The sequence below is a fragment of the Gopherus evgoodei genome, chromosome 14 (genome assembly GCF_007399415.2).
Source record: "Gopherus evgoodei ecotype Sinaloan lineage chromosome 14, rGopEvg1_v1.p, whole genome shotgun sequence".
Lineage (NCBI taxonomy): Eukaryota > Metazoa > Chordata > Testudines > Testudinidae > Gopherus > Gopherus evgoodei.
The window spans coordinates 4369447-4439311 of record NC_044335.1 but is presented as its reverse complement, the minus strand read 5'-3'; the positions used below and the strand labels follow the sequence as shown (position 1 = coordinate 4439311).

Sequence of the window (69865 nt, the reverse complement as noted above, 5' to 3'; positions counted from 1 at the left end):
GAAGAGTGGAGGAAAGCTAATGTTGTGTCAATATTTAAAAAGAATGAGCCAGGTAATTATAGGCCTGTCAGTCTGCCATCAATCCTAGCAAAATAGTGGGGCAGATAATACAGGACTCAGTTAATAAATCCCTGGATGAACAGTGCTGAGGACGAGCAGAGAATTACTCTGTCCTAGGACATTGTCGGGACATTTTTTCTTTTTACTCTGCAGCCTGTGGTGCAATCAGGCTGACTTGTCTTCTGCAGGGCACATTCTTCCACGCGTGGAGGCTGCCTGCCACTAACCTACGAATCTGGGCTCTTTAGATCTCTTTGGCTCTGTAGCTCCTCATGCTTCTGTGAGTGTATTTACAGTGTGAGCTACAAGTTTGCTCCATTTATCTTACACTTGCCTGTCATCTTGTGACCATTGTGTTAGTGATTCATTTCCTGTCATCTGACGCCTTGACCTGCCAAAAGATAGATTCCAACTACTGACCTTCCCTGCTGAACCGAGAGAAGCCACAAGGTTTGAAGGTGGAGCTGAGCCAAGAGGTCTGGCTTGGGGGAGCCCGGTCACTGGACCTGAACTCTGAGCATGGAAAGGGAAGTTCAGAAACTGATCTGTGCAGTCAGTGTCATCATTGGGAAGTGATGCCAAATAAATCTCTGGCAGCCCAGCTCCGCCTCTAGCTCGGACACATAGCTGGTTACTCTGCTCCTGCTTAGCCTGAGCGTTCGTTGTCTCGCCCAGCTCTTAGCTCCACAGTTCTTGTACACAAGGAAAACCCTAGCGAGATCACGCGCGTGCGGACAGACATGGGGGGAGCTGAGAGAGGAAAGCATGAGGAGGAAGAACATGGACATGGCAGGCCCGTTAGCATTTTCTCTAAGCACTGTCTTCTCCCCCAGCATATGTTCAGTGCTGGCAGCCAGCACAGGGGGTAGAAGCCATCCAGATGCTCCTACTGTCTGCTTTACAAACCGGAGGCTGAAAAGCCCGGACAGAGTCAATATGGATCCCTCGCCTTTCGCTGCCCGTGGAACGTGGACTTAGGTGTATCCGTCCGTTCTGTTCCCTTGCCGCGTGACTTATCTCTCTGGGCTGACAAGAATATTGAGGTTCAAAAACTTCTCGCACACTCATCCTCCTCCTGCTCTCATCAGGACTGTGAAATGAAAATTGTGTTACTAGAAACCAGACAGTTCTGCAGAAACTACCCCCGCCATGGCCCTTGCACCAGGATGATGTTTTCCCCTCATGCACACACATAACTTCTTTGGCGTTATTTTTATATTTAGTTCCTCCCACATGGTTTCCCTCTTTTCGCCAGGGAACAGCAATTCCTTTTAACCCTTCAGGAACCAAACAGTAACTGAATAAACCCCCAAAGCCCCGATCTCCACACACAGCAGTGGGTAACAGTCATATTACGGGTACAATTTGAGGTCCTGGGTACCCTACATTGGCCTAGGCTCAAGCTTCCTTAAGGCCCCACCTCACCGGCTCTGTCCCGCCAGGTAACCAACCCAGAATGCTAAAACGTGATCGGGGAGCAGTTCTGGGGGCTGAAGTCAAACCAGACTCACCCCCTCTAGAGTTCACCCCGTGCACCTCAAGGCCTACGGACCACTGAAGTCTTCGAAGACCAGGCATCTGGTTCAAACTGAAGTGGGTAGGACCACATCTGTATTTGCATCTAAGCCTGGGCTGGATGCTCATTAGACTCTAAGCTGCCCAGGGCAAGGATTCTCCCTTCATCTGTGTGTGTCCAGTGCCCATCCCAACTGGGGCCAGGGGCACCACCATCATGTAAATGCTCAGTAAGATTATACCCCTCTCTTGCCTCCACTCCCTTAGCAGAGAGCCCCCAGGTCTTTAGCTTTGGGGTGCTACAGGAAAACTCCCCAGCCGGAGGCAGCCTATTGCAGGAGACTGTCCATCATGGAGCAGTTACCAACAGGGTCTGTTTATTAGAGATTGCCTTGGGGCAGGAGGGTTCAGAGCTACCACTCTGGAGGATCCCAGATCCCCATGTCCAGGGCTAATTCAGTAACGATAGCCCATAACTGCACTCGGGTGGTTTGCAAAGAACATACAGATTAGGATTGTAGGCTTCCTTCCCTCACCCTTCCGCCCACTCTGCATTCCAAAGCAATGCCTCCAAGAAACCTGTGTGGAACAATCTCCCCAGAGAGCTTCTTAGGGTGACCAGATGTCCTGATTTTATAGGGAGAGACCTGATTTTTGGGTCTTTTTCTTATATAGGCTCCTATTACCCCCCCACCCCACCCCGTCCTGATTTTTCACATTTGCTGGTTGGTCACCCTAGAGCTTGTGGAAGTCCTGGTGCCATTGCGAACCAGATGGGACAAGGTGTTAGAGACCACTCCATAGGGGAAGGTCCTGCAGAGGTGGAAGGAGCGTGGCGGATGGACTAGCCAGTCTCTTCCAGCTCTAGTTCCTGTGACTCCCTTGCCATAAACAGCAACTAGGCTTGATTTTGCAGCCTTTAAGCGGGCGAAGCGCCCACTGGCTTTGACTGGAGTTTGATGCAAGGAGGGCAGGGCCCAGGGCAGCCAGCAACCAAGGGTGTTGCTCGCTTTTCCTGTGACAGAGACACCGTCAGCTTTCACTTTAAACAAACCCAGTCACTGAAATTAGTGGAGTTAGGCTAATGCTCCATAAGACAGTCAAATGCAAAAAGGATCACGTGAGGGCTGCAGTATGGAGTCGGCAATGAACATGAGCTCTGACTGCTCCATCTGTCCAGGTACTTATCTGGCCCTCCCATCATGAATGGATTTGATCCTCGCAGCACCCCAGTGTGGTAGGGATGGGTTACCCCCATTTTACAGATGGGAAACCGAAGCACAGGTTAGATGAAGTGACTTGCCCAAGAACACACAGGAAATCTGTGGTGGTGTGGGCAGTTGAAGCCACGTCTCCCAGTCTAGTGCCCTCACCATAGCTGACTTTCCTTTTCTGACCGTGCTCCGCAACCCTGGGGTTGTGTAGGTCACCGTGCCGTTAGGAGCAGTAACTGTTTGGAATTCACTTACTCAGCACACTCACTTTTGCCCACCCAACTCACCACACCTGCAAACCTGGACAGGAACTGGCATCACTTGGGCAAATGGGACCGCTGGGCTTTGTGCCCGCGAAACGTGTGCAGCTGGTGCATTCAGCTGCTGGGACCAAAACTGGCTGTGAAAATTCCAGGGGAAGCTGGAAATGGACCTCTTAATGAACCCCAAGTGCAACTCATCTGCCTTCCCTGGACTGCTCCTTGGTAACCTTTACTGGCTAAAATGACCAGAATACTCATGGTCATTCAAACCCAAGCTCTCAGAGCCTGTCCAACTGTAATTGCTGCAATTAGTGCTGTGCTTACAGCTGTCCCTGCTCATATGCAATTTGCACTTGGTTAAACCTGCCTGTGTTAGCTGAGCTCAGAAAGAGTTAACTGCAGAACAACCTGACATTGGCTGGAAAGGCAACGCCTCTTTTTTTTTTTCTTTTCTCAAATTATTATCGAAATAACAAGTCTGGGCTGTTATCATGCTGGGACCCGGGTGTCAGCTTGCAGGCCGCCTTTTTTCCAATCTTGTTTAATCTTTAACATAAAAATGCTGAGCTGGCTTCTTTAGTCAATTTAAATATTATGCAACCACAGCTAATGGAGTTTGCAGTCGTTTCACAAGAGATCCCCTGCATCGGGAACCCACGGCACAGGCACCCAATCTGCCTTTATCCTCCGGGGCAGAGGGGTCTCTTAGCTGCTACTCCATCTGTCCCAGCTACCTTGCTTCTCCAAGGGGGCTCCAGGATGTTATTTAGATGCTCCAGGAGATTTCCTTGTTGGTATTTTGTCTGGGGAAGACCAGATTCTAGCTGAAAGGGAAAAGATGCCAGATGGACAGTCCTGGGGCCTGACCTCCTCTGATTGTCCTCAGAATCCATATGGGAAAGGCAGCGGTGGCAAAGGCTTCCCCATGCAACCCCATCAACAAGCCTCACCCCTAATTTGGAGTCCCCACCTAGCTAGGCAAGAGGGTAGCTTTGCCTTCTCACTGCCTGCAGCCGGCTCAGCCTGCTAACACCTGTGGGAAGGGGCATCTTTCATCCCGCACCTTGGATTGGCACATTTCCTACCCAAAGGGCAGACGTCTGTTTTCTTCATCTTGGAGATGAGCCACAGGGATCCCCCGAGAACAGTGCCCAGTATAAAGCAAAGGCACTTAGAAAATCAAAGCAAATGGCATTGCTCTACATGCTCCAGGAGGGCCGGGCCGGCTCCACTCCTTGGCTCCCTAGATCTTGGCTGTTGCAGCCACTCTGGCTAGTCTACACTTCTGGCTCCCATTCCAGCTCCCTGGCTGCAAGCTGGAGGCAGCTCTGGCTCATCAGCCCCCTGCTGACCAGCTCCAGGAACATGCACTGGGCTCCATTTAACTCCCCCTCGTGGGGAAAGCTGGAAGGTTGCAGCTAGGCAGGCCAGACAGACACCAGAACTCCTGTTCCCAGCTGCAGCAAGGCAAACCCTGCAGCGAGAAAGCTGAATTCTGTGGTATCCTGGGGACATGCCCGGTTCTGCAGCATGGTAGTGTCTACAGAGGCCTGATCATACCAGGGCAAGTTCCACGAGGAGCACAGCAGAGAGGAGCAGCTCTCAAGGGCTTAGGAAGAAACAGACGGGTTTGTGCTGCGTGGCTGGACCCCAGACACAGCAAACACGGTTTCCATTCAAAATCAGCAGCACCAACCCCAGATGAGTCAGGCCTCCAAAAATCATGAGATTGAAAAGAAAATCTCCTGATTTTTTAAGTCAAATCATAAACTTGGGGTTCTTTTCACTTGGTTTTGGATTTTTGAACCTTTAGGCTGCACTCGGGCCATATTTTGATGCTTTTCTACACCTTCGCAAGGAGCAGATATTTGTGCTTCTTTTTTCATTGAAAGCTGAGATTTTCCCTTTATCCCTGGACTCCAGGAGCTGGGGCTTGATGGCAAACTCCAAATACCGTGAGACTGGTGACAAAACCATGAGCGCTGGGCCAGCTGGCAACACGGCAAACTGCACCTTTTCGCCAAATGTTGCTCACACAATGCTGCTTAGAGCGGGTTTGGGAGACCTCTTGTAGTCACACCATTTAATGTGAGCAATAGGCGCATCACTGGCCTTGGCATAAGTGGGTGCAATTCCCACCACTTCCCAGAGCTGTGTGGGAGCCTGGCCACTGGCCTAACTCCAGCATTTTAGTCTGGGAGTGTAGTCGGGTCTTCCAGCCATCAGGCTAGTGAAGTGCAGGTGTGTTGTGGAGAGGAATCCATAGCAAGGTCTTTTCTTTATTCCAAAGGCATGTGCAGCCTGGGGGAAAGACCTCTGTCTTTCTGACCCTGTAGACTGGGATAGCTAATGCTTTTAACCCAGAACTCCCTCACATGAAACCTAGACTAGATTCTTGTGCCCATGTGGGATGGATTCTGGTTATGAGACCGGGTAGAAAGAGCCTATCAGGAGCCTATCTGGGAACTCTGGGTGAGGATGCTGGTTAGGAGGGCAGGGTAAATTAGAAGGGCACTGTTCTTGGTACCAGATGCCAGTGTGAGTGCAGTTTGATGCCTCTCCGCAATACACTTTGGCCCATTCTGACAAAGAGGCCTGGTCTAAAGGCACATGTGCCATGGCCCCAGACAGAGATCTTTCTGGCACAGGAATAGATCACATGCACATCAGAAAAAGTCACAAGGCAAATGTTGATTAAAACGGTCCAGCTTTCCCCCCAGCCTACACAGATACAGCTATTGTTCAGGACACCCAGTCAGCAATTCCCCTTCCACACATCTGTGCACAAAGCCCTATGACAGTGATTAGACTATCCTTTTCTCCTTGATTTCTTTGCCATCAGAAGAAGAGAATGGGTTCCCCAGTGGTAAGAGAAAGCCCCAGTTCTTGCAGCATTCCAAACTGGGTTTGCAGACGGGACATTCATTTCCTTCAGCCCTCTCCAACCTTCGTTCCTGTAACTAGCATGGAACACCATTTCCCAGCAGAAAATCTTACCTGTAGCAAGGTCAAAGGCCACAGGGGAAATCCTTGGATGAGCTGAATAATGAAACCATCCCACTAGCATTACTAAAGGCATGAATCTTAAGAGGCTTTGCAGCAGTGGACGGGACCAGTGGTCACATCACCCTCTTTGCAGGACACACTGAGGCCTCCCAAAAGTCAGAGCCCCGATGGGAGCAGTTATGCGACATGGATAGACACACTTGACTCCTTTAGGGCCAGATCCTGCAGCCTCGGGAAGGCCTTGGAGCCAGGGCAGCTCTGACGCAGAGAGAAGAGCCCAGCCGCAGGAGAGCACTAGTCCACGATGACTCTCCCTGCACTGCCTGGCAAGGGGCTTTGTGGGCCGAGCCAGGGTGTGGCAAGATGATCCAGAATGCCCATGAATCCTGCAGCTGCAAGGTGAGTACAGGAACCACAGATGTGAATGCAGCCCTGAGGGTGCAAAGCTTCACTCCTGCAATGAACCTTGGGTCCCACCTACTTGTACAGGAGTCACACATGGCTCAGGACTGGCCCCCACATCTTCAGCTGCATGTCCGATGGCTCAGCAGGTTCCTCTCTTTCTGGGAAGCTGAAGAAAAAAGGGTGCCCTGCCAATTTGCACTTTCATCTCTTCCCAGCTTCCGAGCTCAGAGGGAGGGAAGCTGTTCTCACCCAGGTGTTTCACACCCATGTGACACTTCACATTTCAGGGCATGTTGCCTTTGCTGGCAGGTGGAGGTTAGCCAAATCTAGTATCTTTCCAAGAGTTTCTGAGCCCAACTAGGTTCTATTGTAGCCCACGGGCTCCGGACGTTCCCACCGCGGGTAAATCCAGCCAGCTGGGCAGTGGGACAGGTTTCAGAGCTCGCTGGCCAGAGATCTGGATCCTGCTGTAGTCTGTTTCATTGGCATCCAGGAAAAACTGGAGCTATGAACTGAGCGCTTTGGGAGATCTGCTCCCCCCTATCCCCAACCAGCACTTTAAGGATTAAAAAGCTTGTGGCCATTCAGGCCTTGCTGAACGCTTTGGCCAGCCCAGGTGTGGGAAACCACCTGCTAAGGAGGGCGAAAAAACACTTTAGAGCTGCAATTGGCTAGGCATGAAAGTCAAGCCATTTCCAATGAGAGTTTCCGCTGCCCTCGGAACCAGATTCCCGCCCCCCTCCCCCAACTTCATTGCCTTTGCCAGTATATGCTGCTGTTATTGCAATCAGCGAGGAGGGGAATGGGCATCCTAATCCTCAGCATCACTATCTCAGCACAGTAACTAACAAACTAGTCGGATGGCCAGGGCCAGGGGCTCAGCCGGTACCACTTGACATCCCTTCACTGAAGTTACTGACTGACGACTTCAACAGCTGAAGCCCTGGTCCCCAAGCGCTGATGTCACGTCACTTGGTTTGGGTCCATCAGCATCATTACTCCGTTGTGTTACGTTAGCAGCTGGACGCTGTACCCAAGAACAGGGCCCCATTGTACTAGGCACTGCATGCTCTGCTAGTGAGCAAGAATCTTTGCCCTGCAGAGTTTACAATGCACATAGATAAGAGAGACCAAGCGTGGGAGAAGAGGAAGATTAGTATCCCCGTTTTTACAGACGGGGCACGGAGGAGCAGCGGTGCCCAGGGTCACACAGGAAATCTCTGACAGAGCCAGGAATTTATTCCCCTCTAGAACCACTTACTTTTAAGTTCAAAGCAGTAGCATACAGTGGGCTAATGTTATAACTACAGGGTCACTATCTGATATGTCCCCTATGAGGCAGAGGGGTGGGACCAGATATCTAGCAGGGCTTTTCTATTGCTAAGGGCTGCAGTTCACCATTGAGCATCCAGTCTGACAAAAAGGCCCATGAAGAATGGCCCATTAACTCCCTGCTGCCTGGAAGGCTTTCAGGCTTAGCATACTTAAAAGCAATGTGAGCATGATTCAATAGAGGGTCAAAGCCATTGGGCGAGGCGAAGTGATTTCCATCGTGTGAAGCAGAAAGCCGGCTCGGTCTCTGCACTGGGACCAGTGTCATTTTGGTGTTTGGAAAAATATTCAGCCTAATTTCTGCATCATTTATAAGTCGAGGTGTTAATACAGTAGTTAAAGGTCACCAATTGCTTGGTGCCTTGTGCTCAAAGTCTGTCTCGTTAGGATACCGCTTTGCTAGTTACAATCAAGGATGCCAAGAGAGCTGTTAGAGGTCACCCTTGTTTCAGTGCTTGCAGAGAGGTGCCACTACAGGGCTATGTAACCTTTAGTTAAACTGAATGTAAACGAGACAGGAACTTCAATCAGAACCAACTGGAATTGAGTTGATTCCACCGTAGTAACACTATGCCACAGAGACGCACTAAACCGCATTCAAATATTACTGTATTTGCATATTCCCCAGAATGCACAAGAGGAAAATATTTGATATTCTATGTTAATGCCACATGTTTGTTGACCCCTGTAGATTACCTGCTCTGATCACTGGGGGAAAGGAGAGTAGTAAATCTATCTTAGGTGTGTGTATTTGTGCATCCCCATTCCAGGGCACAATGGCTGCAATAGCACATAGCAAATGAACACACGTCTTTGGCACCTGCAAACGAGGTGCACAGGTCTGAACATCTGGGCCACGGCCCCTTGATAACTCATGGGCAGCTGAAAGGCAGGTAAGTGTTTCCTTAGCTTCCTCGAGGACAAGGTCTACAGCCTAATCTAGTTAATGGCCTGTTAAGTTTGCACCACCCCAAAACATTTCCCTCCAGCAGCAATCCAGAAACCAGCCTATTCGACTGACGGTGGAGGGGGACAATGAAGTACAAAACAAGTTGTCCCAGCTGAGGAATGCAGAGTTTTACCTGTATCAACATCAAACCTCCGTAGGGCAAATCCTGACTCAGCCCTAGGGTGATGAAATGTTTTGATTTTATAGGGACAGTCCCGATATTTGGGGCTTTTTATTACATAGGCTCCTATTACCCCCCACCCCCGTCCCCATTTTTCACACTTGCTGTCTGGTCACCCTACTGCACCCACACGGGCCCACAGAGCTCCAGGGGCAGGGGAGCTGGTGGCATTCTGCTGGTTGGGAATAAGTAGGATTTACAAAACTTGGGAGAGGGATTGTACTTCCAGCGGCCCACAGTGCACCTCAGGGCATTTCCATCAGTCAAGCATGCGCGTGCGCAGGGGAGGTGAGCAGGCCTGAGGGTCTCGGAGCAGCCTGGAGTCCAGACCTCCCCACTCTGTGCACAGCCTGGTCCCTCCAGCTGTGCTCTGGATTCAGGTTTACACAAAGGGAACCACTGCATGGAGCAAGTCTACACCATTTTTAGCTCTGCAGAGCCACTTGTTACCTTCGCCTCCGAGCACCTTTGGTAACGCAAACACGCTGGCACACATGAAATGTAGCTCCTGTGTTTATTATAACCCTGACGCCGTCCTAGTGGACAGGACAGTAAAGTCTGTGTTGGGTGGGTTTGGTTTGTGTGTTACAATGTGTCAGGAAAAAAATACCTCAAACCAAAATCCAATCCTAAGCCTGTTCTTTAGGTGAAAGTTTAAAAAGATGTTTGCTCCAGTATAAAAATACTCCCAGCCCTTTAATGATATTATTGGGTTATTATAGTGATAGGAAACTGTAGGGGGCTGCAGGCATCCTGACCTTCAAAGAGCGAGCAGGAGACATCTAGAAGGAAAACACTAATCCCTGAATCTGATCAGTAGTAGATCTCAAAGCACTTTACAAAGGAAAGCAATGTCATTATCCCCATTTTACAGATGGGGAAACTGAGGCACAGATCAGCAAAGTGACTTGCCTATAGGCACCCAGCAGGCCAGTGGAAGAGCCAGGAATAGAACCCACATCTCCTCTGAGTCCCACTTGAGTGCTCTTCTCACCAGGCAACACTGCCTCCCAAAGTTACCATCCAAACTATCAAAGCAGTGCATGGAGGTTTGCGCCACACGATTTCTGTTACGGGGAAGGGCTTTAAAAGGGTAATACGTTACCCAGAAATGATCTACATAGGCCCCCATTTTGAACAGCGCAGCTAATCAAGCCCTCCTGAACCCAGTCTGTTGATGCCGGGATTTCAGCCACTAGTGGAAGACTCCCAGGTACCTCTGTCCCTGGCGCTGCATGATTTGAACAGTTTACTTGCGGCTAACTGTGCCAGTGGGCCAAACAGAGCCCTGCATTAGTGCAGCGGCACCACTGGCTGGAATCCCGGTGGAGATGAGGCCAGACTTGCTTTCTGGGTAGCAGTACCATTTCTGAGGCACCTAGGGGCAGAGTCCTGAATTCTCTCCTCCTTTACTGGACTGTGGGTTTCTCTACACTGGAAATGCTTCTGCGTAGACGCTCGTGACAGCGGCAGGAGGTGTTCTCCCATCAGCGACGTTAATCCACTGTCCCGAGTGGTGGATGGAAGAACCCTTCCCCTGACCTAGCGCTGGCCACACCAGGGGCAGGGGTGGTTTTACTATATTGAGAAGGGATGTGGATCTTTCACACTCTGAGCTACACAGCTGGGTCGGTTTGAGCGTAGACCCAGCCTAAGGCAGGGCAGATGTAGTGTGTCCCCACCGTGAAAGGGATAATTTGAGCACAGCCCCAGTTTCCCCAAGCAGCAAGCATCAGTGTCTGGGGTCCTCAGGGTATTGTCAGCCCATGTGGGTTCCTTGGGTTAACACATCAGTCAGCAAGGAGAGGAAATTCCTAGATCCAGACAGGGGCAGGCGTTAGCCCTCTGCAGTTCTGCAGAAATTCTCCCTCTTAATAAACTGATCTTAGTTTGCTAATTTGTCTCCGGCCTCTTTAATATTCCAAGCACTAGAGGAGCCAGTTACTCCATGTAACCAGTTAGTGGGGCCCCTCCGATAAGTCCCATGCTTAGCACACAGGCGCTCTGGGCCAGACACTCAGCCCTCTGGCTGGCGTGCATGGCACCCGCAGAACAAGCAGTGCACCTAAACCGGGCACCCAGGGACTCCCCTGACCTTGGAGAATCCCAGGCTGGTGTACAAAGGGCAAAGCCTGTTCTCAGCCACCACTGGGGAAGGCTGGCAGGAGGGGCTGTGGCCAAGTGGCAGACCATGGGCAGCGTAACAGGATCTAGAGGGCCGTTCCTGCTGGCACTGTTTTTGCTCGGGGCTCAAAGGGCCCTGCTCAGCCCAAGGGTGGAGGAGGTGGGCAGGTGGCTTCAAGTCACCTTTCTCCTCTTGCCCTCAGGCCCTCCACTGAGCACAAGGCGATCTGGCTCCAAATCGGCTCTACCTGCTGTGCAGTCAGCCCCAATTGGCGTGCTCCATCCATCCACTGCACTGCCTCAGTTTCCAGCCCTCTCATTTTGCCCCTCCAGAAACTGTGGCCTGCGTCCTCCAGCCTGACTCTGAAATCTGGCCAAGGTTTGCCTTGTTTTGCTGCCCCTGAGCTGCTATAGCCCTGGGCAGCTCAGGCTGAAAATCAGAGCTCCAAGGGCCCGGACAGGAAACCCTCACCATCTCAACAGGAACAAACAGGCACTGTTATCCCGTGAAATGTGCATTCTCAGGCAATAAAAACCATCCTGCTTCTGGGCATCTCAGTTACTGCATTGTTAGCCTGCTGGCTGGGACAGATGCAGAAATTCAGAACAGGATTAAAATACATACGGGAGATTCCTCTTTATTAACTCAGCTGCCCCTTTCCTTACCTAGGTTTCTGTGCCCAGCTTCACTGGACCCTGCATAAAGACTCAGGGAAGAGAGGCACCTGATCTGGGTGTCTGTGCCCCCTAGAATGGGCACAACCCTCAACCAATGCCAAACCCATTAGAATTACTCAATTCTTTTGCCTGTAGTTCAGGCCACCATAGGTCCACCGAGTCCAGTGAACTGCCTCGGACAACACCCAGCACCAGCTGCTTCAGAGGAAGGTGTGAGGCGTTCTGCAGAAGGAGCATTGGGATACCCAGCCCGCAGGGAAAGTTTAACTCCTGTTAGTGACAGGCTGGCCTGAGACCTGAGGCAGGAGGGTTTAGAGCGGGTTGATGTTTTTAGTATTTACTGTTGTGGTGTTGGATGTTCTTGTTGTGCCTCGCCATGTGGCTGAGACCTGAGACAGCTGGAGGTCTCAGTGGAGGAGCACAGACCTTCCCAGGAAGGGGGCAGCTAGACATAAGGGGTTATAAGTCTGTTACGTATATCTCCAACCCATTGGGAGCCGCCAGGGTAGCTGTGTTCCTAGAGTCCCCTTCCCACATTTCACTGATGCTTTCATACAAGTTCTCGGCAGGGCAGTTCTTGGTAGACTTGTCCCTTCTCTTGGGCTTTTTCCAGTTGACATCTACTGCCTCGTAGGCCGGTTCTGGGACTGGGTTCCTGCCATGCTCAGTCCAGGATCCATCACTGATCGACTCATAGCAGGGCTCAGTCAGTAAGACTCGACCCGGTGTGGACTGATACCCCGCCCTGACATCTCTGAGATGGGCAGCTGGCCACCCCTGTTCTCCTTGGCCTGTCTCCCTAGTGTCCATTCCTTCAGAAGGGGACAGAGCAGAGCCTTGGTGTTTCTTCTTCTTGCCAGCTTTGCACACAGTCGAGTACATTTCTTCTACCTACAAAGGAACACCTGTGGTTACTGGGAATTTCTGTACAGCAGTAGGACAACGAAACCCGCCCATGTATCCCTGCCTGTGACTCACACTCTGCACACTTCCTTTATAAAGTCACCCCATCCCACCAACAGAATTAAGGGCATCCAGGCATTTACCCAGCAAAGGTCAGTCTAGACCGGGGGTAAAGGAGCCATGATACAGAAAAGGTTGAGAATGACTGATCTAGACTTAACAGGCCAAATTCAACCCTGGTGTAGCTGAGCTGTGCCCATTATGCCAGGCCTGGTTTCGTCCCAAGACCCAGATTTCAAAGAGGTGCTACTTCTACCCGACCTGCCAGCAGCCCAAAGCACTTCCTAAGTCATCAGCCCCTGACCCCTGTGACGGGGTATTGCGTCAAGGCGCATTAACCTGAGGGCGACAGCCTGGGACTAATTCAGGGGAAGGCATGCCCAGCTCCCCGAGACACCTGTAGCGAGGGGGCGCAGATGGGTGAAGATGCCCCCCCATTAGGCCCAGCCCAGATGTGATACAGGAAATGCTGGGCAGCCATTTCAGTCGCCCTCTTCCTACCTGGGATGATCCTGGGAATAATTCACTTCCTTTGATTTGCCTCCCACCCTTCCCTCCGTGGAGACATCTGATCCACGAGTAACACAAGGAGCCTCCGAGAAGCCTTTAGCTGTGGTGATGGACTGACTCAGCTCCCGATACAAACCCTTGGACAAAGTGCCCAGTGCTTCTCAGTGCCCATCACAGACCCTCCTAGGAAGACTCCTGGTTTTCCCATTAGGACACCATCTACCGGTGAGGTTTTCAGGGTCTGAACTCAGCGAACAACCCCCTTCTTCTTTCACTATCTTCCTCTTACTCCGTGGGCAAACCCACAAAGTTCAGATTCTAGAGGGATTCATTGTCCTCACCTGCCTCTTGTGATTATTCATATTCCTCTACTGCAGGAGGGCCCGGCAGCTCCCCGCAGGGACCAGGGCCCCACAGTGCTAGCTGCTGCACAGACGCACACTGGAAAGACAGTCCCTGCCCATAGAAGCCCATGATCTAGGTTATAGCAAGAGAGCAACGTGAAATGGGGAGATGAGACGAATGGGGTGGGGGTGACGTAACAGCAAAGAGTAAATTATAGCACAAAAAACTGAGGTCCTGGAACATCCTCTGCCAAGCTGCGGTCAGCGGCAAGTGCTTTGCAGTAGCACAATGGGCTGGGGGCTCTCTGCACTCCAGCCTGACAGGTTCTAGCAATGAGACTTTGGCACATGGCTCTCCAGGCAGGTCACCGCAGCATCCTCGGTGGAGGCCTAGTGGCCGCGGAACATGCCCCCCCCCGCCCATTGGGCAGCAGCTCAGCCCACATCTGGCTTCGGTCTCGCTTTGGGGAGGCGTTTTTCTGATGGGGCTGGGTCTTTGGGACAGAGGGTCTGAGCAGGGAGGAACTCTGCTGCCATTGGGGGGAACCCTGCATGTGCGGCCCGGCCTAGCGCCGCACAGCAGGTGGGTGTAGGAACGCACACGATGGCGCGTTACACCTTCAAACGCCATCTGCACGCCACCTCTACAAGTTCAACATCTGCCCAGGCCCCAGCGAGCTGCTGCACCAGCAGAACAGGCCCCTCCTGGCACAGTTCCCCCAGTGTGGCATGGCCAAGAGAAGGTTGTGCTGCAGCTGGGAACGCACCTCCCAGCCTGGGTCGACAGCATGTGCTAGCACACTACAAAGAGCTGGGGGGCCGAGGCTCAGAGTAGACACCAGAAGCTCCCCCCTTAGTGCAACCTTGCACGGCTAGCCCATGCCGCTGCCGCAGCACCCACATGGCTAGTTACTAGTGCTCAGCATCACCCCCGCCACTGACAGTCTGTCTACCCAGCTCTCAGCTGCAGTGCGGACATGCCCAGAGTGTCTGCCCAGGCACCTCTGGCCCCAAAAGCCAGGGAGTGGGAGCTGTGGTTTATATTGTTATTTAGCCCGGGGCTCGGGCAGCGAACATCACTGGCTCCGGACGCTCCCGCGGGAGATAGAGAAGGAGATGTTGCTGGCACTCACATCCCCACACCGCCCCCACTGCTGGGGCTTGGGATGGTAACAATCAGCCTTTTGCTTTCTCTGAAGCTGTTAATGCTCTTCTGCCTTCTGGTCTCATTAAATGCACAATCTTCACTAGGGCCGGCTGGAGATGCTGCCACAGACTAGCCAGCAACAGTCCCGGAAACCCCGTCGCACGCTGGAGCCAAAAAGCTGGCGAGACAGGAGGAATTTTAAAAATAACCCAGTGCGGAGGCAGAAGGACTGGCAATCTGCTGCTGAATTCCCTCTGCCTCGACATGCTTAGGGGCTCGGTTCCTCCTGTTTGGACCACGGTCTGGCCTCTTGCAAACTGAACCAAGCCGGCCTCCCTCCCTTTCTCCCCCTCCTGCAGAGAAGCCACCTTTACCCACTGGCCCCGCTCGCAGGCTGCATGAGAGACTTAAAATCCTGTGACTCCAGAATTCCTGAGTTCTTAGTTCCTTGGGGGTAAAAGTCCAAACTGGTCCCTGCTTGTGTCATTGCCCGGAGCTCACTAGCTTCCCACAGTTCCACCATAGTCTGCGGTGGAAACAATCTTCCTGTCTCCTTGCTGCCAGGCTGCTGGCTGTATTCTCTGCTAGCAGCTCTCAGCTGAGCCATGGCCAGGTCTGCGGCCATCGCCCAAACTCACCAAGGGGAAGGAGCATTATCCAGATGGTGCCTGTGGTCTGAGAACATAAGGAAGGAGGAGGGAATTGGGCAAGGCTGGAGAAAGGCCTCTTGCGTATCTGATATGTGCAGCCCTGCTAGGGGAACCCTCGCCATAACAACAGAAACAGGGCAAATTCTGCTCTGCTTGAAGCACCTGCCACTCCACGAAAGTCATCAGCGTTATCCTGGCTTACACCTGCCCTGGCCTTCTTTGCAGGGATCACCCTCTGCAAAACTTCAGACCTTGTGTAAATGGGAGACAAACCTACTGAAGTGAATAGATTTGCCTCGGTCCCAGGGACTGGCTTCTGAGGACCCAGCCGGGCAGTCTCCCTGTGACCGGCTCCATTAGGGAGAACAAGCCAACCCAGTTTCACCTGTGCATAGTTAATCAGACAAGTCACTGAGCTGCAGTTAGTTAGTTAAGGAATACCGGGGTGCAAGGGCTCACAGGTGCCAGGCAGCCTTCCCCCTGGCCCACCCAGAACAGCTGGAAGTGAGAATCTAGCAGAACTCGAACCCAGCCCACAGGCACTGTGCACAAGAATCCAGACTGGGGATGATGATTGGCCCCACCATACTATTTAAGTCAGGAGATGGTACAGGGAGTTGTCCAAGCAACTGAGAGATTTCCCAAGTGGCTACTGCTCCCTGATTCCAGCTCTGACCCATAGCTTAGACTCTGGCTCTGACCACTAGATCAAACTGTCCCAGCCCCGACACTGGGCTGTATAAAGGGTTATGAGCACTCAGTCAGGAGATCCCAGGACAGAGGAAGCTCTGGGGGAGAGAGAAGCTACTCCCAGTGGTGCCACCCTGGAGAGCAGAGGCATCTGCTCAGATCCCCCCAAAATGCAAAGAGAGAAAGCTCCAGAGGAGAAAGACAAAGACTTCAGTTGTACAGACGAGAGGATGCAGAGCTCAGGCAGTGGAGAAGCCTGGACACTTAGAGCAGAAGGAGACGGCTTATTTACGTGCCATGCTTAATAAACCAGATCCCTGAAGGAGCACTTTTCACTATATACAAGTCTCATTGAATGTACTGAAAGCTTACTAGGGGAAACTGAGGCACACATAAGTGTGGTTCCACACTGGGCTGCCAGGGGGCACTCCTGGGATGAGTGCCCGTCATTACAGCCAGGTCTGCATCCAGCACTTTGACTCAATCAAGCTTACGCCCACCCACCCAGAGCTGGTATTTGTTAAAAAGGGCAAATACATTTCACAAAAATATCGATAGAAACAAAATGTTTGTTCATTTAATTGAAATTTCCCCCAGTGTGTGTTTATTGGTGAAAAGACTGGCAATTTTCTGTGGATAAAAACCATCCCTCCCCCCCTGGTTTTCCAATGGAAAATGTTTGGGGGAGGAATAAAACCAAGGGGGAAAAGGCTGGGATTTCACCCACCAAAACACATACGCACAGCTCAGAATGGCTGGCTGAACATTTTTGACCAAAATTTTTTTTTTTTGGCAAAAAGTTTTATTTTGCTGAAAACACACTTTCACCAAACTCCTCCCTCAATTTTTTATCAGAAAGATTTTCACCAGTTCTGTGGGCTACGGACACATGCAGACGTGTGCACGTTTAAGGGAAGTGTTTTCCCTGGTCATTCCAATGGGTCTCGCTCTCCCAGACCAATTGTGTATCCCCCTCAGCCACCTGAGGGCCAGAGCCACAGGTTACCTAAAGCAAAGCAAAGCCTCCTGTTTCCTCCAATGGGCCTTGGATAAGGCCCGGACTGATCTGCCTGATGCCCCAGTGATCCCCCAAGGTGAGATCTGCCTTAGGGATTGTGGTGAACTCTTGAACTCTGCTGCACAGTTGATCCCCTGCAAGCTCATGGGCTCCTGAACTCAGCTGATAAGCTACTCATCAGCCCGGCAGATGCCCGGTTACAACAGCTAGAACAGGATAAACTGTTCTCCTCCCTCCCAGAAGCACAGGCAAAATCCAGCCTAATCCAAATCCAGAGTCAATCCAAACCCCCTCCTTTCCTTCTGCTGTGTGGGTAAGGCAGGTCAGCTCACCAGTATGGCTGGGAGGGTGGCACACCTAGGAGCAGAGGATTAAATAGACTTAGAACCTTAGACCAATAGGCATCAGCACCAGCCCAATCAAGCTTTGTTTGAGGTGGACCTGGAATCTTCCTGTAAGGAAACCTTCCACGGGGCATCTTGCAGCTAGTCTGCACCCAGACCCCCCCAGGAAGGAAAGCAACACTGGTTACGTGTGTTCTTCAGTCGGGGAGAGGCGGTGGGAAAGGAGGGGGAAAGAAATCAAGGCCCACATTTTCAGTACTGCATGTACATCTGCACGCGCATTTACTAAGATTGCACACGCAATTCCCAACACTTGGGCCTTTCACAGGCACAATATTTACGCTTCTGGGGCCTCCTGCTCTAGTTCCACTTAGAACTTTCTGAGAGCTTAAAAATTATCCCAAGCTTCTGGCTTCCTTCTTGCGTTCAAGTTCTGTTCCCCCCGTCCACAGGAAGGACCCAATCTCCATGATCGGGGACCTGCAAGTCGAGTCCCACCTCCTTCACCTGTCTATTCTAGAGGTGATGAGTTTGGATGAATATCCTCAAACTTTGGGCTGGTCCCACACTGTTCGCTTTGACTAGTCACTCTTCATGGCGAGGGGTTGGCTGCTAAAGTCACGTGCTACCATTTCTGCTCCCTGGTTGGATAACCAACATTTCAAATGGAAGGGGCTGACAAATAATGAATAGCTCGGTAGATTCATAGAGTTTAAGGCGAGATCATTTACCCTGAACTTCCTGTAGAACAAAGCACGGAGCTCTTCGGGGCTTATCAGTCCTGGTGCTCTGTGTTTCCGCAGCCCCCGGCACAATGGCCCCTCTCGGTGCTATCGATAATAGATAGATCCTTTCTGCTGACATTCAGGAGGCTGGTGGGATTTGTAACCATTTCCACAGATCTCCCCAGCCACCTGAACCCTCACAAGTAAAGAAAAATGCAACCCCCTGGATAATGGCAAGCCAAGCTCAGGACTAGGCAGCATGTTCCTACCCACCCAGCACCGACACTGCCCGTCTCCCATCCCCAGTGCTGTGGGGCTCAGTGTGGGAGGAGCTGATGGATGTTACGGTACCTTCACCGCTGCAGGGTTACAGGCAGCTCCTTCCCAGGCTTCTGGGTCTGCCGTCCCCACGGAGGATTCGCCCTGTGTCTCATCCTGGAGCTCTGGCTGGAAATTCTTCTTCACCTTGCGGACACAGGCGTACTCAGCCGTCACTGCCTTGTCCTCCTCGCTTAGAGGGGTTCCCAAGACAGGCATTGGCTGAGGCTCTTCCTGAGTCATGGCCGCACACTCATACAGCGCCTCCGGGGCTGGTTTTAGTGGGGCTAAGGAGGACAGGTTTGAGTAGGTCTGGTCAGGACTCAGGGCATCAGCCGAAGGGTTGGAATGGGGGATCTGGGGCAGCTCTCGGTGCAGCAGGATGCTGAAGCTCGAGCTATGCACAGCTCCTTCTCCATCCCCCAAAGACCCTGATGGATAAAGGAAATCCACGCTGGCTGGTCTTTGGTCTGGGAAGAGAAGAGAAGGTGCGTCAGGAGTCCACGCTGGAGCCAGCCAGCTCTTCTAGGGGACATTGGCTGGCTCTTTCAATGGACTCACTAAGCAGAGTTAGAAAGATAAGTGATGATAATACCCTGCCCCTGCCAATCCCCCTTCACTGGGAAGCTGATTCACAGTGTGCAGCAAGTGTCATCGCTCATGCTAACGAGGAGGACTTGCATGTGCAATGACCCGGTTGGGACACGTGTGATCGCAGGAATACACCAGCCATCCAGTAGCAGGCAACGCGGCCCTACCAGAGAGGATGTGGGAAGAACCACCACCCTATCCCTGCAGTGGAAGGCTGCGCTGCCCTGTGGGCACAGATAGCATCTCCCTTCGCATCGGTGCACTCCCAGCCCCAGAGCCGCTGGATCTCTCTGCACCTCAGCTCCAGCTACTGTAGAATTTTACAGCCACTCACGCTCCGAAGTGCACTTCACCCTGTGGAGTTCATGCAGTTTGGTGTCAGATTTACTGAGCGATCGGAGCTGCGTCTGCCTCAGCAACGACTGCAAAGAAAGGAGGAGACACACCAGTGAGACTCATAAGAACGGCCACACTGGGTCAGACCAATGGTCCATCTAGCCCAGTATCCTGACTTCCGACAGTGGCTGGTGCCAGCTACTTCAGAGGGAATGAACAGAACAGGGCAATTTACAGAGTGATCCATCCCCTGTCATCCAGTCCCAGCTTCTGGCAGTCAGAGGCTTAGGGACACCCAGAGCATGGGGATGCATCCCTGACCATCTTTGCTGATAGCCATCGATGGGCCTATCCTCCATCAATTTATCTAATTCTTTTTTGAACCCAGTTATACTTTTAGCCTTCACAACATCCCCCGGCAATGAGTTCCACAGGTTAACTGTGTGCTGAAGTACTTCCTTTTGTTTGTATTAAACCTGCTGCCTATTAATTTCATTAGGTGACCCCAGCTCTTGTCTTATGTAAAGGGGTAAACAACCCTTCTTTGCACATTTTCTCCACACCATTCGTGATCGTATAGACCTTGATTATGTCTCCCCTCAGTCATCTCTTTTCCAAGCTGAACAGTCCCCGTCTTTTCAATCTCTCCTCATATGGAAGCTGATTCACACCCCTAATCAGTTTTGTTGCCCTTCTCTGCCTTTTTTCCAATTCTAATAGATCGTTTTTAGATGGGAAGCCCAGAACTGCATGTAGCATTCGAGGGGTAGGGGTGCCACGAATTTATATCGTGCCATTATGATATTTTCTGCCTTATTATCTGTCCCTTTCCTAATGGTTCCTAACGTTCTGTTCACTTTTTTGACTGTCGCTGCCCATCGAGCAGATGTTTGCATGATGACTCCAAGATCTCATTTAGACCCAGCATTTTGTATGTGTAGTTGGGATGATGTTTTCCAATGTGCAGTACTTTGCATTTGCCAACCCTGCACCCATTTTTTGGGATCCCTCACAATGGAAGAGGGGGCACCGTGCTCTACAGCCAGGCTGCACTGCCCTCGGCACTCCCAAAATGGCTCCGCCCAGCAAGCCCGCTGCAGCCGCCTAGTGCAGTGCTGGTGAACTTTACCCTCTGATCTATGCACCATCCAGCAATAGCTCGGGCTCAGCGCCCTCTCCCTGTCACATAATACGCTGGGTGGAGGCTGGTCTCTGCTGTTTAACAAGCACTCCAGCCCCCTGCTGCTTGTGTTTTTGAATTATTGCCTCTGAACAAACTAACTGAGTTTTACAGTGCATCTCTGGACACCAAAATATGCTGCTTCGGCTAGAACCTGGCTCCCGGCTCAGCTGGTCCCTCCCAGAGCAGCATCACAATCACCTTTCTACAGGCCATCCCAAGGATTCCCCTTCCCACGGGCTGCTCACTCCAGGCAGAGAAGACTCACTTCACCTTCTACCTCAACAGCTCTTCCCCAGCGTCTTCCAGACAGTCCTAGCTAGGTGCTGAGCACCCCCAATTCCCACAGAGCCAGGAGGAGATGCTGAGTGCAGGACGAGGCTCTAAGACAGCTCATTTCTAGAGCTTTTCCTGCAACAGCTGCTGTCCAGGAGATAACTGTCCCGCACCTTTCCTCAGGCAGTGCTGCCAGGCTCCCTCCAGGTCAGCTCCTGCTGGCTGTTGTGTGACTTTGGGGCCATAAGCTTATCTAGCCAATGTGTGCACTTACCACATCTATCAGCTTCACCCCATCTGGTGGGACCACCTTCTTCCTAGCTTTCCTGCAAGGAGAGGGATTAAGCCAAAGGTTGGATGATGGCAAAAGATCCGCCAGCAAGCACCGTGTGAGAAGACCTCTCCTGTGGCCTGGAGGGCAACATTTTCAAATGTGATCAGCGTTTCTGGGGGCCCAAGTGGAGAGGCCTCCAACAGGCCCCATTTGCAGCCTGCCCCTGGGAATCTGGCCCCAGGGAGACCTCTCTAGTTGGGCACCCAAAACCATAGGTCACTTTCAAAAGCCTCGGCATTAACGTATTGTCTCTGTGGAGCACTGGTGAATACTAATTACCCAAGGAATCTGCTTCTCCCCGCTAGCCCAGCAGATCCAGGTGTACAGTATCCAGGGTCTTACACTGTGCCCATCACGGTTATATCTGAGGCCACGTTTCCTACTGCAGTACAGTGATCACGCTGACGTTAGGAGCGTATATCGAATATAGGGAACAATCCTAATGAGAGCACCGTCAGGGCGCGCGCTCTGCTTCCTGAGACTACTCAGCGCATCGTACAGCTGCACGGATCAGTCAGACGAACACACCACATCCTGCCTGCGCGGGCACCAGCTGCAGCATGCCCGTGACATTGTATCCTGTCGGCACTGCACAGCTCTAAAGCTTGTACAACACAGTGCATTGGGTTTGTGCCCGCCTCGCTGCACCCGTGCCCCGGGAGCCTGCCCACCACTCTGCATCCACGCCCACACGCTGCTGTGAGCGCGGCTGTGACTGTCCTGCCTTGTATCTTTCCAGTGCCTGGACACTATGGGAGGGGCAAGCCGACTCCCTGCGCCTCCTGCAGCACTGCTCTCCTGAGGGCAGAGGACATTTGGCCCCCCTCTGCAGCGCAGTCATGGCCCTGTATGTCTGGGCTCTCTGACAGCCTGGTGCGGCAGGGCGCCCTGCCTGCTCCTGCTGTGCTCAGCGTGGGAATCCTGCCCACTCCCTTTACCTTGACAAGACCTTCGACATGCTCAGTTGCATCTAACCCTGATGGAACCTTCAAGGCTCCCTCTTCAAAGGGCCTGGCATCTCTGCAGCTGCGCCATGCCCTCCTTACACATCAGCCTATGGGAAGTGCTTAATGAGGCTCTGGTGGGATTGACACATGCCTCCAGGCCCTGGCAGCTTTCCTGGGTTCATGCTGCTGCCAAGTGGCGGAGGGGTGTTGCTGGGAGCTTAGCTGCCATCAGGCTCCCGCTCAGCTGGGATCACTTTCCCCTTGCATTTCAGGCTCCCCTAACCTCCCTGCTCTGAATCTCTGTGGTGGCATATTAGCCACACCCCACCCACATGGCATGGTGACACTGGGAGCAACGGCCCAACCCCACCTCCAATGGGCAGCACTTTGTCCGAAGCCTCCCTAGGCCCTTCCCAGGACAATCCTGTCTGGCCTTTAGTTCAAGCCCCGCCTCTGCAAGGAGACAGATCTTTCCTGGTCCCCTGGTGGGAGGGTTAAATCAGGTCTCACTTTACAGATACGTCCAGCTCCCTTTTTATGACAGCGATGGGCAGCTGCTCTGCCAGGGAAGCGCTGGGGCCTGGAGACCAGGCATCAGAGAAGCACTGGGAGAGACACAGTCGTAGCTGAGAGTACAGGGCTGATTCTGATCCCATCCCCGCCCTCAGCAGGGCTGGGAGTTGCTCTGGGAACTGGGAGCCTGGCTGGGCTTTGTGGCTTGTGGTTTGGGTTGGCTGGAAGCAGCAGCCAGTTTGGGAGACACAGGCCTCTCCCTAGTCTGTGACTCATGTGTTTGCAGCCAGTGCAGCACTGGATTGGAGCTTTGTTCCTGCTTTGATGCTGGGGAACAAACCTGACAGGGATAGTCCTGGGTGTAGGGGAGAGAAGTGAAGCAGGAGGGTGGGAGCTTTTGGAATCTAGCTGCATGTCTGCCTGCATGTCCCAGGCAACTGAAATCCAGCCACTGGGGTCCTCACACTCCTGCTCTGCTGAGCTGCAGGGATAGGTGGGTATCCACACAGCATCAGCTAAGCCCCCACAGCAATGCCCAGCATGCACGGCGCCACGGTTGGATAGCTGCATTTGAGGGACAGGGGGTTGGGGTGGGGCTGACATACAGACTGTCACTTCCTAAGCCGAAGGAGATCCATGTATGAATAAACCCTTCCATGACCCATGCAAAACTCCTGAGGTTTGCTCTGCCCTGACTCACAGTTTACGCTGTGAGAGGGAGGCTCAGCCATGTACCTTCTGCAGGCAGCACACAGGGCTGAGAGGAAGACCAGGACACCAAGCAATGCCAGTCCCAGGGCAGCAGTGAAGGGGGGCAGATGGGGCCCAGCCATCCTTTCACCATGGTCTGGAGCCACTTCAGACATCCACTTCACACGGAGATCTGCAGGAAGAGAACATGGGTAATTAGTGCACCCTAAGAAGAATGCAGAGGGCATGCCATCTAATGTCCCCATCTCAGGCAGGGGATCACACAAACAAGGAAAGTAATAGCGCCAGGCTTAACAATATTATTAAAGCTAATGTTAAAAAATTATAGAATATATGGTTGGGAAAAGAGTGTCTGGACATCTGGGAAGAGTGCTTAGATTATCCACAAATATAAGTTAGTTTTTAAAAGTCACATCAGACATAATCAGCAATAACCCAAATTTAGGTGAATAGATTTAACAATACAGTTTAGATATTAGAATCTGAATGCTCGGGTACATCACTCCTGAGAAGTTGTACAGAGATTTGGTTGTGGAAAGCAAAATATATCAATGAGTGGAGAGTGTCCCTCAGTAATTGAGAATTAGGTAGGTTGTCCATTTAGAGCCAGGTCTAACAGACTGAGCATGATGCCAGGCCCCAGCAACTCCTGTCCTCCTGTCTGTCCCAAGCACAGAGCATCACAATAAGCAGTTGGTTGGCATGTCTTGAGCTAGCAGCAACGTATCCCCATTCAGCAGCCCAGGCCAGGATTCAGGAACTGATTGGCCCAATGGGTCGCATCACCTGGGGGAAGGGTTTTAGCTGAATGCAACTACAATAGCATCTTCCCAGCGTGGATGGGAAGCCACAATCCTTGCAGCCGATTTCCTGCTCCTCCTAACTCCGCTTCCCAAAGCAGCGCCTCTCCTGCATGCAGCTAGTGTGGTTAGGAAGTTTAGTTTGACAGCATAGACATGGAGTCCAACAAAAAAGGATCAGACCCCAGCACAGTGCACAGCTCCAACCTGGAGGTAGGTGCCAACCTCTCAACAGCCACCTAAAGGATCTGCCTCGAGAATTACACTCTGGCAGCCCGCATCTAGCTTGTCCTGCCAATGAAGTCTCCTAGAATGGAACTGCTGAAATCCATATGATTTGCCACCAGAGGGAGCCAATAAGGAAGAAAAGCAGCAGCCACGGCATTCCTGTGGGCAGCCACTGCCTTCAGATCTGGCCTGATTTCCCCTTTTCCTAGACAAACGCTGAATGGCTGGAGTAAACCGATCTCCCTCCTTGCTGAGTTTCTAGGGCTCCAGGGCTGTATCTTGCACGCACTCTCTCTCAAATGTCCTTTGGGGAAGAGCGGGCCGAGCACCTGTGATCTCCCAGGCAAAGGTGTTTTGGGGGATGGAGGCCGTTTCGCACCTGGAAGGCAGAGTTGCAGCTCAGCAAGAGGGTTCCCTCTTCCTTGCTGCTGCTTTGCCCCAAGCCATGGGAGATTCCCCTGTAGCTGTTCCTGGCACAGCCCAGCCAGGTGGATTCTGGCATCACTAATTCTCACCGTTATATCACAAATCTGGCTCAAGTTGGCGCTTTTCTTGAAGCCCCAGCTCCTGGGGGCCTCACGTTATTAGGTGTCAATTGCAGCTTCCACTTAAAAGAAAAGGTTCCTAGCCCACGTGGTTGCCTAGAGACGCTCAAGAACATGGCCCAGGTGCTCCTTAAGGACTCAAACAGCACAAGGCCAAGAAAAGGACCCCAAATATATTATTTTTCAAAATCTTGTCATTTTTAAGCCACTCTGATGATTTCTGGGGGCCGGACACCTGCTCTTTGAATGCTTGGGGCTGCCAATACTAGGTTTCCAACTATAAGCCAGGGGTCTAATGGTACTGGACCCAAGTGGGCATGACAACACTGAATTCTGGAGCCATGACACTTTGTCCTGGAGCTCGATGCTGGAGTAATGGCACCTGCTTGGAAGAAAGGAAGGGAGGGAAAAGAAGAGAAAAAGATTGGGGCCCAGAACATAAGACGGCATTTGAACTCTGACCCACCTAACGCAGCAGAATCAGAAAGTGGGAGCGGGGTTCACTCTGGCCCGTCAGCAAGTTCTTAACAGAGCAAGCACAGGGGTGATGTGTTTGGAAATGAATATGGAGTCAGATCAGCCTGGTATTTACACAGAGCGGGGCTAAGAAGAGGGCATCTGCTCTGCATTCAAGCAGGCATGGGAGTTGCAGGCTGAATCCAGACTGGGATTCAGGGTCCATGGTGCTTCTGTCTCACAAGTCATTCTGGTACTCACTGGTGGAAACTTTGCAGGATCGTCTGTTCTCATGAGATTTCTCCTTACCTCCAAATCTCCCAAGAATGGCTGTTCAGGACCTGAGATCTCAGTGGGTAACAAGCCCCTCCTGGTTATGATCCTAAAGTAAAGGTATAACGGCATGGAGGCGAGGCTCTGCTCCAGAGAGAGTCAGATCCTCCTGAAATTCAGGGAGCTTCAGCCGTGAGGCTCTGGGTGGGGCTCAGCTTTAGGTTTAGATTCAACACATTGTTAAATCTAAAATGAGAGGCAGCCCCCAAGCCTGAAATCCCCAGGCTGGGTATTGGGTTAATGCAAGGTTGGGACCCTCAGTGTAGCAAAAAATTCACAAGGGAGAGTTGGGTTGGCATTAAGTATTGCCATGGGAAGGGGAATATCCTTGGAGCTCCCAGTCCCAGTCCATCCGACCTTGGTCTGGTGGTTGCATCACCTATCCTGCCCCGCAATCCCACTGTCCTTCCTTGTACCCCCATGTACCTGCTGCCGGACCCTGTCAGGACATCACAGAAACCACCTGCCATTAACAGCCTGCCTGCACTAGTCCAGCTACCACACCGTCACATGTCCCCTCCTGGGGACATGGCAGATGCAGTCAGCCCTTTCGGACGTGGAAGGGGTGCTCTGGCACTAGAACCAGGTGCCCCAACGTGCACATATGGCTTGTGTGGACAGGCCAGACAGGCCCTGGCCCCAGCTGGACTTGGCCTTATCTGCCAGACTCCTGCATGCGTCCAGGTCACCCAACCACTCCTTCCCCACTCACCACTCTGGCCGGCACATCGAGGCCTTGGTCTCGTGGCTCCAGGGACAAGGTGGCGAGTGGAAATGCTGTGCCCGCTGTCAGAGAGCTCAGCTGCCACACATTTTCACGGCCTCTCGCAGAAGCAGGCTCGAGTTGTGGGGTGGGGTAACAATGGGAAGGCAAACAGGCTCTGTGTCAGCACACAGGAAACCATGAGGGCTTCACAGTCAGTCACACTGCCTGCCTCCCGCAGCCCAGCCAACCACCAGACCTACTTTAGCAGCTGTGTACAGTGGGAGTGGCTCTGGTGTTCTCCTTGGGGCCTGATCCTGTGGCCTCCGCAGGCACTCTCCCCTCCCATGCTCAGGCCTTTAAGAAGTTATGTTTTGTAGAGCAGCAGCTTGCCAGTGACATGAGTCCTGTAGGCAAACAAACCCCCAGATTCAGAGCTGGTGCGAGCGGATGCAATGGCGCCTGCTCCCATGGAGTTCAAACTGGTTTAACGCCATCACAGCATCTTGGACACCAGCTCTGTGTGTCCCTATGGCTTGAAGACTAGGTCGCATCGGAGAGAGAAAGAGGTCCCTCTCTGGCCTTGAATATTTACAGTGAGATCTGATCCTTGCTGAGGTCAGAAGGGGGCTTATAGGGAAGGCAGAACAAACTCTGTGGGACAAAAGAGCAGGGCTGCAGGCTCATCACCCTTCACAGTAGACATGCAGCCACTTTTGAACCTCAGCCTGCCCTGTCTGTTATTTCAGAATCCAGTGCTGTCCTGGTGTGGCCTTTTCCCAGTTCCCATGCACGCTAAGTCACCACTTGTGAGCCCAGCCACATCCTGTGCTCAAGGTATGGCCCCAACGACCGGTTCAGATGCTGTCTGTGACCAGGGGACCCAATAACCAGGATGGGTTTTTTTGGAGAGGACTGGCCAGCCGTTCCTCTGCCTGGAAAAGGCAGAGAGAGACAAGACGCAGCCTCTGCTGGCTGGATTCTCAGCCCCCGCACGTATCGCATCTGGTACTGGAAACAAATTCCTTTCCTGGCTCAGCCTCTGCTAATTTCCCCTGGCTGTGGCAGCTTGCCCAGCCTCTGCTAGCCTGAGGAGTGAGACAAGACTGGGGCTTCAGCCCCCAGCCGTCCTCACTGGCAGCGCAGGGCACCAACCAGCACAAGGTCTGTCCTGGGTTGTAGCAAAAGTTGCACGACTGGGGTGCTGCTGATCTAGGAGGCTGGGGTGCAGCCAGGGGCAGCTCTAGACATTTCGCCACCCCAAGCATGGCGGCATGCCGCGGGGGGCGCTCTGCCGAAGCCGCGGACCTCCAGCGAAGCCACAGGACCAGCAGACCCTCCACAGGCACGCCTGCGGGAGGTCCACCGGAGTCGCCTGCCGCCCTCCCGGCGACCGGCAGAGCGCCCTCAGCGGCATGCACCTCAAGCACACGCTTGGCGTGCTGGGGCCTGGAGCCGCCCCTGGGTGCAGCCAGATGTCTCAAAGGAGCTCTTTAGGCCTGCAAACCAGTGACTGCGTCTAGCTCCACCTCCAGTCTGCAGACAGACCCACACTGAGCAGTACCCTGCTCTCACCTGCCCCCTCCAGAGGGGCAGAGTGCTTCTACACAGCTGTGCTGGCGCCTCCCATGGCACACAGCCAGGCTTCTGGCAGTGCACCGGGGGCAAGTCTCGGCTGCTGTCCCTTCCTGCCCAAGCTGCTGGAGTGAGTGGGAGAGGACTGGGGATGTTCATCACCTGGCATAGGGGGTGTGGGCTGTTCTCCCATCCAGAGGGCTAGGAGAGAGGAGGGGCCAGGCTGGGAGAAGAGCCATCTTAGATCCTGCTTCAGCCTGACCATCGCCTTACAGCCCTGTTCACGAGCAGGCTTGGAACATGGCCCACCCACTCGAGTAGGAGCAGGCATTAAACATGGCACATAGGGACTCAGCCACGTGACCAGCTCAGTAACAATCTGAAGTGCTGCTGACCCCTTTAACAGGCACCCCAATGCTGTCCCCAGGAGGCTGAGGCTTTCCTGCATGCAAGCAAGCATGTAGTCACATCCTCTCTCTGGGTTGGCTCCAGTTCCATCTATCGGGGCAATCAGTTTCCTGTGCCCCCCGCACCAGGCGTGTTCCTTGCAACAGGCCCACAAAACGAAAAAGCCACAGCTCCCTCCATCTGGCCTGCCAACCCCCCAAGCGCGCTCACTGTGGTCTCCAGTGCATCCGACGTGCTGCAAGAGAAACAAGACAAGAGAGTGCGCCGCAGCGCAAGGTTTTGCAGAAAAGAGCAAACTGTGCAACAGCACAAGGGGTTAGCAAAACTTCCTGTGACACGGGACATGAATCTGCTATTGCCTCTTACCATCTACGGGCCTGGCCCTGAGAGGGCACTAGCAACCGTGTCTAAACACAATGCATGTAAGCAGGGTGCTTGCATGGTTTCCACGACCACTGTGCACAGGGGTTTCTAGACCACATCTACACTTAGCTTCTTGTTTCAGTGGTGCGCATCCTCCCCAGGAGTGCTTGTATTGATTGTACTATCAGTGCAGGGCATTGTGGGACAGCTTCTGAAAGACAGTCGATGTTAGGGATAGACAAGAAGACAGAAAATATCATATTGCCTCTATATAAATCCATGGTATGCCCATATCTTGAACACTGCCTGCCGATGTGGTCGCCCCATCTCAAAAAAAGATATATTGGAACTGGAAAAGGTTTGGAAAAGGGCCACAAAAATGATTAGGGGTATGGAACAGCTTCCGAATGAGGAGAGATTAATAAGACTGGGACTTTTCAGCTTGGAAAAGAGACGACTAAGGGGGGATATGATTGAGGTCTATAAAATCATGACTGGAGTGGAGAACGTAAATAAGGAAGTGTTATTTACTCCTCTTCATAACACAAGAACAAGGGGTCACCAAATGAAATTAATAGGCAGCAAGTTAAAAACAAACAAAAGGAAGTATTTTTTTCACACAATGCACAGTCAACCTGTGGAACTCCTTGCCAGAGGATGTTGTGAAGGCCAAGACTATAACAGGGTTAAAAAAAAGAACTAGATAAATTCATGGAGGACAGGTCCATCAGTGGCTATTAGCCAGGCTGGTCAGGGATGGTGTTCCTAGCCTCTGTTTGCCAGAAGCTGGGAATGGGTGACAGGGGGTGGATCACTTGATGATTACCTGTTCTGTTCATTCCCTCTGGGGCACTCGGCACTGGCCACTGTCAGAAGACAGGACACTGGGCTAGACGGAACTTTGGTCTGACCCAGTGAGGCCATTCTTATGTTCTTAAGCAACACAATGTCATTGTGCTGATTCACAGCTGCGGAGAACATGGCGCTGCGGAGAACTGGGGGCCAGCACTGGACTTTACATAGTTGTAGCACAGACTAGGGATGGGGTAAGATTTGGTTCAGTGCCAGCCACATGGCAAGAATTAGCCATATTTGAACCTAACCAAGTTCTCCATTAGGCAGCACTTCCAGGGCAGAAAGGAGCTCTGCGCTGTCATAAACAGATAGTTAAGGGTTAATGTCTCTTTTACCTGTAAAGGGTTAACAAACAGGGACCCAAACACCAGACCAGAGGACCAATCAGAAGACAAGATACTTTCAAATGTAGGTGGAGGGAAGCCTTTGTTTGTGGGTTTTGGGTTTGTGTGTTGTTCTCTCTGGGTCCTGGACAGGACTAGAGGTGCAACCAGGTTTCTGCCAATCTCCCTGCTACAGTCTCTTATCTATTCAGAATAGAAAATAAGTAAAAAGACGGTTATAGTCTTTTAACTTTTTTTTTTTTTTATTTTGCAGATGTGTACTTGCTGGAAGTAGCGTAAATTGTGTTACTGCTGGAGAAAGCTTCTTTCTATTGTCTATAAGCTATAAAAACCCTGTGTATTTACCATCTTGATTACAGAGACAATTTTTGTGTTTTTCCTTCTTTATTAAAGTTTTCCTCTTTTTTTTTTTAGAATCTAATTGATTTTTTGGTTATCTTTTGTAAGACTCCAGGGAAGGGAGTCTGCACTCATCAGGGAATTGGTGGGAGAAAGGAAAGGGAAGAGGGAAGAAAAACCTGCTCTCTGCGTTTATCTCTGTATTCCTCTCCGGGGAAGAAGGGAGGGGGAAGGTAACATTCCTCTCAGGGTGGTGATTCAAGAAGTTGAATCACGGTGGTCTCCTAGTGTACCCAGGGCAGGAAAGAGCTGGGAGGAAGAAAGGAGGGGGAAGGGAAATGGTTTATTCCCCTTTGTTGTGAGACTCAAGGAATCTGGGTCTTGGGGGTCCCCAGGGAAGGGTTTGGGGGGACCAGAGGGTATCAGGCCCTGGAATTCCTGATTGGTGGCAGCGCTACAGAATCTAAGCTGGTAATTAAGCTTAGAGGACTTTAGGCTAGTACCCATATCCTGGACACTAAGGTCCAGAGTTGGGAATTATACTATGACATGCGCCTGTCTGGATAAAGCTCCGCCGTGGGGCACAATTCACAGGCGGTTCTAAAGATGGGAGTTTCAAGGCCACGTGCATGTTTGTCACACCATAGTTGAAAATAATGCACTTTCTGCCTTTGAGGTTTCACCTACTTCCCTCTTTATAAAAAAGATCATCTTTTGGGAAAGGGGAACTCTCCTGCCTTAGCCGTTCCCTTGTTAAAGGGAAAGAACAACCCAATGGTGCTTTAGAAAAACAGATGTGGACAATGTGCTAGGCTCTGAGATGACTGTGAATCCTCCTTGTCCTATTCTCTCCTCCTTTGACCAGGGGAGGCAGTGCCAGGCAGCATGGAGAGGCCAGGGTGTCAGCAGCCAGGTCACCAGCGTTTTCTCTGCCATTCATTCACTGGGGGACCACAGGAAGGTCACTTACACCATGTGCCTTGGATCTCCCTCTCTTTAAAAAGGGGATAATGGTACTTGAGACTCTTGAAGTGCTACAGAAGGACAAAAGTATTTTATTTTGCATAGCCCTATGGAAAATAAGTCACATCTGGCCTAAGCCTGCTTATCTGTAGCTGGCTCTCCTCCCATATCCACGCATGCAGGCCAAGTACATGGGCACAGGGCCCTAGGCAACCCAACAGGCAGCATAAATCCAAGGACAACACTGCCAAGGTGGATGTGGTGCTGAGCCCAGGAACTAGGAGAAGGTGAGAGTCCTATTCTCCAGGGCTTCTCCAGAATCCCACCTTCCCCAGAGAAGGTGGCAAAGCATAGTTGTTCCCCAGCTGCCAATGGCATCCACAGTTCTCTTCCTCACCCCCCAACCTCTATTGGCATGTTGAAAAATGGGCTGGGGGTTTCCACCTCCATGCAGATGAAAGGATGGAGGTGGGAAAAGAATGACTTAGGGCAACCTCCCATCATTGCAGCTGCCATGCTGAAAAGAAGCCAGTGAAGTAAGGACAGGCAATGAAACAGCTGCTGCTCACCTCAGCGGACAAGGTGGCACAAAGGTAGATTCACTACTTAGACAAACCACTCGCAGTCTGGATTGTGCAGAGCAGAAGCGCACAACTGCAACAGCATCCCTGGAGAGGAAAGAACCAGCCTGGCCGTGCTGTAGGGCCCTTTGTGCTCCTCCTAACTGCCTCATCACCCTGCCCAATACTAAAGTACTTAGAAAAGGAAAACCAAGTCAGGCAGCTACCTGGCTTCAGTCAGCCCCCGGCAGGCCCTGGTGTCAGCCCCACGTGCTGAAATTAGGGCCCAGTCCTAGAAGGTGCTGATCTCCCTCATCAGCCCTTGCTTACAGTCAGAGAGCGCTCAGAAGCTGCAGGAGTGGCCTCCTAACATAGCAACACAATCTGCAGCCCCAATCATATCAGAAACAGAGGCCCTCAACTCTTCCTCAGCAATCAAAGGCCAAGTGCCTGGGGAAGCCTCTTGAGAAATGGGAGCCGAAGGAAGGAAAAGGTCCCGTAGACTGACCCATATCTTCGCTGGCTTACACGCCCGAAGGTACAAGCCAACGGGCTCGACAAATCTTTGCCCAAATAAACAGAGTGCTGCACTCGGACAATACCTGCCGCCTGAGAATCTCACCATCCTTTGAAAAGGTTAATGACTGAAGGTTCAACACCCAGAGAGGAATTATTCCAAGTTTTACAAATGGCAGAGCTGAGACAGAGGTTAAGTGATTTGCCCAAAGAGACAGCGAGTTAGTGCCAGAGTTGAGAAGAGAACCCAACATTTCTGACTCCCTGTGTGATGCTTTTACTAGACAATACTGCCTTTATCTCCGAGGATACAGTTCTTTTATGCGATACTTGCAGAACAAGCACTCACTTTGGTCAGCTCCCTTAGCTAGCACAGTCCTAGCACAGGCTTTGAGTGTGGGTCCCGCCAAGCAAAGCTAACACTCAAATCGACAGGCACCTGGTCATGCACACGAATATTTTTCACCCCTTAGCAGACTTGCAATGCTGCCAAGGGTAGCTGCAGTCCAAAAGCATAAACACAGTGGAGGGTATGCACTACAATACACTTACAGATTCTGCTTTTGCTGCACAGAGCTAATCCTATATCTACTCCCATCTGTTTTTGGAAGGCCCAGTGCTTTGGGACCGTATAATACAGATACAGCCTTTAGTACAGGGATCGGCAACCTTTGGCATGCGGCCCATCAGAGTAAGCCCCTGGCGGGCCAGGAAGGTTTGTTTACCTGCAGCGTCTACAGGTTCAGCTGATCAAAGGTCTCACTGGCTGCGGTTCACCGTCCCAGGCCAATGGGAGCTGCGGGAAGCGGCACGGGTCAAGGGATGTGCTGGCGGACACTTCGCGCAGCCCCCAATGTCCTGGAGTGGGGAACTGCGGTCGGCCGAACCTGTGGATGCTGCAGGTAAACAAACGGGCCCAGCCCACCAGGGGCTTACCATGACAGGCCATGTGCCAAAGGTTCCCAATCCCTGCTTTAGTATCAATGTATCAGTGTGAATAGGTAAACATTACTGTCTATGTAGCACCAGGAGCTGAGTCCCCAGCCTCACATTATAGGCAGTTTTCTTCCTGAAAGCTCTCAGTCAGGTTTTAACATTTCCTCAAGGCCCATCAAGTGTCCAGACAGCCTTGTACAATAATTCCACAAAATAGAAATCACAACAGAAAGAACACTCAAACCACAAAAAATGATCCCAGAACCCACGATGAGGTAATGCTCTCATCTGGCCTCAAATTCTATGAATTTAAGATAAAACAGAAGAACAAGGCAGGAATGAGGAGTGGGAGGGAAATCCTACATCTATTGACAAAAGTATGATTATTTTTTAGATAAACCACTTTTGGGGGGGCTGGAGTCGGCATTATGGACTATGAATCAGGGTCATCTGAAATTTTAAAATGTAATGGCTGACTCTGCTTACCATTACTTACATGAGGAGTCTCTCCTCCTGCGAGTACCTCATGGAAGTCAGTGGGGCTCATTGCATGCATAAGGGCATGTTGCACAATTAAGGATTTGCAGGATCAAGTCCTTAAATGGACTTTGAAATGTGCAATTAAGCTCCCGGCCAATAAAGCTATTGACCCAAGCCCCTGCAGCTGTTCTCTAAGGGAAAAACACAGCAGTGCTGCACAGAGGACAAGCTTCACAGGCCATAGCAGCTTTGATCAGGCAATTACATTATTAGCATGTGTCCAGAGTACAGAAGGACCCTGGCACGATGAGAATTAGCGGGGACAGCATGCAAAGATAGGTGCTAATCAAGTATGAAAATAGTTCATTGCTGTTGATTTTTCTCCCCTATGATTGTTTTTGGTGGCGGTACAAGGACTTACATCCAGCTAGGCTTGGATGTAAATAAAATTAACTATGAGATGAAATTCTATAGGGTGTGTAAAATAGGAGGTCAAACCGGATAATCTAATGGTCCCTTCTGGTGAAAAATAAAATCAATGAACATAAATCTACATTTAAGAAATAGCAGCTTGAAAGAGAAGAGCCCACAAAATCTCCCAAAATATTGGCTCAACTTTTTGCTGTTATTTAAGGAGGAGAAAGAGAGGAAGGGTCCATGCTGGGCACCACCAGAGACCATCAGTTGGACTGGCTGACACAGCTCTCAGGGATTCGGGGCAGGGGGCATTATTGAAAAAAAAGACTGTTTCTTCTTATCAAGTTTTCTACAACAGCACAAGCAACCATAGAGGTAAACTTCAATGAGAGCTGCAGTCAGCCAAGGACAGTATCATGGGAGGCTAATAATGATAAGGCACAAATGATCCTAGAAGAACTTTTCAAACGTGAACTGAGCACAAAAGCTCATGGCCAGCAATTCAGCACCAGAAGACCATGAGGTGGGCAGGCTCTGAGTCACAGCTTTTGCTAATGGATGTGTATGTGGTGGGGGAGTGTTTGGGTTTTTGAAGAGCCACACTGGATTTATGAAGTTTAGTCTGAGAATGGCCAGGGCTAAGGGCACAGAAGAACAAACACTTCCGACTGCAATGCTTACTGCTCCACGTAGGGAGGGGTTTTTATGCTGGCCTAACTCTGCTCCCCTGGAAGGCCATGGGGAAATTCTGAATGATTGTCACACAGAGCTGGGCCAACACCAAGTGCTTATTAGGTGCCTGGCAGCTTAGGCCTTGTATTTGATCACAGCATAGGTGCTTCTGTTTACACTAAAAATAAGTACAAACAAATAAATAGAAGTAATAAAGAAAGACACCTGTGGCTTTAAATGTTAGGTTGGCTTCCCATATCTTGAACCCTTCTCTTCGCACCATGGAAAACTGGTTGAAACCTTGAGACTCAGAAATTTGATTGTTATTTTGTGCCTCCCTTCTGCTGACTGAGACAATGAAACTTTTTCTGCTGAACGGAGTTTATTTTTAAAACAGGAGCCAGGCACTGCTAGAAAGGTTTCTGATGCAAACATTGGGCTGGAAACAGCAAGGTAGCAGTTCCGGTGAGAATACTTATTGTTACGTTTATAGAAAGCCAGACTGCAAAATACCAAGTCGTGCTGTTCGCCAGGAAGGTGCTTTTAGAGAGATGTTTGGTAGTTACTAGAATCATTCACCTGCTTTGGAATTTTTTCCAACATAAGAGCAAGTCCATTTATACACAGTTTGAAGTCCCAGATATATGCTGCTATTTCTGTGATCAGTCTCTCCATCCCTAACAACCTCAACTGCAGTGGTGTGGTCAGCAACCCTGGGGATTTCTGCAAGAAGGTGGCTCACTCCCAAACAATCAGGGGCCTGACTTTTCTTCTCTCCCACCCCTCCACCCCAGGTGCTGAGCCTCCAGTTTCAATGGATTCCAAACTCAGCATTTCTGAAAACCAGGCACTAGGAAATTAAACAGCCCCCACTGTATTTAACGTGGTGTCAACTGCAGGGCTGCGAAGTTCCACTCATGAGATGCCAAACACTGTCAAGCTCAGCGGACTTCTCTGTGCATTTAAGCCTAGATGCTCCAATGGGTACAAATCTTAATTTGCACAAAGCTGATAGCCTGCATTGGCCAGTGATTAACACACGGGCATTTGTTAAGTAACCTGACCAACACGCAGAGAATTTTGCCATTCCAGCAGTGCCAGCCTAACATTGTGTACAATATTTAGAGGGTTAGGAACAAAACTGGTTGATACAGGAGATGCAGCAATGTTTTTCAGTAGTTGACAAGGGAACACCGGAGTTTGCTTGGGAAGAAACGAACAGCACTTACTTTACAGAGACTCAGAAGAACCCAGATAGCATGAAGAGCAGAAATCCATCCATATCCTCTTCCTTCCATATCCTTCCTTACCTTCTATTCCTGCTCTCCTTGCACTGCAGAATGTGACTGTTCTGAACTACAGAGTCTGGAGTTTTTCAAACATCATGATTGTGCCTCTTTCTCAGGCTGCTCCTTTGTTCAACCCTGATTTTCAGCCGGAGATAGAGATGCCTTTGAGCTGAGACACCAGGCAGTCTAATACCACAGCTCATTTCCTGGCCTGCAAAAGTCATCACACATCACCCAACTGACTGACTTTCTACTTGGTTTTGCAGAAAACAGGCAGGTGGATGGGATCAGTAGGACTATGTGCAACTGTGCCCTCCGCTGGCCATACATCAGTACTTGACCTCATTTCTATAACTGATTATTCCGGGGGGAATTCTGCACCAAAAATTTAAAAATTCGGCACACAATATTTTAAAATTCTGCAAATTTTATTTGTCAAAATAACAGTACATAATCATGCCAGTTTCAATTATTTTGGAAATTTTATTTCAGAATACGTATCGGTAAGTATGTCTGTATCAATACAGACACACGCAAAAATTCCCCCAGAAGTAGAGTTAAAGAAACCCCTATGACAACCCAGTTCCTGTTTCTCTGACACACACACACACACACACCCGCCAAGCCCAGCCAGGTGGCCAGACACCCACAACTCCCCTCTCCCAGAGCCCAGTTGCAGGCCCCCGCCAGCCAATACACCTGAACCCCGTATCCCCCAACCCCTGCTACGAGGTCCCTCCTTGCCCAGATACCTTTCCCCTTCTCCCCTTCCCCCTAGAGCTCAGCCATGGGACCCCACCCACCTTGACACCCACCCGCTACCCCTCAGAGCCCAGCTGTGGGCCCATCTCAGCCCAGACATCCAGAGCCGAGATAGCCACCCCCTCCCCTCAGAGCCCATGGATCCAGAGGGAGAAACAGCCTGATGCTGGGTCCCAGGCTTGTGTGGAGTTTCCTGCATGCTGCCCTCTCCTTCCCTCTGCGTGTGCTGGGAACTGCAGCTTCTAGGAAGTCTCTACTATTCCCCCCACCACCACCCGGCAGTGTCTTCTATGTGTAAGCTGGCCTCTGCCAGGTTCAGCATCCCCTAGTGGTGGCCAGCAGCACTGCAGCTCATTTGTCAGGGGGCAGGGGGGAATTCTGCATGCACAACATTAATTTCTGCAAAATTCTGCATTGCACAGTGGCACAGAATTCCCCCAGGAGTACATAACACATGCAGGAGTTTGCCTGATTTGTTTTGTAGATTAATATAGTGAAAAAGAATAAGTTATCTTTTGATATAGTACTGTTCATTGTGAAGAATCACAAAATGCTTTACAGAGATTGCTTTATCCACCGTTAACATGCGATTGTCTCAAGGTGAAACTGTTTAGGACAGTACATGAGGAGGCAACTAAAACCACTGAGAAAATTCAAGGGACTGAAAATGCAGTTATGCTTATTGGACAATGGAACTAACATGCCCACTCTCACAAAATAAATAAAAGATGGCATGCCCATGAATACTGGCAAAAGATGATAAGCTCCAGGGCAAGACTCCTCCACCCTGACAACTTTTCCAGTACCGGATATCTCCAACAGAGACAGGTAACCATGTGGAACTGTGAATCTTATCACAAAGAGCACTTGTATGAGACTACTAACTGTAACTTGGGAGCTACATGCATTAACCTTCTTCACTGCCTGTCTCCCATTTCCCACCCCAAACCAAGCTCTGAATTAACCCAATGCAGAGAGAAGACCCATACTTAGTCACAGAATGATAATGCTTGTGATGTTGGTGCTGATTAGTTGCAGGCTTGGAAGGATACTGATGTGTTCAAGACAAAATCCACATCACCTTCATTTACACTGTAAACAGAAGAGATGAAACTTCAGCCCCTGTTCAGGGTCTTATGATAGTGCCCATTGCTGTAGCATTGAGTGCTTCTCAGGAAAGGACAATCACGAAAGATCTCATTTTCTTCCTGCATCCTGAAGTAGCCAAGAATTTTGTGGGGTTTTTTAAATGTATTTTCTCCCTCTCGTTCTTGCCCTCACTTCCTTTTCTGTCTCCCTTGTTACTCTTAAGTCACAGGGGGGAACTTCCACACCTCGGTCTGAGGCTGTGAAAGCTGTGGTCATTTTAATCACCCCTGCAGTGAATTTAATTGCCCTGACCTGTAGCCAAGGAAACACTGTCTCCTGCTCTTGTGACCATTACCCTTGAGGTTGACAGCTCTGTAATCCTTCAAAGGCATCTGAGAGGTGGAGATAAAAAGACAAAACAAGTCTCTTCTAAGATAAAAGGGGTCCGATCTTTTACTTTAAAAAAAAAAGTGTTTTCTCAAGATACCTGCAAAAATTACAGAATCAGAAAATAAAGGTCCACAGAAAAAATACTCAGATGGATAGGCCACTGCCTAACACAGAATGCCTGACAGAATCAACACCTCCTCTACAGCAAGAACCAGCCATCACTGACAGAACCTGTCTGGGAGATTTTCAACTGCCTGAGACTGTCTGTACCCATGGCAGGGCAGGAGTCTGCTCTCAGGGTCGCAGGAACTCTTTGACAGGGATAGCTGTGTGTGGTGGGTACACCTGGACCTCGGGTCGTTTTGTATGGTTCTGTGGTGTTTCATAACAAAGAGAACCTACTTGTTCACATAGATATCAGAGCAGAAAAACTCAAAGCAGCCAGAGTGAAAGCAAAAGGCTGCCTGTAGTACTGTTCCTGGCCAGCAGGTATGTAGCTGACCTGTTCCGTACATAGTTGTTTATGTGGTTGCCACATTCCCCTGACTCTGGCCCTCGGTGCTGTGATTTGGAAGGGGGGCAGCGTACTATACTGTCACCATTAGCATGCAGGCTGACTTCACAGGGAGGCCTAAACCTTTTGTACAAGGCTGGGACCCAGTAATGCTTTTGCAGTCAGCTGGCAATAGTGCAAGGCCTGGGGATCTCAGAACTTAACACTGCCCCGCCTCTTCTCTTTCTGTTCAGTGTGCTGGCGCTTTAAAGAGCTACTCTAAATACCACAGCAACATCAAAACTAATAGGGACAACCCAGCATTGACTCCTGCGTCCCTGAGTGACACCCAGGGCCAAGGACAGCGGGATGCTGATAGCTGAAGTGACCTGCCCTGGTTTCACCAAAACCAGACTGTCTTTTCTGCAGTGCTGGAATGTGTTTGGGACTCAGTTCCCAGCCTAATTGATAAACACACAGAGGCACAACCCACTGAGTCTCCAAGGCAGAGTGACAGGCCCTGGGGCTCCCCGGGCTCTTCCCACCAGCTGATCTGCGGACAACCATGGTATCACCCGGGTGGCTACAGACTCTCTGGATGGAGAGAACTACCATGGTGATAACTGGGAAAAGGGAACAAAAGCAGGGTGCACGGGCCTTATTTTGTATAGCAGATCAATGTAAGCAGCTTGGGTCTTCTGAACACCTTCAGGACTGGCACGTACTCGCTCCCCCGCCCCCGCCTCCCCCCCCCCCCCCGGAATGCTCAGCTCAGACAGCACCCGTTTCTATGGAGAACTGCTGCTTTTCACCCCAGTTTCACAGCTGGGCTGCCCAAGACGCAGAGGTGATGGCACAGCTCATCCCGGTTGCAGTGCGCTGAGCGCTGGCTCAGACGTAAAGAAAACCAGTACATCACATCAACAACTTTCCTTGGAGATTAGAACTCAGTCATTTTCTTGTGTGTCTCTGCTTTCTTCTGCTCCTGCTGCAGGCTGGCCTCCTGGGCCCGCAGCTGCCCCAGCTGCCTGTGGGCACCAGCTAGTTTCTCCTCCAGCTGGGCCGTGGCAATACTGTGCCTGAAAGCAGAAGACAGGCACATTAAGGATATCTAGCACGTTAAGAACAACGACTCCTAGTTAACATCTCCATTCTACTGCTAGGAATCTCATTCTCAGCAGTAGGTGGATGTAAATGACCCTCTGGGAGCCATGAAGTGTCAGATATCAAGCAAACATGAACCAGAGAACTGCGATTGTTCTTGCCACAATAGTCATCACAGAAATGCTACAAGGATGGCCCCAATCAGTGTAAAAAAGATGAAGAAAAAATTCTGCAGGACTCTGGAGGGTTCTCCTCCTTCCTTGATTTGAAGTCTGGCCCAGGGTCCTTGCCTTCTCAAGGCAGCAATGAGAGACACAATCTGGTCCAAGTCATGGCCTGGAAGCTTTTGCCTACATTTTATTCTAGGCCTCCTCCCATGACAGCGGTTAGAGCAGGAACAGTGATAAACACCTTAGTATAAGCTCAGCTCTTCTCCTACAGCCAGCCACCTCATAGAAGCATAGGACTGGAAGGGACCTCGAGAGGTCATCCAGTCCAGTCCCCTGCGCTCATGGCAGGACAAGGTATTTTCCAGACCACCCGAGTCCCCATTGAGTCCCCTTCAAAACTGGTACTTTTTAATGTAACATAATCCAACTTTTCACCTTCAGCTCCCATCACCTGCATGATCCACCTCCAGCCTAAGCAACAGACAACCCAAAATCATTCTGGAACCCCAACCAGGGATTTCCCATACCGTCCAACATTGCGTGCCAGGGCCTCCTGGATTCCCCTGATGGTCTTCTGCATTTGGTCAATCTTTTCCATTGTTTGGAAGAGGCGGACACTGAGGGCCTTCCTGGTGCTCTTACTGGCGTGGTAGATCTCCTTGTTGTTTCTCTCCACTGGTGTCATCCCTCCATCCTGCTTCCCAGAGCCCTTCCCCTGAAGCTTCTCATTCAGAAAGTCAAAGACATTGCGGGGGGGCTTGCGGCTCCCTGCAGAAGGACGGCCAGCATGGTTTGCCTTCACTCGCCGTTTCCTTGACTTGGCTGGTTCCAGCTGCTTCTTCTGAAGGATCTCAGCACACTGGTCAAGCGACTTCCCTTTAGGCAGCACTATGGCTTGCACTGGCTCCACTCGGCCCTCTGCGTTCTTCCCCAAACCTGAGGGAGGAAGAAGGGCACCAGAGAGAAGTCAAATGCTAACAGTAGAGTCTCTCCATATACCAATGATTCCTCCCATCCACCTTCGCACAGCCACCAGGCTCAGAATAACAGACAACAGTCTGCTGGGGATCAGTGTTGCTACCCTTGAAGACAACAGGAGCAGTGTTGGACTATATACTTGATGGTAAGGTTCACTGCTGAGTGACAAGACATAAGATGCACCTTCCCCCATACACACTTGATTCACACCATTACACACACAAGAACCTCAAATGATACAGAACAGGGTCACGCAGCTGAGGCGTTGCAGCGAAGCCAGGCTTAGATCTGCACTGTCACCACCTTGAGCAGAGAAGACATTCCTCTTCAAAGGCAGGTTCAGTCACTCCACAAGAACGGGAGGCAAGCATGGGCAGCAAACTGGCTTCCCAAGCCCACTGGTCTCAGAAGAACTTCAGTGCAAGCTGTCGTGAGTCAGAAGCTGGCTCCACAGGCTTTGAAGTCTGTGTTTGGCGCCAGAAGTCCCTGAGCCAGATTCCCCATTACCTAATGGCCTACAGGACAGCTGAATAGTTAAAGCCCTACTCTGACAGCTTTAATCATTTGGCCATTGCTTTAAAATCCCCTCCACTGATGTATCACGGAACATGAAAGTCAACACGCGCACACTTGCATCCCCCCTGAAACATCGGTATTAAGACTTTACCCCTTAACTGTACAAGGTCATTCTTCAGCACCACCACACGTGCAATCCTGCATTTAATACTGAATGCATACCCCATTCTGGGCCTGATCCAAGCGATGCTGATTAGACTTACTGTCACCCCATTCCCCACTCCACAGGAACAAGCCCCATGTCCCTTTTTGAGGTTGGGATTAAGAAGCAGGTAACATATGCAGGCTCCTAGTCCTGCAGGGATTTTACTCTTCTGCCCTTACCTTTTCCAAACTCATATCCCATTTGAGCAAGTAGTTTGGAGCCGATGCCACGAGTATGAGCCTCCCAGCCACCAAAGGAGGAACTGCAAGCTTGAGCCCCTTCCCCATTCTCCAAGGGCCCCGAATCGATCACTGCAGCACAAAACAGAGATTGAGCAGTAAGGCTGGGGCAGCAAAGCACCAAGTGAAAACCTCAGCAGGCGTGAAGCTGTGAGCAACATCGCAAAACCCAGCAACCTCTCCTTCCACACAAGCAACTTCACAGCCTCTTCTTTAGTCCTCTGCAGTACAATCAGTTCTGCCCATGAAATAGTTCCTACTGAACAGCCATTCCCTAATCCATCAGACCAGGGGAGGAGCATGAGGAATAAGCAGGGTTTTAAATGCTGGGGTTCATGGGGAGATCCCTATTTACTACACATAGAAACTCCTAAGTCAGGCAGAATCATCCAGCAGTGTTAGTAGATCCTTTCCATGCTCCTGGGGTCTGGATAGATTTCACAGCTTCATCAGGATACAATTCAGCATGCCAAAGAGCATCATTCTGTTCCGCCATTGTACTTCCAACAGGTTCAATGGCACGGAGGAGCCTTTTATCTATTTACCTAAAATTAAGGATCCCAGGACACTCCCTGTTTGTGTCTATGATGTGGTTAGGGCACTAACCTAGGACTGGAGAGAGCCAGATCCCTGCTCTGTCAGACTGCCAGTGTTACCTTCAGCAAGTCGCCTAGGGAACTGAGGCAGCCAGAGGAACCTGTAGAGCGGCAATAACAGCACTGCCCTGCCTCACAGGAGAAGTGCATTAAAGATTTCAAGGCACTCAGATACAACAGTGATGGGTGCCATGTAAATATGTAAGACAAACAGATGTCCTGGCGTCCTGGGAACTTCCTTAGGAAATTTGACGTCTCCTGGTTTTTCATTTCATTTTCAAAACTTTATTTTAGTAAATAGGTAACTCGCCCAGAGTCACACAGCAAAACGGCAAAAAAAATGCAGGGGTTCCTACTCCCAAACCCCATTTCACTCCGGTATACTCTCTAGTCCCATTGGGGGTGAAATATGTTTCTTTTTCATTGAAGCCATTTATCTGCATCAGTTTAGTGAAACATCACAGAGATTTTAACTGGAGACAGTGATATGCATGATACTTAATGTCCTCATCTCCTCCTGCAGCAGAACAAGAGGTTAAAAACATGGGTTCTACTAAGTTGGGCAGTGGTCCAAGAGGACCTGAATTAAAGGGCAGACCCTTGATCACTGACAGTGGCAGTTCACTCTCTGCCTTGTCTACCTTTAGCATAGCCAGAGTCATCTATGTTGTCTTCCTCAGACTCTGGGGAGGAAGAGTCTTCCTCGCTTCGCAGTGGAGGCATGATGCCATCTCCCTCCAGTACAGCTTCCTTCAGCAGCAGTGACTCAAACTTCACCGTGTAGTAACCACTGTCAACGTCTGCGGGAGGAAAAGCAATGGACTGCATGAGCAAATCTCCACGAAATTACTCCTGGGGAAAGTCTGCGCATCTGCAGACGTGCAGAATTCATCTGTCTCACATCATTTTTTTTTTCCCGCATAAAAAACCCTTTTACCTATGAAGTGATGCAGTTCTGCCTTTTAACCACCAGAGGCCGCTGTGGCGCCATAACAGCCTGCTGCGTTCATGCCAGCTGTTATGGCGCCACAGCGGCCTCTGGTGGGTAAGAGGAGGAACTGCCGCACTCCTTAGGTAAAATGTATTGTATGCGGGAAAATACAAAGTTCTATGCCCAGAATTCCCCCAGGAGCAGAGTTCCTCACAATACCCTGCCCGCGGAGCCAGGTTAGCAGAGAGTGGGGCACACAGCACTGCTGGGGGGGGGGGTCACAGACGGGCTCTGAATGGTTAGTGAGGGTGACACACTGGAGCATGAGCTCAGGAGCTAGTGGGGTGACAGTGTTGAGTCCGGGGACAGGGGCTGCAGAGACCCACGAGGAGGAGAGGTGCAGTGACAGAATGGCAGAGGCTTGGGGTCAGCCAGGGTCTGCATGCGGGAGGCTTCCCAATACCCTAACAATCCCTCCCCCCACCACCAGAAAAATCTCCCACCCACACCCAACACCCTCCAGGTTCACTCCTAGGCTCCTTCCCTCTCCCTCAGCAATTCCGTTATCCCTAATCCCCAAAGCCTTTGCACTGCTTCTGACAGGTACAGGAAATACAGTTGTGTTGTAATTTAAATGAATTACACAAAGTTCTGCACGAATATGCCTAGTAAGGAATAAATTTGTCAAAAAACAATTACCAAAAATTTTTTTGGTGTGTATTGTTACAGACATACTTGCTGACAGATATTTTGAAATAAATTACCAAAATAATTGGCATAATTATGTTATTTTGACAAATACAATATGTAGATTTTTAATTTTTTGGTGCAGAATTCTCCCAAGAGCACGAAATGTAACTAGAGGACTGTGTTCATCCCATCTTAGCTAATCGCACTGACTTCAGTGGAATGACACCTGGGATGAATTTGGTCCAGGAACATCTATTTGGGGTTTTCTTTTGGAAGGTGGAACCATCATCACCCACTGCCACCATCAGATACTGCCACATGGTACAAACACAGCTAGGGTCATAGTAAACAGCACTAGGGTCATCCTTATCTTCAGTTTCTAATGGTACCAATGTGTTTCACAGCATCTGAGCACATTAGTCAGAGTTTGTTCTTACAGGGGAAGGAGGATAGGTCTGGGGAAATATAAGAAATGCTCCTTCACAGTAGCTTTGAGATGAAGCGTGAGGAACAAATCTAACCACCTCCTCCTCCCTCCCCTGCCCCCCACCCCACAAAGAGTGATGCACCAGTCAAACACTCCTCTCAGTGACTGGTGTGCAGCCGAAGTTCTCTGGCTTTGTTTAAACTGGAATTGGATTAAAACAAGGGCCAGTGGTTCCAAGTATCTAATTTCAGTATTTGACAAGATACCAGGGATGATAGTTGGACAAAGCTGAACAGGGGGTAGGAAAATAAAGGACAATTTACTGAACGTCTAGTTGATTGTATTGATTCTTTCATTCTCTTTTTCATTTCTATGTCCTCTATTCTGATACTATTCCCTTCTCCCAGGTCTCCCCAACTTTCCCTGTAGGCCCCTGCCACCACTTTTCTGCCCTTCCATCCCTAAATCCTTCCCTGGTTTCCCTTTCGTAAAGATCATCTGCCTTTAAGGTTTGTAAAGTGCTTTAAGATCCTCAGTGAATTAAGCATCACAACATCGGAGGTCCCCCATAAGCCATACCCAAAGCCTGTGGCAGAGAACCCAGTTGTCTCAGAACCCCTAGCCCTGTGCTTTAGCCTACAAGACCATCCTTTGCTCTGTTTAGTTTAGTTAAAATGAAGACTGAAGTACTTCTGTTCACCTTTCAACATCCACCCAGAGAAAACAAGACTCACCAGTGATTTTTGCAGCATACCATATTCCATCATGGTGCTTCGCCAAGCAGGCTGAGCCCACTTCTAGAGAGCTTAGATTGGGCTCCTGAAATGGATGAAGCTCATCCACAGATACCACTTGCCCATGGGAAAACCTGCAGGGGATACAGGGAGAAGCAATCAGATCTGCCCTGGTCTGAAGGGGATTCTAGAAAAAGTTTCCTTCCCTTATGGAAGTATGGGCAAATTGTCTGCCCTGTCCTCACCAATAATTGTGACTATCTTACCACTAGAATAGTTTCAACTGCATAAAGCTTATTCTTCACTGTGTCTTTTTTTAAGACTGTTTTATAGCATTATTGTATTCTATTAAACAACTGTCACATTCGACCCCAGAAGCAGCAGCATTTCACAGGCCAGTGACAAATCCATTAAAAAAAACAACAAGACTCAGTCTCACAGACTCTAGGACTGGAAGGGACCTCGAGAGGTCATCGAGTCCAGTCCTCTGCCCTCATGGCAGGACCAAATACTGTCTAGACCATCCCTAATAGACATTTATCTAACCTACTCTTAAATATCTCCAGAGATGGAGATTCCACAACTTCCCTAGGCAATCTATTCCAATGTTTAACTACCCTGACAGTTAGGAATTTTTTCCTAATGTCCAACCTAAATCTCCCTTGCTGCAGTTTAAGCCCATTGCTTCTTGTTCTATCATTGGAGGCTAAGGTGAACAAGTTTTCTCCCTCCTCCTGATAACACCCTTTTAGATACCTGAAAACTGCTATCAGGTCCCCTCTCAGTCTTCTCTTTTCCAAACTAAACAAACCCAATTCCTTCAGCCTTCCTTCATAGGTCATGTTCTCAAGACCTTTAATCATTCTTGTTGCTCTTCTCTGGACCCTCTCCAATTTCTCCACATCTTTCTTGAAATGCTGTGCCCAGAACTGGACACAACACTCCAGTTGAGGCCTAACCAGCGCAGAGTAAAGCGGAAGAATGACTTCTCGTGTCTTGTTTACAACACACCTGTTAATGCAACCCAGAATCATGTTTGCTTTTTTTTGCAACAGCATCACACTGTTGACTCATATTTAGCCTGTGGTCCACTATGACCCCTAGATCTCTTTCTGCCATACTCCTTCCTAGACAGTCTCTTCCCATTCTGTATGTGTGAAACTGATTGTTCCTTCCTAAGTGGAGCACTTTGCATTTATCTTTATTGAACTTCATCCTGTTTACCTCAGACCATTTCTCCAATTTGTTTAGATCATTTTGAATTTTGACCCTGTGCTCCAAAGCAGTTGCAATCCCTCCCAGTTTGGTATCATCCGCAAACTTAATAAGCGTACTTTCTATGCCAACATCTAAATCGTTGATGAAGATATTGAACAGAGCCGGTCCCAAAACAGACCCCTGCGGAACCCCACTTGTTATACCTTTCCAGCAGGATTGGGAGCCATTAATAACTACTCTCTGAGTACGGTTATCCAGCCAGTTATGCACCCACCTTATAGTAGCCCCATCTAAATTGTACTTTCCTAGTTTATCTATAAGAATATTATACGAGACCGTATCAAATGCCTTACTAAAGTCTAGGTATATCACATCCACCGCTTCTCCCTTATCCACAAGGCTCGTTATCCTATCAAAGAATGCTATCAGATTAGTTTGACACAATTTGTTCTTTACAAATCCATGCTGGCTATTCCCTATCACCTTACCACCTTCCAAGTGTTTGCAGATGATTTCTTTAATTACTTGCTCCATTATCTTCCCTGGCACAGAAGTTGAAAACAACCCAGGAAACTACAAACCAGTTAGTTTATTTCCCTTTTTATAGATGGGCACTATATTTGCCCTTTTCCAGTCTTCTGGAATCTCCCCCGTCTCCCATGATTTCCTAAAGATAATAGCTAGAGGCTCAGATACCTCCTCTATTAACTCCTTGAGTATTCTAGGATGCATTTCATCAGGCCCTGGTGACTTGCAGACATCTAACTTTTCTACGTGATTTTTTTTATTTGCTCTTTTTTAATTTTATCTTCTAAACCTACCCTCTTCCCGTAAGCATTCACTATATTGGACATTCCTTCAGACTTCTCAGTGAAGACCGAAACAAAGAAGTCATTAAGCATCTCTGCCATTTCCAAGTCTCCCGTTACTGATCCCCTTCCTCACTGAGCAGTGGGCCTACCCTGTCCTTGGTCTTCCTCTTGCTTCTAATGTATTGATAAAAAGTCTTCTTGTTTCCCTTTATTCTCATAGCCAGTTTGAGCTCATTTTGTGCCTTTGCCTTTCTAATCTTGCCTCTGCATTCCTGTGTTATTTGCCTATATTCATCCTTTGTAATCTGACCTAGTTTCCATTTTTTATATGACGCCTTTTTATTTTGTAGGTCACGCAAGATCTCGTGGTTAAGCCAAGGTGGTCTTTTGCCACATTTTCTATCTTTCCTAACCATCGGAATAGCTTGCTTTTGGGCCCTTAATAGCGTCCCTTTGAAAAACTGCCAACTCTCCTCAGTTGTTTTTCCCCTCAGTCTTGATTCCCATGGGACCTTACCTATCAGCTCTCTGAGCTTACCAAAATCCGCCTTCCTGAAATCCATTCTCTATTTTGCTGTACTCCCTTCTACCCTTCCTTAGAATTGCAAACTCTATGATTTCATGATCACTTTCACCCAAGCTTCCTTCTACTTTCAAATTCTCAATGAGTTCCTCGCTATTTGTTGAAATCAAGTCTAGAACAGCTTCCCCCCAGTAGCTTTTTCAACTTTCTGAAATAAAAAGTTGTCTGCAATGCAGTCCAGGAACTTATTGGATAGTCTGTGCCCCGCGGTGTTATTTTTCCCAACATATATCTGGATAGTTGAAGTCCCCCATCAGCACCAAATCTTGGGCTTTGGATGATTTTGTTAGTTGTTTGAAAAAAGCCTCATCCACCTCTTCCACCTGATTAGGTGGCCTGTAGTAGACTCCTAGCACGACATCACCCATGTTTTTTACCTCTTTTAGCCTAACCCAGAGACTCTCAACACTTCCATCTCCTATGTCCATCTGCACCTCAGTCCAATCAAATACACTAGCTAACTGCAAACTTCTTATTAAGATGTGTTATTTTCCCTACAGTAGATTTTATTTTTTCATCTTTAGCCAATATTCATTTAGCTACCGAAGATATTAGAACTAATCCTTGTACTTTTTCCTCTAAGGATTTTCCATTGTCTCCCTGGGTTAGCTGAAAGAGTGTACACCCACCGACACAGTACAGTAAAATGACAACACTTTAAACAAATAAAAAGTTGTTTGGCAAAATTACAGCTGATTTAAAAACCAAGTAAGGTGAGATATTTACAAGTGAGAAGTTATTCCCACTGGTTAACATTGCCACTAATTGCCCTCTGAGAGATAAGCTGTTTTACCGACAATTCTCTTTAAATCTGCATTTGCCATCCAAGAAGAATGGACAAGGCTTCAAGGACTTGTGAGTTGGGTAGAGATACAGCACTCGGACTCCTGCACTGCCATCTTCCAAACACTCTGTCCCCACAATCATGGCATTATGGTACTCCAGGGTACCCCATGGACTGTAGTATGGGGCTTTAACCTTCATCCCACTCACTTCCTCCTCCTCTTCCTCAGATGCTTCCTCCTCTTCACTGTACTTTGATTCATTTTCCCAATCAGCCTCTCCATCTTCCTTTGGAGAGGCCTCGACTTCAGTACTCAATGGCTTAAGTTCAGCAATAGCTTCCTTAAAAGCAGCATACTCCTCATCACTGCAGGACCTGCCTGAATTACTGTCCTGTTTTAGGTGACCTGCTGGAGAAATGGAGGGTGCCGCTGTGTCTAGAGTGGCCAGTAGTTTACTCTTTTTCACGGACACCAGGCTGGATTCAGTCAGTTCTATCAATTGGTTCAAATCCTCCTGCAGTTGGATCAAGTCAGATTGCTGAGACGGATCTGATCCCACCCCTAAAGCCAGTTCCACTTGCTGCAATTGTGCTTTATAGGTTTGAATTGCTGTTTCCAGACTCTCCTCATCCATTGTTATCATGCAAAAAACTGTTTTGCTGATTCTTGTCTGGGAATTCAGTACATACTCACGCAATTTACTAGATAGGGATGTGAAATATTGAACCTTTGTCCAAACTAGCTGTCAATCTTCTCGGCAGTCCTGTCTTTTCTTCGCTTTGGTGCGATCAAAAGGAGATCCCTGCAGTGAACAAATATAATAAAGCTGTGTTAGAGAAAGGGGTCACAAGAAAGGCAGACATCCTAAATTGAATGAGGTATCTTTAATGCAGACAGCTACCACCACGTGGCATTACACACACCTAGCATGAGTTGCACATTCAATCTGACATACCGCATTTGCAAAACTGCAAACTGAAGTGCAAACTATTAAGCTTTTAACTTAGCTCTGGGAATTCAGGCATGATTAGCTATGATGAGAGATAATATTAGCATTGCTTCTCTGTCCTTTTAAACCTGCAGCCCCATGAAATGACACCATCACTACCTACCTCTTCTTTAATCATATCTTTCTGCAAACTTTGGCTCCCGCTCAATGGCATGCAACATCTCACCTGCTGCGGAACTGGGGGCAGAAAACCTGTTCTGCTCTCAACCTGCACCTTTCCAATCCCTCCCATCAGGAGCCCCACACTGCTTCCTACTCACTGGGGACACAGAGTCTACCCTATCACAGAGGTGAGGTGCTTAAAATCCCCCTCATAGAATATCAGGGTTGGAAGGGACCTCAGGAGGTCATCTAGTCCCACCCCCTGCTCAAAGCAGGACCAATTCCCAATTAAATCATCCCAGCCAGGGCTTTGTCATGCCGGGCCTTAAAAACCTCTAAGGAAGGAGATTCCACCACCTTCTTAGGTAACCCATTCCAGTGCTTCACCACTCTCCGAGTGAAAAAGTTTTTCGTAATATCTAACCTAATCCTCCCCCATTGCAACTTAAAACCATTACTCCTTGTTCTGTCATCAGGTACCACTGAGAACAGTCTAGATCCATCCTCTTCGGAACCCCCTTTCAGGTAGTTGAAAGCAGCTATCAAATCCCCCCTCATTCTTCTCTTTGCACACTAAATATGCCCAGTTCCCTCAGCCTCTTCTCATAAGTCATGTGCTCCAGTCCCCTAATCATTTTTGTTACCCTCTGCTGGACTCCTTCCAATTTTTCCACATCCTTCTTGTAGTGTGGGGCCCAAAACTGGACACAATACTCCAGATGAGGGCTCACCAATGCCAAATAGAGGGGAATGATCACGTCCCTCAATCTGCTGGCAATGCCCCTACTTATACAGCCCAAAATGCCATTAGCCGTCTTGGCAACAAGGGTACCCTGCTGACTTATATCCAGCTTCTCGTCCACTGTAACCCCCAGGTCCTTTTCTGCAGAACTGCTGCTTAGCCATTCGGCCCCTAGTCTGTAACAGTGCATGGGATTCTTCCTTCCTAAGTGCAGGACTCTGCATTTGTCCTTGCTGAACCTCATCAGATTTCTTTTGGCCCAGTCCTTCCTTATTGCTTCCCGCTCACTGGGGTACAAAACAGGGGAAACAACTGCCAATACTCCCCAATGGGAGCCCCTTCCCAGCCATGGAGACCCCAGGGGAGCGGTAACTTCCAATCCCCTCACGGGACCCAGCCCCCCCCCCAGCCATGGAGACCCCAGGGGAGCGGTAACTTCCAGTCCCCTCACAGAACCAAGCCCCCCCAGCCATGGAGACCCCAGGGGAGCGGTAACTTCCAGTCCCCTCACGGGACCCAGCCCCCCCAGCCATGGAGACCCCAGGGGAGCGGTAACTTCCAGTCCCCTCACGGGACCCAGCCCCCCCAGCCATGGAGACCCCAGGGGAGCGGTAACTTCCAATCCCCTCACGGGACCAAGCCCCCCCCAGCCATGGACCCCAGGGGAGCGGTAACTTCCAGCCTCTCACGGGACCCAGCCCCCCCAGCCATGGACCCCAGGGGAGCGGTAACTTCCAGCCCCTCCGCCCCCAGCCATGGAGACCCCAGGGGAGCGGTAACTTCCAGCCTCTCACGGGAACCAGCCCCCCCCCCCAGCCATGGAGACCCCGGGGGAGCGGTAACTTCCAGTCCCCTCACGGGACCAGCCCCCCCCCCAGCCATGGACCCCAGGGGAGCGGTAACTTCCAGCCCCTCCGCCCCCAGCCATGGAGACCCCAGGGGAGCGGTAACTTCCAGCCTCTCACGGGAACCAGCCCCCCCCCCCAGCCATGGAGACCCCGGGGGAGCGGTAACTTCCAGTCCCCTCACGGGACCAGCCCCCCCCCCCAGCCATGGAGACCCCGGGGGAGCGGTAACTTCCAGTCCCCTCACGGGACCCAGCCCCCCCCCCAGCCATGGAGACCCCAGGGGAGCGGTAACTTCCAGCCCCTCACGGGATCCAGCCCCTCCAGCCATGGAGACCCCAGGGGAGCGGTAACTTCCAGTCCCCTCACGGGACCCAGCCCCCCCCCCAGCCATGGAGACCCCAGGGGAGCGGTAACTTCCAGCCCCTCACGGGATCCAGCCCCCCCAGCCATGGAGACCCCAGGGGAGCGGTAACTGCCAATCCCCTCACGGAGGCCCTGGGGGAGGGATTACTCCCAACCCTCCGAAGGGGGCCCGGCCATGGAGGTCCCCCTCAAATGTGAACGCCCCCAACGCCTCACTCACCTCAGGCCTCCGGCTCCTGCTAAGCCACCGCCAGGACACCCTCCACTGCCCCCGCTGAGTCCAAACGATAGATACCGGCCGACTTCCGGCTAGAGCTAACTTCCGCCTCTGCCGCCATCTTGGGCGAGAGGGCGAACAGTCCTCCAGCTCCTCCTCCACTGGTATTTCCGGCGGGCTGAGGCCGGGGCGCCTAACGTCGGGTGAGCGCGCGGAGCATTCTGGGAGTGGTAGTCCACTAGGCCTCCCGCTTCCCAGTCACTGGCGCGGGCCGTCTCAGCCGGAGGAACTACGTTTCCCAGGGTGCCCGGCGGGACGGGGGGTGCGGCCCACCCAGGTGGGGATAGTGGGCGGCCGCGGGGGAGCTGATACGAGCCGCAGCAGGAAGTGTGGGGGCAGCGGGGCCACTGAGTGGCAGGAGGAGCCGCCGGGACCCGTCACCCAGGTAGGGGGCGGGGCCTTCACTGCCCCCCCAGCCGCCGGCTCCGCGGGCTCCCCCTGCCTGCGGGGCCGGGCCTGGGTCGAGCTGGGTGGCCCCGGCGGTGGGGATGGGTCTATGGGCAACGGCCCAGGTCTCTGCAGCCTGGGCCAGGTGGCCCCGGGGGGGCCGAATCTGTGGGCCCCCACCCCAGTTCTCTGCAGCCTGGGCCAGGTGGCCCCGGGGGGGCGGAATCTGTGGGCCCCCGCCCCAGGTCTCTGCAGCCTGGGCCAAGTGGCCCCGGGGGGGCAGAATCTGTGGGCCCCCGCCCCAGTTCTCTGCAGCCTGGGCCAGGTGGCCCCGGGGGGGCGGAATCTGTGGGGCCCCGCCCCAGTTCTCTGCAGCCTGGGCCAGGTGGCCCCGGGGGGGGCGGAATCTGTGGGCCCCCACCCGAGGTCTCTGCAGCCTAGGCCAGGTGGCCCCGAGGGGGCGGAATCTGTGGGGCCCCGCCCCAGTTCTGCAGCTGGGGCCAAGTGGCGGGGGGGGGCGGATCTCTGGGTCCCAGCCCTGCAGCCTGAGCCAGGTGGCCCTGGGGATGGGGGTGGGCTTGTGAGTCCTGTCCTAGACTTGGGGCTGAGGGGGCTCTGTGGGTCCTGGGTCGAGATGCTGTGACCCCAGTCCGCTGTCGTTCCTGGAGAGCAATGCTCCATCCTTAGCCAAGCAGCTCACAGGGGCTCCCGGTGCCAGCCGAGCGACTTGTCCCCAGGAAGGTTTGTGGCGAGCTGGAACTGTAGATGCCACAGGCTGTCCTTGCGCATTAAGAATAATCTCCATTCTGGTCATGATGGGACCCAGCGCAAGGTGAGACCTGGAGTCTCAGGGCTGCATCCCCATAAGGGGTAGCTGCAACGTGTTCCATTTCACATGAGTCAGGTGTGGCCCTCTGGCTCCCAGGAAGAGGCCAGCACGCCCCATCATAGGTGTGGAAGGGCAGGCACCTTCGGTTATAGAGTTCAGCCGCCTGCTAACACAGGCAACCCCATCATATCATCCAATTCATAAACTTAAAGTAAACTTGGCCTTGGTTGGGCAAAGTGTATGTGCGCACTCTGCTATGCAGACTTCATGGAAGAGTGCTTGTTTGTACACCAGCCATCTGGCTCTGTCTGATTCTGCCACCCTCAGGGTACTGACTAGTCAGTTTCACTGTCTGGTCCTCACACATGGTGATATAATGCATGTACTGCAAACATGGCAAGAGGAGGTCCTGCTGAGGAATGTTTGAATTCTGACAAGAAACTGCTTTCGCAGGCTTTTAAAATGTAGGTCCTGTCTGCTCAGTGTAATAATTAAGTATGTCTCCTCAGAGTCAGGTGTTACCCTCTGCATTCTTAGTCAAAATACCCCCTCTCTGCACATGTGTGGGTGCTATGCATCTGGCTGTCACCCCTTCTTTGTGGAAGTAGCCACATTTCAGAGAGCTATCTAGACAAACATTCACGAGTGCTCAGCTCCCATTTAGTCACCAAAATACATGGCTAGATTTTCAGAAATGCTCAGCATGAGGGGTACACATTAGATGCTGAGCTCTTTTGAAAATCTGGCCATGAGTGTTGTGATAGAAGCTGCTGGGTGCTAAGCATGTTTGAAAATCTGGGCCTATTTAAATGCCTAAACAAGAGTTGAGCTCTTTTGAAAATCCACCCCCAGGTATTGTTTGAGCACTTGAAAATCTGGCCTTGAGTTCTTTTTAAGGTCAGTCTCCTAGAGTCTGTGACTTGCTCTGGCATCCCCCAAGGTGAAGTGCTATATAAATATAAAATTGTATTATCATCTGGCAGTGAACAGAATTATACAGTTGAATGGAAGGCCCTGAGGAGACTCATTTGCTGATAATGTCTTGATATTTGTTGCAGGAGCAGGATGTATACACTGCTGTCTGGACTATATAAGTACATGTTCCGTAGGGATGAGTACTGCATTTTGATCCTTGGGCTGGACAATGCGGGGAAAACGGTATGTGCTTTTAGTTACGTGTTAACACGGAGGGCACATGCAGCCCCACTCACTCTTCCCCAAAAACACAACTGTGTTATCATGGCCAATTTCTTCCCTGTTGTCACTTCAGTTGTTTCAGGGGTGTTATCCCAAGTATGAATTTGACCCCCATGCATCTAATTTTAGTACAATAAGCCTTCAGAGAGAGACACGCATGGGCTTCGTTAAGCACGTAATCAGCTGTGAACTCTTCCATGACTCTGTGCTATAATGGGAAAACTAAGGGCGATGTTGTGTTCTAAGATTTCATGGAGAATCCTGATCCAATAGGGGGAGAACAGGTCTTGGATAGGATTGTCCTTGCCAATAAAGTGTATATAATACTAGCTAGTTTTATTTCTTCTTCCCTTTCAGACCTTCCTTGAGCAGACTAAAACCCGATTTAATAGGACCTACAAGGGGATGAGCTTATCCAAAATCACTACCACTGTGGGCTTAAACAGTAAGTGAATCCTACAGAGTTAGACAACTAGTGATCATTCTAAGAGTTTACACTGTGAAAATAGTTCCTGATAAGAGGGACCCTACCAACATCCCACCTGCCCACACATGCTTTAAAGAGCAAATGGACTTCTCCATCAGATGGAGAAAACATGCTGGATCTGAAGGCGAGTGTGCCCCTTTTAATGATGCTAAGCCAAACTCGGCCCTGTAATGCCACTGAAGTTAGTTAGCCTGATTCCGATCTTATTTAGACTGGTGTAACTCTACCGAAATCAGTGGGTTTGTATCTGCTGATACCAAGGTGAATTTAACCCACTAATGATAGGTGCTGCTATCCTGCTGAGGATTAAAAGTGTGTGTGATGACTCTTCCAACCTGCCTTCCCTCATGTGGGACTCTGCCTGCCTGTCTGCCTGCTTTAGAGAATAGTCAGTCTGCACTGGGTTATTTTTTCTTTTTTCCCTGCTCTAGTTGGTACTATTGATGTGGGCAAAGCCCGGCTAATGTTCTGGGATCTTGGAGGGCAGGACGAGCTGCAGTCCCTCTGGGACAAGGTAGGGGAAATAACTTTTTTCTATTTTAAATGTTTTGTGTCTCAGAGTTGCAGAGAAACAAGGGTTACTTTATAATTAGTCAGCCCTGCTCCTTAGCACTGACCCTTGTGCTGTTGTTCCACTTGTCTGTTTGAGAGAGTCACAAAAATTAATATTTAACGGTTACACATAGTTTTACAGACACTAACTACTTCTCACAGCACCCATGTCAGGTAAGTACCGCTATTATCATCCCTATGTAACAAGTAGAGGAAATTGAGACAGAGCTTAATAAACCCAGAGGTTGTTATGTGCACTGAACAATAGAGAGGTGTGGTAGCCTAGCCTGTATAGCTTCTTAAAAGATATGTTATTAAATGTAAAATAGGGATATTGATACTGACTTTCATTATATAGTGCTTCTCATCCATAATCTCAAAGTGCTTTACAAGAGCTAGGTATTATCGCTCAAACAGGAGCTATGGGTTTGATGCAAAAATTATTGGGGGAGCTTCTCTAGCCTGTACTGCAGGAGGTCAGATAGTCCCTTGTGGCCTTAAAAATCTATGAAAGCCAGTATTAGAACTCAAGAATTCTTGGCTTGACCATGCCTCTTGGTTATTACAACACTGTGCAAAAGTAAAGTCTGTAACTGTTATCAGCACCAGTCTCCATCCCTAAGAGCCCTGCATGCTGGGCACTAACTTCTCCAGCAGAGTCCTGTGTTGTGTTATAATCTACATTGCCAGGAAGAATTATTACACATCCATCACAATGGCATCTGGCAGCTGTCCAATGTAGACACTGAATAAATGTACCCGCTGGTCAGCCAGACAAGCCACCTTCGCTGTTGGGTGTACTTGTCTGACAATAAACGGAGCCTCACGGCTGCTGGATCAATAGTCAACAAAACACTTGACTAAACATACTTTGTACCATGTTCTAAAAGCCACCCAATCCACACTGGGGTGAACTGTTGGGTGAGGCCAGCTCAACAGGTTCAAATCTGTTTCCTGGAGTTTTGTCATCTCTACGTAGCCCTTTGTGAATTTGTGCATATCAGAAAACATCCGCACAGCTGAGTACCACTGTCGGGCTCTGCCTAAGAGCGCCTGTGGCACTGGAATAGCACAAGGTACTTACTGTAAGTCGTGATTGAGATGTACTGGCAGAATTCAGGAGGAGGCTCATAACAGGAGGAGCAGGCAGTGCATCTTACCTGTCTGGATAGAGGAACTTCGGCAGATCTGTGTGGATGAAGCTTGAAAAATCAACTGCCGGCACAGTGCCTGGCTCTGGCTATTTGATCTCAGTCCGTCTCTTTCATGAATACCAAAAATCTTATTAAATTCACATCAATGTTGAAAAGAGAAGCAAGCAGCCCTGGCTGTTAGATGCTAACACCTGTGCTGTGATTTCAGTACTATGCTGAATCCCACGGGGTCATCTATGTTATCGATTCCACTGATGAAGAGAGGCTCTCGGAATCTAAAAGAGCTTTTGGTGAGTATGCTGGGCTTTTAGCGGCAGTTATGTACTTTTCATTATATCCCATGGAGACTTCCTCTTCTTTCAGTCAACCCCCTTCCTGCCACTCTCATTGAAATACACAGTTGATTTTAGTATGCATGTGATCACCTCCGTGCGTATCATGGCTTGCAGACTGCGTGGTCGTTCTTCGCAGGTATACATTTTGAAATCAATGGGGCTGTTTGTGCGTGTTGCCTGTTCTGTCATTCAGACATTGTTATTGACAAAAACTTTACTTGTTGTCCACTTTAGTTGTCCTGGATCTTTCCTTGGTCTTGTTTTCCTCACCTATCAGCGTTTTGTCCCTTATTCCAAATGTAGCAAATTTTTTATAACCAGGTGTTAACCTAGCCAATTAATACCTGCATAAAATACTCACTATTGATCAAAGTGAAGAGTGGAAGTTGTGATGTTTTTGTACCACGATGAATTTGGCTCTAGAAGGTTTGGTTAAATTAAACAGTGATGCATGTGGTGCCTTTCACTCCTTTCTGTCTATCCAGCCAGTGTAATTTTTGTGTTTGGAGGAGTCTCTGTGTGCTCTAGAGATACCTAGACATTGTCTGTTTCTGTGCCTTACAGAGAAGGTGGTCACCAGTGAAGCTCTGGAAGGGGTTCCCATACTGGTGTTAGCTAACAAGCAGGATGTAGAGGTAAGATCATCTCCTGAGGTTCCAGCCCCATGGATTGTGTTCTCAACTCAGCAAATATTATTTTAGCTCAAAAAAGGTGGGCCGTGTCTTCACTCTGCATTTCTTTCATGCTCTTAGGCTGGTCTCTAATAGCACTGCCATTGCTCAGCAGATGTAATTGCTGTGAATTTAATTTTCAAGTATTTTCTGCTTCCTCCCCCACCCCATTGTAAAACGACTCTATAGCAAATATTTCCATCTTTTCAGTAGCTGTTGTGTACTTTATGTAAACACCAACATGGTACATGTGTTTTTTTTTTATAGTGACCCAATACAGCTGATCCCATTTTTGATGAGTAATAATACTCAGTGAAACTATTTTGTGCTGTGCTCATGTAACATCATACCAGTGTGACAAATCATGTGATGAGATGCTCTCATTTCTCTTTCCTTTAACCAGACCAGCACTACTCAATGAGACAGTCTGTGCTACAGCTCTCCTTCGGAAAAAGCTGTGAATTGCAGAGGATAAAGTCTGCTTTTTCTTGGGTTTATAATTTCAAAACTTTCTTGGCTATATAGAATTACAGAATAGACCTACTGTAGTTTCAGATCAGATTGTGGATGCTGTTTGGGTGACAGTTTGCTGTTCTAAGGAAATATAAGACTTCACCCTTCTCTCTTTCCTTTTTGCATATGGTCTACCTGAATTCCAATAGCTGCAGTACCATCACTCGTCCTCTATAGGGCGCCAGATACATTTAATAGGCACATAGGATTTTCAATACCAGTTCACTGGTCTAAAGGTCTGGTATTCTGCTTCAAAGGAAGCTAATGCCGACTGCCCTCTGCCCCGGGGTAAAGCCCCTAGCTAGATCCCGCATCACTGTGAAGTACCTTTCTGATACAATGCCTTAGGGGATTTGATTCTTATTTTAGAACATTGGTACAGATGTTAAATGTAACCATTTAAAAAATAATCTTGCCCTAATCAGGAGGCCACATGGTCTGGAAGAATTAGTATAGGCCTGAGAGCCAGGGCCTTCTGAATTCTAGCCCTTGTTTTGCCGCTGACTAGCTCTGTGACTTGAGGATGTCACTGAATCTCTTATTTCAGATTCTCTGTCTGTAAAAGGAGCTGCTTTACTGTGGGGAAACTGGAATATAAGCTGCCATGAAACAGTGTAACTTACACCAGGGCCCCATAATCCATTTCCATCTTCGCTCTCAGATTCAGCCACTCACAACCAGTCCTACACACTGGGTCCAAGAACTGTTCCAGTTTGCCCTGGCCCTTCAGAGTAGCAGCATTTTGCATTGTCAACAGCATAAACTACAAGTTCAATGCAAGAAGGCTGCACAATGCTCACAGGAGCGTGGAACCTCGCCGCTGGGATTTGACGAGACGCTGTGTTGTATCAGATGCATAGTCAGTGCTGATCTGAATCTTCAAAATTAGAACTTTTTTGCATTTAGATGGGCTGCAGACAGACTGATTTGGTGACAGAGCTATGAAACCTCACAGTTTCTCCCACAAAGATATTTCAAGCGGTTTTGAGTGGGAATCTCTAATATTTAGAAAAGTTTACCTTTTGTTTGATTGCTTATCATAGTAAAACCTGCACAAATGTGAACTTACTCTTTTTCCTATGTGAACGGTGTTATAAAAATGTCAAACTAAAACTTCTGGGACACAATTATATCGTGGGAAAATTGTGGGGCTGAAACTTCATGCAAAAAAATTTTCGTTTTGGAAAACTGTGACCTGCCCATTTATAACATATGCTGAGTATTGGCTGTGGTATGTAAACCTAGGGAGATGTGGTCATTGCAGGGGAATCGTGTGTGATTTCTGAAAATTATGTCAAACTCCAGAGCTTTGGAGAGCTCTCATTTTTGTTTTGTTTTTTTGTTTTTTCTGATAAGCCTTACAGAAGGAGATGGGAGGATTATTGGTGATCTTGCCTAGTAGTTGTTAAGGGTGCAGAGTTTAGGAAATTTGCCTCTTTCTGCCGCTACTGGCAATTCCAATTTTTGATAATACCTAGTTTATGTAGCACTTTTCAGCAGTGGCTGTCAACATGCTTAATAAAGGAGGCTTGTGTTAATATCCTCATTTTACAGATGGGGAAACTGAGGCACAGAAGCAGTGACTTGCCAAAAGTCACCTAGCCTGTCAGTGGCAGAGCCAGGAACAGAACCCAGGTCTGAATTTCAGGCCAGTGCTGTATCCACTAGGAAACACTGCCTCCCTACTATTTTAACCTCTCCATAAAACAAGATTATATGCTAGTAAACAAAGAATACTAGGGCCGATGGGGTATGCTAGTCATGCATTTTCTTTTTCTTTAAATGTTTCTCACAGTCAGGGTTGCTGCCCATCCTGGAATTAGCGGAACAGTCCCAATCTTATTCCTGACCTGTTAGTCAGTTGCTCATGAGGCATTTAAAGAGCCCATATTTATTTCAGGCGTATTCCTGACATTGTGGCCCTGCATCACCAGTCGAGGACGTGCAAATAGACAGGGTCCCTAAACGTGGAGCACTTCCCCTGGGGCCCTCTGCAGATCCTTCATAAAAGGATTTAAGCCTGCTCCTATGATTTAAAAGCAAGACCGTTTTGGGAAGTGACTGTGTCTTGGAAACAGCCATTCTTCATCAAGGGGAATTTGTGGAATTGGCTGTTTATGGAGAGCTGAGGTGCAGATTTATTCCTCCAGTGAAAACTCTGTTTCCCCGGTTATGTGACTTTGCTTTGAAATAGCTAATGAATCTGACCTTTGCAGAGCAGTCCCTGTGTGGGTTGTATTGTTGTAATGACGTGCTGTTCTGTGTGCTTACCGATCTGGTTTCCATCGCTTTGTTCTTAGTTTAGATGCTTTTACATCAGAAACAAAATGACGTTCTAAAACATCTCTTCACAAGAATGAGGGAAAAATAACCTTAAACTATGCTGACGTTCTCTCACAAGCACGAAACCTTTAAATGTCTGTCCAAAAGGAACGGTGATGTAACTTCCTTCTCCATTGCCTTTTCAGGATCCCAATTTATGCCTTCCTTTTGGAGGCTGCGAGAGAGCAACTGCTCTGTCAAAAGGGGTGTGTCCCTGTATCAACAACCTGTGTTTGACCCCCGCATCTGTTTTTCCTCTTGAGACAAAGTGTGATAAATCCTCAAAGCAGATTCATTGTCCTAGTGCTGCTTAATGTAGTCAGCATAAACCCTGCTTTAGTTTTCCTCTGACCTGCATTTCCATTGAGAGTAAATGATTGCCTGGTTCTATAAGTCACAATAAGGAACCATCACAGCAGGGGCAACAAGAAAGAGAAGTGACCGAAATAGAGTAAAAGTTGTTCCTAGCCCCCTAGATGACTACAGCATTCAAAACTAGGGAGAGGAGGGAGTGGAGCCTCTCCAAGTTTGTTTGTGCCACTGAGTGGTGAAAACATCTCCCCCCAGGTCCTTCGTAGAGACTTGGACACGGTGAAGTAGACTGACTCTCTCGGCCTCTACATTGCAGCACAGAAGGGCTTCCAGTGGCCAAACATGTGAAGTTAATAGATCATGGAGACTGACCATGATGGTGGCTGGCATGCGTGTCCCTTTTGAAAAGCCTCGAGGCTGGCTATTTTGCACAGAACAGAGCGAGCAGCAGTGAAGATGGTCTTTATTTCTCATCCTGATTTCTTTTGTTCTGGCCAATTCTCCAAAGCCTGTGAGTGGGAGCCTGGGATCTCTTCTGAAAGCCAAATCAGTTTTCCAGCTTATAGTGAGTCTAATATCAAACTAACCTGGTGTTGTAGCGGTATCTACTGTTCCACGTTGGTAAGGGTCAAAGTCTGTAAAGTCTTGTCCCTTCTGCAGGGGTTGGATGAGAGAAGTCACCACCCTGCTATTGTAGCATAGCCCCTCTGTTGAGCAGTAGCAGATGTTGAGGCCTTGCTTGTTGGCTTCTGAGTGGAGGAGAAATCAGTGATGCAGAATCTGGCTATATTCAAAGTGTAACCTAGTGACTGTATTGACACACGTACCAATCCTGGAAGACAGAGATGCCAGCAGTCTCTTCTTTCAGCAATCTCAGCCTAGCACCAAAGCCTGATTCCCAGGGAGCAACTCTTCCTCTAGAAGTGACTTGAACCAAAGCCTACAGCAGAGAGCAAATGCTCCTGCTTTGCACTCCACTCCCTCTGTCCCAGAACCTTGACCAGCCAAAATCTAACACAAGTGTTTCTTTCAAGACTAAAGTTGCTTGCACACAGAGGAAAAGAACTTGGAAGACTGGATGTAACAGTACCACCAGATGTCTACTGTAACCATAGTGTGCCTTACTGGCCTATTTGGATTGGTACAAGTGAATTCACTGAAGCTGGTACTCCTTGGACCTAGCTGGCTGTTGTGGTACAGTTATAGCGCTTGGGGTTGTGATGTTGTGTGGGCTGTCGATGTGCCCACACTAGTGGGAGGGGGGAGATTAAAGGGGGAGTATCCAGTTGAGAGGTAAAAGCCCCCTATTATTTAAGGGCTAGATCCTGCCATTCAGGAGAATTTCTACAGATTGGGGTAGCAGGGGAGCATATACCCCCTCTGCTCTATCCCAAAATACCAGTTCAGACCGTAGAACTGTTATCTTCCCTGAACTCCAGATCGTAACACACAGCATCCTACAGGGCCCTCTCACCTCTTCTCTTGCATCTTGCTGCTCTTTGCAATTTTGGAGATTCTGAAAAGTCACATCAGATGTGATAGCCAAATGAGTCAGTGCTCTGTGCTAGCCACAAGCCTTCCGTGAAGAATCTGACGTAACTTATCAAAACATAACAAGCTGAATGTTGTCCCTTCAGCTTCCATTACCTCAGAGGTTTTAATGTCCATCAGCTTAGCACTGCAAAGTCGCACTTACCAAAAAAAAGCCATGTTACAGTAAATACTGTGCCTTTCCTAGGCAGCATTCCTCATCCTCACTAGTCCTGATCTTGGCCTGAAATTCCATTTGTCAGGAGGTGATTAGCTCTGCCCTTCTCGTTGCTCAGCGAACATTGTGCTGGGGTGACTCCAGTGGCTGAGAAGATGCCTACAAAATCTAAGGAGTGCAGTCATTTCAGTGTGGTGGTGTCTCTCTCACCTTCCAGACCCTCTGTTGTGAGTTCTGCCTCTCCCAAGGGCCCAGTCAAACTCCCAACGCAATTAGTGTTCGAGTGCGCCACGCAAGAGTTAGCTGTTCATCAGGTGGCTGGACACGTGTTTACACATTGCAGCCTTTGCAGTTGGTTAAAGAAGTGTAGAGTTGATTGTTGTGGCTCCATGGCTGGCGAACTGTAGCATATGGTCTAAGTAGTACAGTGGATTTGTACACTCGCCTTTCGCTGCTGGAGAGCAGGAGTTCAAAGTCCAGCTTGAGGCACAAGAGCAAACAGTTTCCTGTTAGTCCTGGTTGGTTCACAAGAAGTTGCACAAGTAGCAGTCACTGTTCAAGTGCTAGAATAGCGAGGGGAGGGGCACAAGGCCACATTCGTGGCATTGGCTGAGCTGGGCAGGGATCCATATGCTAACCATGGCTCAAACTGGCAATAGCCCCTCACTTTCAGGAGCACTGAGTAATAACGGAACTCACTTACAGCACTCTTCCTCAGAGGACTCACCTATGTTAACCATGCAGCGCCTCAGCGCACTGCAATACATCTCAGGGATCATTACCCCCAGCTTGCAGACAAGGAAGATAAATTTAAGGTCTAGCCTTGTAGAAGATGGATTTTCTTCTGGCGAGCACAATCTGCCCAAATTACACCAGTAATCTTTTTTCCTTGTCTCTGTTAATTGTGAGTGTAAAATCCTGCTCCTTGGACAGATGAAGACCTGATTTGCTCCTTGAACAAGATACTTAACTGGCTCAAAGGTAGGTGTCAGTGTGTAACCAGCTGCAGGTTCAAACTGTGCTTGCAAAGAGGGAGGCTGGGCTAATGCTTGGTTAAAAATAAAGCACTTAAATGACCTGTCCAGGACTACTAAGAGAGCATCAGTGTTGGAACAGGAGTTAGAGCTTATGAGATCCCAGCTCTCAGACTTTTGCTTAGGCCACCACATCTCCTCTTCTCCACCCTCCTGCTCTAATTTAGAAATATGGAAACTCTGCATTGGCCTGTGTGTCAAATCATTTCCTGTGGCTAACATTCATATGTACATTAATCACTTTTTAATTGATCTTTTCAAGTCTGTTTAGATCTTTTAGAGGCTTCTTAATTAATCATTGCTAGTTTCTGGAGCCTGAGCTCCAACTGTCTTTTGCTTAAGTATGTAAGTCAGTGTGGCAGTTAGCAAGCAGGATGCAAATAATGATGGGATCATGGCTTTCTGTTAACAGACAACAGTGTCACTGAGGGAATCCAGAAGGAAAATTTCAACACTTTCATTTGACCAGAGCCGGCTCTAGCAATTTCGCTGCCCCAAGCACGGTGGCATGCTGCGGGGGGCGCTCTGCCGCTTGCCAGTTCCGCGGCTCCGGTGGACCTCCCGCAGGCGTTCCTGCGGAGGGTCCGATGGTTCCGTGGTTCTGGTGGAGCTGCCGCAGGCGTGTCTGTGGGAGGTCCACTGGAGCCGCAGGACCAGCGGACCATCCGCAGAAACGCCTGCGACAGGTCTACTGAAGCCGCGGGACCAGCGGACCCTCCACAGGCACGCCTGCGGCAAGTCCACCGAAGCCACCTGCCACCCTCCCAGCAACCAGCAGAGCCCCCCCCCGCAGCGTGCAGCCCCAAGCAGGCGCTTGGCACTCTATGGCCTGGAGCCGGCCCTGCATTTGACCCTAACGTGTTCTAAAGTTTCTACAATCTGTGTTTGAGTAGCATCACTGTACGGTGACGGTAATGACACTTAGAGAGGTGAGAACTACAGGACTCCAGTGGTGCCAGGAGGAGGGGAGAACCAAAGTTCTCTTGTCATCCTGACACGGGAGGACTTAATCTGAAAGCCTGATTTATGGTTCTGAGAAGGTTAAAGCTTCCTCATGGCAATGTTGTGTCAGGGAAGGTTAGGAGCAGGGTAGGTCACATTGGCCCTCGTCTTTTTTTATTCACTTACATGTTCTAAAATCAATTCATCCTAGCAGTTTGAGCATGTGTACAACATACCTGCGCCCAAGAACTGGTCAGCCTATGTCAACTGAGAACAGGCTGACCCAGCGGCATAGAAAGTACACAGGTAAAGCAAGTTCCAGAGTGAAGAGCCCTCTAAGAAGAATATACTACCCCCTGCCAGAAGAGAAGTGTAGGGAGGCCACATCAGCTGATGGAAATATTGCAGAGCCTTGAGATGACATCTGAGCTGTTTTCTTTGAGTGCTGCTAGTGCATTCAATGCTCAGGAAACACCATCCCTTTCCCAGGGTGTGCTACAGAAACATACAAATCAGTTCCTTTCTGTCTAGGATTCTGGCCGGAGCGCGGGTTGGTGCAGGCCCCCTGTTGAAGTGGTTTTGGAAAGGCTTTGTGAAGTTCAGGTGTTGTAGGGAGTGATTTGGAGGAGAGCTTGTTTGGTGGATGGAAAGTTAGAAGCCTTTCCATGCACATGGGTTTGAAAGGGATACAGAGGGTGCTCTGCTCTGTACTTCACTCCGCAGTGGATATTGGTTTGTGTCACTAACCCATTGCACAATTTGGCATGACAGTGTCTACTTGGGAGAGGCCTGTGCCTTGGAGGGCCAGATTAATGTACCTAATTATAGACATGTCTGAAGCTAGTGAGATCATTGCTACACTTTCAAAAACATTAAAGTTCACTCCAAAGGCAAGAGCATTCTGTTTCAGATGGAAATAAATAAGGATGATGTTGTGATGTTCTGGTTAACGATGGTCAGAAGGCAGAGTCCAAGTGGAGCACCCTGGACAACAGCTGAAAACCTCTCTGCTTTCCGTAGGAGGCGGAATACTGGAAACTGCTCTGAGCACAGCAGGATCCATTTCGGAGGGGTGGGACAATGATCTCTATTGTAGCATATGAGGGCTATATTTTATGGCTTCCCTTACAGACCTGTCTGTCGATCCCTGACATCAAGACCGCATTTAGTGACTGCATTAACAAAATTGGGAGGAGAGACTGCCTGACACAGGCCTGCTCAGCTCTCACTGGGTAAGTGTGGGTCTGGACAGTGTCGTGGGGAAATACTGCCGCAACCAAGCGTATGTTGCTAGAATGGGCTAGCCATTTGCAGGGTGCTCAGAGAAGTGGGACAGAGAAAAGAAGGACAGCATTATGTGGGTCTGGTAAGAGGGTCACAAGGGAGCCCTGCTTCCTTGTCAGAGCCCAGGGATTTCTGTGTGCATTGCTCATCTGCACTAAGACCAGGTACCCTCCCTGGCTCATGAACATGCTCAGTGCTATAGGACCTTGAGACTCTGGATTGTGCAACGGTTTGTGACATGGCTTTATTGCTTAATGACCCAGCACCGTGATCCCAGTTGCATGAGTTAACTTTGCCGCAAGCTATTTTCCAGAGAAAACCAAATGGGAATATGACTGCATTTGTGATGCTGGCAGTGGAAGGGCTGGGTGAGTGTCTGTTCTCGGAAGAAGAGAAGTAACTACCCTCTAGCCATCCTTCTGGTTTCTCAGGCAGGAGGTGTGCTTACTTTAAGTAGATATGTCTGAGCATAAAACTGCAGCATGAATGCACAGGTGACTGAGGTGCTGCTTGTGGTTAGAACAATGGGGTAGAAGTGAGGTGATCACCCAGTGTAATCTTGGGAAAAAATCACATAACTTCTCCAAATGTCACCCTCTGTACAGTAGGGCTAACAATCACTACCTACTTTGTATAAAGCTCTTGAATCTTGGAATGAAAAGTGTTACACTGTATTAGGGTGACCAGACAGCAAATGTGAAAAATCGGGACAGGGAGTGGGAGGTAATAGGAGCCTGTATAAGAAAATGACCCCAAAATCGGGACTGTCCCTATAAAATTGGGACATCTGGTCACCCTACTCTGTACAAATGCAAAGTAGTATTATGAGGGCTTGTCTGCATTACTGGCTGGATCGACGGACAGCGATCGATCCAGCAGGGGTCGATTTATCACGTCTAGACACGATAAATCGTCCGCCAAGAGCTCTTCCGTCGACTCCGGTACTCCGCCAGGGTGAGAGGCGCAGGCGGAGTCGCCGGGGGAGCATCAGCCATCGACTTACCGCAGTGAAGACACCGCGGTGAGTAGATCTAAGTATGTCGAGTTCAGCTACGTTATTCTTTTTTTTTTTATTATTATTAAAGTTGTGTAACTCAGATCGATTTCCCCCCACCTAGTGTAGACCAGGCCTTAGTGGTTAAAAAAGGCTACAATGCAGGCTCTGAATGCAAGCTCTGAATCCAGGCAGGTTGAGTGTACCCCGCCAGCTTTGGTTAGCTGCTAGCAAAGCAGCAATGCCTTAGAGAGAACAGGAGAAAAGAACCTTCTCAAATAGAAGAGCCACTGATGTAATCTTTGCAATTTCTTCCAAGGAGATGAACAAAAGCTCAGTATCTGGGTGATAGCCTGAAGCAGGAATGGAAGCCAATAGCCGTGTGAAATGCAGCCTTTCCAGTTCAGAGTTGTGTGCAAACATTTTGATCTGAGGAATTTTCTTTCCCCTTGTTCTGAGTTTGGGGTTTGAACTAGTGGAAAATTAATTTAATTAAACTCAAACCGTGTTTAACCCTGGCAGAGCTGTGAGTTCCCTGGAGCACCCGGTCACACAAGGGAACACTGCAGGTGTGTCTGGCAGGTTTGCAGACATGGAGCCAGAGCTGGCTAGACATTCATAGTAAAGTCTCCATCTTGTTGAATGTTGAGTGATTGGATGCTTTGCATAAGACTTTCATGCAGCCACTAACTACAGCAAATTGGATCTAAAACATGGTGTATGAGCTGGGACCCAAATTAAAAGGCATAAACAGCAGGGAACCAAAGAGAAGAATATGTTTAAAATTTGATGCGTACAACTGAATCCTGTTCCTCAGATGCATGAGAAGCCAGTGTAATAATCCAAAGGAAGGATTGCAGGGAACAGAGAGAACTAAACATGCTGGGGTGAGTGGTCAGCATAGCATGGCGGGGGCTGTGACTCTGCTTTTGTCTTGTTTTCTCAGCAATGGGGTGAACGAGGGAATTGAGTGGATGGTGAAATGCGTGGTGAGGAACATTCACCGACCCCCGAGGCAGAAGGACATCACGTAAGAAGTTGCTGGGTAACTGAAGCACAGACAGCTTCTTCCCATACAGGCTGCTCTTTCTACAGAAGAAGGGCCACAAGACTCCTATTACACCTGATTCTTTCGTAGTTTGTTTGGAGGCAAACATTCTTTTTCTATATCTGAAAAGAACTGTAAGAGCCAAGGATTTGGACTAGAAAATGTTTCTAGCATTGTGTATTAATCCCTTGGCCTGAGAGCACACAGCCTTCCCAAACACTGAGTAGTAACTCATGCTGCAGCGAGGCTGTGCAAGTGCAGAGGATTTAGAGATTTCTACTTCATCGCTTTAGGCTGGGGATGTATGATTCTTGAGTTCTTAATCTAATAGATGCAAGAGACCAGTTCATTGGATTCTCATGTTCCAGTCGCTGATGGAAGCTACTTCCAAATCTTAGTTATATCACAGGTGGTCGCTGTGTGTGGGTGAAGGACAGAGGGGAGAGGACTCCACCACCCCAGTAATCATTGTAGGTGGTGTTACTGGCCTTATTTATGCAGTTGTTAATGCAATGGGTAGGGTCAATGTTGATTATATTTCTATTTCCACTGTGGCAAAGTTGAGCTGTGACTTTACAGTACCGCAGAGATGGAAGCCAGCCCCCCGGCAGCTGCATGATGGCATGTAAGCTCACAATGGGCTATTTTAACTGGAAAATGACCTTCAGAAGTGTCGCCTCATGTTGATTGTCAATAGCGCTATTGTGCTGTCTGTCTACCTGAGAGAATACCTGGTATCTGTACTGTAAATAGGAGGGATTGGGGCCCTCTGTATGTATGTTCCAGGATGAATGCTGTGCCTGTAAGCTGGGTAGGATAAGTATACAATAAAGCTTCATGCTTCTCTGCCTGTTTCCCTTGCTGATATGGTTGTTTAATAGGCCCCCAAACGAAAGTATTAGTGGCACTCGCCCTTTGCAGCAGGCTTCTGGTCACTGGAAATGAAATAGAAAGAATGCAGAAATGCCACTCTCCCTGCCAAACCACATTTACCCCAAGCCTGTTGGTATCTGATAATGTGATCAGAAACTATTAATGAGATCAAGTATCAGAGGGTAGCCGTGTTAGTCTGGATCTGTAAAAGCTGCAAAGAGTCCTGTGGCGCCTTATAGACTAACAGACGTTTTGGAGCATGAGCTTTCATGGGTGAATACCCACTTCGTCAGAGGCATGTAGTGGAAATGTCCAGGGGCAGGTATATATATGCAGGCAAGCTAGAGGTAATGAGGTGTTACCTGCACAAGTGCTCCCTTCATTCCTCTTTTGAAACAAGACACTTGAGTGAAGTTTAAGAGCAGTTGGCAGGGGTGGCTGGGTGCTGTGGCTATGCTAATGTCCAAACACAGCTGGACCTGAATGAGTGATAACTTGCACAAGACAGTAAAGTGGTATTTGTTCAAACCTTTGATGCATTGCATTAACGTGCCAGGTTCCTCTGAGGTTTTCCTATGCAGTTTAAACTCAAAGCTGTGTGATAAAGGCTGTGACTAATCCACTCGCCTCGAGGACAAGGGTCTGAACCAGCTATGAGCACACTGTAAGAACATGAGTACACAGTAAAGTCCGTGGAAGTTGTTCGTGCTCACTGGAGAGTAGGCTCTGACCCAGGCCAGCAGTGGTGGGAAAGGCAGTTTAGGATTTTGGCAGATAGTTCTTTTGGAGAGGATGTGGCTAGGGTTGTTTTTTCAAACAGGCTGAACCCCATCTAATCAAATGAACCAGATCTGAGAGATGTGAGTCCTGTCCCTTAATGCACGACTGGAACTTACTCAGGTACTACGGGAAGGAGGGTGGTATAAGAACCTCTGAAGAGTAGCTGTAAAGGATCAGAGGGGTAGCCATGTTAGTCTGGATCTGTGAAAAGCGAAAGAGTCCTGCGGCACCTTATAGATGAACAGACGTATTGGAGAATGAGCTTTGGTGGGTG

General features: G+C 49.5%; 3 protein-coding genes across 8 annotated transcripts; 1 reads left to right on the top strand and 2 right to left on the bottom strand.

Annotated features, from left to right (window-relative positions):
• Positions 1-9813: 9813 nt before the first annotated feature.
• On the bottom strand, positions 9814-37084 carry LIME1 (Lck interacting transmembrane adaptor 1). Of its 3 annotated transcripts, none has more exons than XM_030533035.1 (6): positions 36047-37084; positions 23349-23496; positions 21094-21145; positions 19362-19449; positions 18470-18906; positions 9814-12618 (listed from the first exon to the last, which is right to left on the bottom strand). In XM_030533035.1, exons 2-6 carry the CDS (start codon positions 23477-23479, stop codon positions 12187-12189), a joined length of 1140 nt encoding a protein of 379 aa, XP_030388895.1. In that variant the 5' UTR covers positions 23480-23496; positions 36047-37084; the 3' UTR covers positions 9814-12186. The 3 variants fall into 3 exon arrangements, with proteins under 3 accessions (XP_030388895.1, XP_030388897.1, XP_030388894.1); XM_030533037.1 differs by having other exon boundaries at positions 36128-37084; XM_030533034.1 differs by lacking the exon at positions 36047-37084 and adding an exon at positions 26399-26692.
• A 1308-nt stretch (positions 37085-38392) lies between these two features.
• On the bottom strand, positions 38393-52245 carry ZGPAT (zinc finger CCCH-type and G-patch domain containing). Its single transcript, XM_030533033.1, has 7 exons — positions 52113-52245; positions 48837-49630; positions 45431-45564; positions 43290-43448; positions 41993-42124; positions 40642-41050; positions 38393-39919 (listed from the first exon to the last, which is right to left on the bottom strand). The coding sequence occupies exons 2-7, from the start codon at positions 49469-49471 to the stop codon at positions 39781-39783; spliced, it is 1608 nt and encodes a 535-aa protein (XP_030388893.1). The 5' UTR covers positions 49472-49630; positions 52113-52245; the 3' UTR covers positions 38393-39780.
• Positions 52246-52428: 183 nt separating this feature from the next.
• Positions 52429-68792, top strand: ARFRP1 (ADP ribosylation factor related protein 1). Of its 4 annotated transcripts, none has more exons than XM_030532938.1 (8): positions 52429-52554; positions 54444-54543; positions 54940-55027; positions 55501-55583; positions 56984-57065; positions 57675-57745; positions 65744-65844; positions 67837-68792. In XM_030532938.1, the coding sequence occupies exons 2-8, from the start codon at positions 54451-54453 to the stop codon at positions 67922-67924; spliced, it is 606 nt and encodes a 201-aa protein (XP_030388798.1). In that variant the 5' UTR covers positions 52429-52554; positions 54444-54450; the 3' UTR covers positions 67925-68792. The 4 variants fall into 4 exon arrangements, with proteins under 4 accessions (XP_030388798.1, XP_030388797.1, XP_030388799.1 ...); XM_030532936.1 differs by lacking the exon at positions 52429-52554 and adding an exon at positions 53368-53388; XM_030532937.1 differs by lacking the exons at positions 52429-52554; positions 65744-65844; positions 67837-68792 and adding exons at positions 53222-53388; positions 60763-62623.
• The last annotated feature ends 1073 nt before the right edge of the window (positions 68793-69865 follow it).

Coding starts and splice junctions, on each gene's coding strand:
- ARFRP1 (XM_030532936.1), top strand. CDS start 53,369: ATGATGGGACCCAGCGCAAG. Junction 57,746..65,743: donor CTAACAAGCAGGATGTAGAG/GTAAGATCATCT, acceptor CTTCCCTTACAG/ACCTGTCTGTCGATCCCTGA. Junction 65,845..67,836: donor GCCTGCTCAGCTCTCACTGG/GTAAGTGTGGGT, acceptor TTGTTTTCTCAG/CAATGGGGTGAACGAGGGAA.
- ZGPAT (XM_030533033.1), bottom strand. CDS start 49,471: ATGATAACAATGGATGAGGAGAGTCTGGAAACAGCAATTCAAACCTAT. Junction 45,565..48,836: donor AGATTTAAAGAGAATTGTCG/GTAAAACAGCTT, acceptor TATCCCCTGCAG/GTTTTCCCATGGGCAAGTGG. Junction 41,051..41,992: donor GGGATATGAGTTTGGAAAAG/GTAAGGGCAGAA, acceptor TTCCTCCCTCAG/GTTTGGGGAAGAACGCAGAG.
- LIME1 (XM_030533035.1), bottom strand. CDS start 23,479: ATGTCTGAAGTGGCTCCAGACCATGGTGAAAGGATGGCTGGGCCCCAT. Junction 19,450..21,093: donor GGGTGAAGCTGATAGATGTG/GTAAGTGCACAC, acceptor CTTTCTTTGCAG/TCGTTGCTGAGGCAGACGCA. Junction 18,907..19,361: donor GGTGAAGTGCACTTCGGAGC/GTGAGTGGCTGT, acceptor TTCTCTTCCCAG/ACCAAAGACCAGCCAGCGTG.